General features: G+C 45.0%; 1 protein-coding gene across 1 annotated transcript; it reads right to left on the minus strand.

The window, feature by feature from the left end:
• Positions 1-392: 392 nt before the first annotated feature.
• On the minus strand, positions 393-14367 carry LOC106802755 (SLAM family member 9-like). Its single transcript, XM_087441347.1, is given in 7 exon segments — positions 393-3920; positions 3923-3980; positions 4246-4337; positions 4539-4670; positions 6287-6583; positions 8909-9292; positions 14264-14367. Coding segments are annotated over 7 exon segments (1068 nt in total). The 5' UTR covers positions 14337-14367; the 3' UTR covers positions 393-3888.
• Between the last annotated feature and the right edge of the window lie 57722 nt (positions 14368-72089).

Below are 72089 nucleotides of genomic sequence, written 5' to 3' on the forward strand. Positions count from 1 at the left end.
CTTTTGCCATGTAAAGACATACAGTCACAGGTTCCGGGTATTAGTGCACAGCCATAACATGAAAAGAGAATGAGTATAGATAGTGAAGAGAAGTGGTCTGGGTGCTCTGGGTATGAACCCTGGGATATTCCAAAACTTAGAGGTTGGAGAGATGGGAAAGAAACTGACAAAGGAAACTAAGGAGAAACAACTGAGTAGGAGGAAAAGAATAGTGAGTGGGGAATGCAAAGTGAAGACAGTGTTTCAAGGAAGTATAGGTCCATTGTGGCTGAGAGATCATGGGAGATGAGGACTGAGAATTGACCACTGGATTCAATAGCCTGGAGTTTCCTGATGACCTGGACAAGAGCAGATTCAATGGAGTGGTGGGCGCAACGCATGACAAGAGAAAATCCGGGAGAAAGAGATTTCTTCAAATAAGGTATACAAAGGGTCAATACGTACATGAAAAGATGTCCAACATCATTAATAGTTAAAGAAATACAATTCATAACCACAATGAGATACAACATCACCCGCATTAGGATGGCTAGAATCAAAAAAGAATAAGAGTTGGAGAGGATGTGGAGAAATCCTGATACATTGCTGGTGGAAGTCTAAAATGGTGCAGCTGCAGGTGGAAGACAGGAATAAAAGAATGAGAGGAGGATGGAATACAAGAAGCATTATGAAGTATAATCCAATGGAATATGGTGTTGATGTCTGGGATGAGAGAGAAGAAGGCAAAATGAGTGAAATTACGATCCCCAAGGACCCAAATCATGCCTACATCCCTTAAACTCTGGAGAACCTGGGTGAGGTACTTAACATCTCTGGATTTTATATTTCCATCTGTAGAATGGCGATTTCTGCCTCATAGAATTGTTGAAAGTCTAAATGAGAAACTTATGTAAAACTTATTGAATGAAGTTATGAATCATAAAGCAAAAGGGAGCTTGTTTGAGGGTGGGGATGCTGAAATCCACAACCACCTTGCACAAGAGGAAAGAATTCCCACAAGACTCAAGAAGGAGAAGCATCTCTTCATCTTATCTCCACCAGAGTGCAAGGCCCCATGGTCCACTTAAGGGAGAATTTCTCTTTCAACCATCAACTGCTCCATCCATCATCAGTATGAGATCATCCAGAGTTGGGGCACCTGAGTCAGAAGACCAGGATCCTTGGGAGAGGAACAAATGGAGGATACTCCCATCAGAATATTCCAGGATTCCAAGTTCTTCGATGCACATGTGGTAAAGGGTAAGATGTGAATGCCTGTTCATCCAGTGCTGGATTTAAGGCCTTGCTCTGCCACCTACTGGTTTGGAACATTGATTACTTGTTCTGCAAAATGGGGATAATAATACCTACCCTAGAGAGTTCTTGAAAGAATTAGAAGAAATAATATTTTTTAAATGCCTAGGACAAAAATGCCGGCCTGGTGGTCTAGTAGTTAAGATTCAGCGCTCTCCCCACTGCGGTGGAGGTTTGTTTTCTGATCAGGGAACAACACCACCCATCTGTCGGTTGTCCTACTGTGGCGGCTGCATGTTGCTGTGATGATGAAAACTATGTCACTGGTATTTCAAATACCAGCAGGGTCACCCATGGTGGGCAAGTTTCAATGGGTCTTCCAGACTAAGACAGACTAGGAAGAAGGACCTGGCCACCCGCTCCTGAAAAAAATAGCCATGAAAATCCTATGAATAGCAGTGGAGCATCACCTGATTCAGCACCACAAGATGAGAATATGGCACAAAAAGACCGGGCAAGGTTTCACTCTGCCATGCCCAAGGTATCTAGGAGTCATAAGCAGCTCATGGCACTAATAACAAACAACAAAACCTAGTTCGTTGCAGGCTTTGAAAGCCCAGTTCCCTTACATTTTTTTAAATTCCCTTCTTTAGGTGGGAAGAGAAGGGTTAATGGGTGGGCACCGCTCCTGGGCTCATGGGCATTGACACCCAACCATGACCGGTTGCCTGCGATGCCAGTGAGGTGATGTCATCTTTTTCTCTCTCAGCTTTCTGCTCAGCCTGAGGGAAAAGAGGTCAGAAACAGCCTTATTATGGATCCCCCTACTTCTCCCTTATCCATGCACCATCCAGCAGGCTCCTAGCAATGCTTCATTATGCTCAAGCCTGTAGCTCAGAACTTTGCTTTCTGAGGTCAGGCATAAAGCAGCTGAGCTGAGCTCAGCTCAGATGGGAGGGGAACAAAGAGACCCAGCTGGACACCTAGTCTAGTAGACAAGGAAGGCATCACAGTTCATAGTACCAGTGAGTCTATCTCTGACCCAAGAGCTGCGATCCAAGGAAGGAGGCAGAGGCTTTGAGGAGGTGAAGACCCCCACGGAGGGAGAAGCTCCCACACACCACAGTGCAGGCTGCATCAGGTCCTCAGGCAATGTGAGGCTGGAGGTGGGTGAGGAAGTCCCCACCTCAGATCTCTGGGCCAGGCAGAGTCATGAGAGGTCATCAGCTGGATCATGGGGGTCAGCATATCCATCCTTACTTCCACGTGGACCCACAACCAGAAGACCTTCAGCAGCCTCTGTGCTTTTGGTCTCAGTCTGCTGAGCCCCTGTGGGAGGAAAGGTGACCCATATCCTTCACAGAGAGAGGTGCTTGTCTTCTTGGTCCTGGCCTCCTGCAGCCCCAATATCCTCCTGAGGGAGCCCCAGGTTAGTCCAGCAGGGAACACTCATGACTAATCCACGGCAGACTGTGGCAGTGGCCTTAGTTATGTCCAAGGTATTTGAAAAGGTCAGATGTGAGAGAGACCATTTCCAAACATTTGGGAACCAGACAGGATCCACACAACATGTGACTTGGAAGGGGGCTTTAGGCAGAAGAGTAGTATTTCAACAGGCAGGGATGGGAGCAAGGAACAGGGAGAGGGAACTGTCATTCTAGACAGAGGGAGGCAAGTGAGCAAAGAGGAGCTGACCGAGGGTCTGAGGCCAGCATGGTTGTGGGGGGCTGAGGGTCAACAGAAGAGTCTGGACAGAGCTGATTCAGACCTTCCCACAAGCTACACCCCTCACACCCTATAGCAGCCGAACCAAGGTGGGTGGGAGGACACTGGACATCCACTCTAACCAGTAGGTATCCCTATCCAAGACAGGGAAAGAGCTGAAGCTGTTTTCCTAAGAATGCAACTCCCAACTTTGGGCCTCTGGGGTCATTCTCTGAGAACCAGAAGGCTTGAAAGGGCCTGAAATAGTACGAATTCTTCTTCCCACTCCACAGGAAGGTGGGTTTGGGACCCGCGGACTGACCCTGGGGCTAAAGTCCAGGTTAGCACAGGTGGCCAAGAACGAGGTCTCTGGCCAGTGTATAATGTACACTAGACATACACATGCAGACACACATGGACATACACTGCCCAACACCCCCTAAGGGAACCCTACACAAGGTGAAAAGGAAGCCTCAGGTCAGTCCCTTAGAGGACTCCCACACACCATACTGCCTCCCTTCACCCCCAACTCAGCAACCAGAACCAAGGGCTTCATTCCCTCCTCTGTGGCATGGTCAACACTTCTACACAGTCCCCATGCCTGGGCTCCTGTTTTCAGAAAGACACACAGGCTGTGGGGATTAACACATGGACAGTCAGGAGAGTCCCCTTTGGGAAGTTTCAGGAGGAGAGAGGTCAGGAGCCAAGTCAACGACAGAGGAAGTGCACTCGTCCTGCAGAGGTGAGGGTCCTGTGTGGTAGGGCAGCTTGGGGAGGTGTCAGATAAAGTGACAGGCCCACATGCGCCCAGAGAGTTGAGGACACGTGGGTCAGAGTAACACAGACCAGGGGCAGCTGGAGCTGGACCAGAGCTGGAAGAGGTGGGTGTCTGCAGGGATCAAGCTCAGCATGGAGGTGTCGTAGGAATGGCGATTCCCCTGCTTTCTCCAATTAAATAATCTTCATAGCCTGGCCTGGTTCTGGACCTCACTGTAGACAGTAGTGAGAGGCTCCTTTTCGTCTAGATGTTGTTCACCCATACCCTAGGAATGCAAGACAGAGGGTTCCTAGAACAGCTGAGGGATAGAGAGGCCCCCGAGGGACCAACAAGGAACCAATGCTGCTGACAGGAACTGGACGTGAATTCTACAATTTGCCAGCACTACACTGGCCCCAGTTGTAAAGTTTCTTAGTAAATACCAGTGACTATCTGGAAAGAGTTAAAGAGACAGCAGGGCCAGAAATGCCCAGACCCAGGCGCAGAGGGACCTGGGAGAGCCCAGGTTGGGCACTGCTCCCAGCTCTCACCTTGTCCCTGCCCTCTCGAGACTCCTGCTGGCTCAGCTCCGCATAGTGGATGTCACCATCATCCTTCCTGTGTTCCTCCTGCAATTCTGCACCTGAGTCATGCACAGAGTGGAGCTTGAATCTGGGCCTTGGAAACCTGCACCCTCCCCCACTGCTATGAACCCCAAGGCCATGTCTACACACCATCCCTTCCACAGGGACATTTCCTGAGCAGCAAAATGCTGGAGAAAGGGAGCTGAGGGCCCAGTGGGGGAGGGAGGGTATTTGAGCCAGAAAGGAGAAGTGCAACTTGCCTCCTCCAGTCTCCATTATCCTCTTCCCAAGTGTCTTCCAAAGGCACAGTCCAGCCCCGAGGATCAACAGCACAGCCACGATGGTTCCTAAGATGGCTCGCAGTGGGCCAGCAATGGCCTGTCCATGTGAATCTGTTTCCCTCACACAGAGAGAGTGAAGAAGGTTAAGGCAAAAGAGACCCTGAGACACCCATTGCCAGGAGAGATAGAGAGAGCAGGTGGACCAGTCTGAAGAGTCCTGGTTCAGAAGCTGAAGAGGAGGAGCACGGAGGTTCATTCATTGAACCGGTGCCCGAGCTCCTGCTTGTGCCAGGGAGATCGAGATGAACAAGACTTGGTCCACGCCCTTGGAGCTCATCACCCAGCAGAAAAGACTGAGAAAACAACAAAGTGTGCCAGCCAGAGGGATCACAGGGCAATAGAGGTTAAACCCTATACACAGGTCTTCAGGGAGGGCCTCCCAGAGGAGGTGATGGGTAACCTGAGTCTTGAAGGAGGAATAGGAGTTTACCAGATATTCAAGGTGGGCACCGCATTCCAGGAGGGAGGAGCAGAATGTTCAGAAAATGGCTGTGTCAGAAAGCCAGCCCATTGGAGTTGCCAGGACCCCACTGCAGCAGACAAGAGGGGGACAGGGCAGGAAACAGCCAGGCAAGGAAGGTCAGAGGGAGGCAGGAGTCTGTGTTCAGAGGGTCTTGTGGGTCATGCTGAGTGTTGAACTCCATCTGAGGCTCCAGTACAGGGGCTGAGGGGAGGGCAACAGGAGGTTTTATGTGATGTTGACACATCAGGTCCCTCCAGTGGCTCGTGGGGGATATACTAGAGAGGCGAAGCTGCACAAGGGGGTACCAGGTCATTCATTCGTTCACTGGAACACCGTGAACAAACTGTGCCAGAAGCTGTGCTTGGCACAGGTATTCAGAGTAGAACAAGACATGGCCCCTGCCCTCAAGGTGTTCCAGGCTACAGAGGAGACAAGCACATAAACAGAGCATTGCCACTCAGTGGGGGGCCAGGAACCCTCCTTAAAGGTGATGCCTGAGGGCAGGACATCTACAGCCCCTGCAGGGCCCTGTGCAAAATGAGAATGAGGAGCCTTTTGTTCAAAAATTTTTAGAAATATCAAGATGGCCACTGCAGAGCTTTAAACCTAGCACAGGGCCTGTGTGACAACATGGGTCACGTGTTACTGAAGTCAGCCGTGCCTGAGGGAAACCCTTCAATAAGAATAAGGCAAGAAATGAAGGCAAATGGTGGGAGGAATCATGGGAAAAGAAACAGCATATCCAGAGGCTCAAATCTGGCAACAGCAGAACATATTCGGGAACCCCAAGCAAGCAGTGTGGTGTGAAGTGTGTCATTGAGGCCAAAACCATGGGCAGAGGAGCGTCTGAGCCCTGAATCCTAAAGGGAGTCACTGGAGATCAGATCCTACAGGTGACACAGACAAATGACACAATTCAGTTGCTTTTCCAAAAGACCACTCTGGACTCACTGTGGATGATGGGTGGGGCGGGGAGAGGGACTGGACAGCTGCTGCCTACCAGCAAGGGCACCAGGGGAGAGGCATAGACGTGAGAGACATTTAAAATCAGGAACAAGCTGGATGTGCCTCCCAGAGTCCTGCATGGGGTGACCAGGTGGAGGTGGTGCTGATGAACATGGTGGGGAGAAAAGCCCAGAATCCTCAGACCCCAGTGCTCCCTGAGCTCCAAGAGCGCCCCTCCCTTCTGGCAGGTTGCACTCACCATGGGCACAGACCTCCCCAACAGCGGAGGTGACAGTTTTCTTGTCCTCGGAGTTGCTGACCACACAGGTGAGGCTGGCACTGGGCTGGCTCAGAGGCAGGCTCACAGTCAGGATCCAGGAGTTAGGTGCTAGTCCTGGTGTCCCTGTCTGTTCCAGCTCCCTGGGGAGGCCCTTGCTCTCCCAGGTCACCTTCAGGTCCTCTGTGACCTGCACAGCCCTGCACTCCAGGGTGACGTTGCACCAGCCTGCTGTGATGGACTGTGACTGGACCAGGATCTGGGGATGGGGCACTGGCTCTGGGGTGGGAGGGGCAAGAGAATGGAACCTCACATGAGTGGAGAACATTACAGTTTGCACATTCTCATCTATTATCTCACTGAAGCTCTGGCTTCCTCCCTCTATGGAAGGTGAGACATTTTATAGATCAAATAGAATTTCCCCAAAGCTAAATATATAGCAAGAGACAAGAAGGAATGGTGCCACTGGCTTAAGGCTCATGTGATTGCACCAGACTGGGTAAGTTTTAAAAATCTCCCACAGGAAAATAAAGCCTGCACTCCACCTACCCAAAGCCCATTATGTGTAGAAATTGGGTCTTCCCTGGAAGGAGAAGAATTCAGGAATGAAGGACTTGTCCTGGTCCAGGGCCCTCACCCTGCTTCTCCTGCCGAGGTAATGCCTGGGCCTATAGATCCCACAGTGAAGAAAGACATCCAGCCAGCTCTGGGAGTCCAGAGAAAGGCCACATGTGCCCCAAAGGACAGACACTTGTGGGAGATGCAGAGGTAGCGACTAGGAATGACAACCCCGAGTGTGGTTAGAACATGCCACTGAACTTGGGGTACAGAGAGGAAGAGAAGTGACAGATTTACAAGCCAGTCATAGAAATCCCACGGGGACCTAAAGCTGTCAAAGCCACTCTCTCCGTAGCAGGGTGTTTCTCTATGCAGAGGAACTGTAGGGAAAGGAAGAGTCGCTAAATGAGGTTCTTAAGAAGTGTGGTAAGGTAAACTTCCTCCTACATCTATGGAGGCTCTTAGGGCTGGATTTGTGGCATCTTTTATGAGTGTGGCTGGCCTCAGGCTGGGGCTGAGTAAGAACAGATGGGACAGGGAGGATGGACTACACATGATTTCCCAATTATAGCAGGCAGAATAGTGCCCCCCCCAAAGATGTCCACGTCCTAATCCTCAGAACCTGTGAATATGTTAGGTTAATGGCAAAGGGGAATTGAGGTAATAGATAGAATTAAGGTTGCTAATCAGCTGACATTAAAATAGTGAGATTATTCTGGATTCTCCGGATGGGACCAATGTAATCACAAGGGTCCTTAAAAGTGGAAGAAGGAAGGAGAGGAGTTCAGAGGGCTGCACTGTGAGGAGGACTCATCCCACCATTGCTGGCTGTGAAGACAGGGGAAGGTGGCTGAGAGCTAGGAATGCAGGCAGCCACCAGGAGATGGAAAAGGCAAGAAAATGTTTTCTCCCCTGGATCCTCCAGAAAGGAACCTGGTTCCAACACCTTGACTTTAGCCCAGTGAGACCCATGTCTGACTTCTGCCCTACAGCACAGTAAGATCATAAATTTTTGTTGAGTTAAGCTGCTAAATTTGTAGTACAGTAATCCCGCCTCATCCTTGGTTTCCCTTTCTGCAGTTTCAGTTACCCATGGTCAACCATGGTCCGAAAATATTAAATGGAAAATTCCAGAAATAAACAATTCACGTTATAAATTGCATGCTGTTCTGAGTAGCATGTTAAAATCTTGAATCATCCCACTCCATCCCACCCGGAACCTGAATCATCCCTTCTTCCAGTTTTTCCAAGCTGTATAGGCTACCGGCCCAATAGTCACTTGGTAGTTGGCTCGATTATCAGGTCGACTATGGAAGTATCACAGTGCTTGTGCTCAAGTAACCCTTATTTTACTTAATAATGGCCACAAAGAGCAAGAGTAGCAATGCTGGCCATTCACATATGCCAAAGAGAAGTCATAAAGTGCTTCCTTTAAGTGCAAATTTGAAAGTTCTTGACTTTATAAGGAAAGAAAAAAATCATATGCCAAGGTAGCTAAGATCTATGGTAACTTTTATTACATTTATAATACTGTTATAATTGTTCTATTTTATTATTAGTTATTGTTGTTAATCTCTTACTGTGCCTAATTTATAAATTAAACTTTATTATAGGTATGTATGAATAGGAAAAAACATATTTTAGACAGGGTTCGTTACTATCCATGGTTTCAGGCATCCACTTGGGGTCTGAGGGTCCCCCTCAGATAAGGGGGGACTACTGTAATTTATTATAGCAGCAATAGAAAACTAATACACAAATTAAGTAAACTTAATCCTATAAAGAACAATAAGTTTTATGGCAAAAATTCCATTTCTCCCAAATTTCCATTTCCCTCTCCCAAAACACTGAAGTGATTTTATCCCTGGTGTGAGTTTCAGCTCTGCTCTCCCTTTGCGGTGAACCCACTTATCATAATTTCAAGGGTGAAAATAGAGCCTGAAGGGTGGCGTCTGGAAGGAGTCCTGCAAAATGGGGCTGATGTGACATTTGTAGTTACAAAAGAAAGCCGTAGCCATGCGACTGAGGTGAGGGGGTGTCACGTACCGTAGACAATGAGGTGGAAAATCTGGCTAGACTCCAGTCCTCCAGTTAAGCTGGCTCGAGCCCGGTAGGGCCCACTGTCCTCACGGGTCAAGTTCTCAATCCTCAGGGATGTTATGTTAGGCACATGGACCCTCTGCTTGTACTTGGCCTGGAGGCTGACCCAGGTTGGAGCCTCTTCTGCCCCGCTATGGACTCGCAGCATGACTCTGTATTTTAAGCCAGGGCCAAAGCCCCACGAGATCTCCTCCAGCTTGGTTTCTGGCTCCTTGATCACACGAAACAACACAGAACCTCCTCGGATCTCCTTCAGAGGACCGTGGACTACAGAATCCTGAACTCCAGAACCATGTGCTCCAGAACTCTTGACCCCAGTGCTGCAGACACCTAGGGCATTGGAAACAGGAACCATGAGTGTTTTTTCAACGAGAATAGAAGAGAGAAACACAGAACTCATCTTTTTAATGAAATCCATCCAATATACTCCCTTGATTCTTGGAAGGCAGCCTAGGACAATGAATTTGAAGCAATTCTGGAATCAAGTCCCGGTTCTAGTGGAGTGTAACCTTGAACAGGTTACTTAAACTTGCTAACTTGCAGTTTCCTTATCTGCCTCAAAATGATAGTATGAATTAAATGAGATCAAGGATCAAAAGCACCAGCACATCTTCTGGCACATACTAAGTGCGTATCTGTAGGAGGCAGCTTCCAAAGTGGGTCCAAAGATCCCCCCCCGCCCATGTTTACTCCCTTTGTAACTCCCTACTCTGGAATGGGGTCTGTACCTAGTGACTTGCTTCTAAGGAACAGGATACAGCAAAGGTGATGGGATGTCACTTAGCGATGGGAGGTTACACAAGACTGTGACCCATCTTGTTCACACTCTCTCTCTCCCTCCATCTGATGAAGCCAGCTGCCATGCTGTCAGCTGCCCTGTGGAGAGGCCCACATGGTGAGCAACTGAGGGCAGCCTCCGGCCAACAGCCAGGGGGGAGTTGAGGCCCTCCGTTGAACAGCCACGGGAACCGCATCCTATCAGCAATCACACGAGTGAGCTTGGAAGTGGATTCTCCCCCGTTGAGTCTTGAACTGACTGCAGCCCCAGTCAAGACCTTGATTCCAGTCTGAGAGACCCTGAGTCAGAGGACCCAGCTACACCACCCCCGGATCCTGACCCTCAGAAGCCGTGAGACTGTACATGGTGTTGTTTTAAGGCACTAACTTTTCGAGTAACAGGTTACACAGCAATAGATAACTAATAAAGTAATGAATGTTGCTCTCCCTTTCTTCTCCTTCTAGGCAGTGTAGTAGTCAGGATGGGCTAGGCTGTGCTGCAGTAACAAATAATTACAATACCTGAGGGTCTTAGAACAAGGGGCGTTTATATCCCACCCCACATGTCCCATGAGAGAGGGAGGGAGGGGGCCTGTCACACCTGGTGGAGCCTCCACCACCTTGTAGCTTCACCACAAGAAACCATAGGGTCCTCACAGCCTCTCAGTCCCACTTCAAAGTGTGTTTTTATTGAGATGGACCGAGGTGTCAGACTGGGTGACCTAGTGTAATGGAGTGGTCTAAAGCTTGCACTGTAGAGTCAGCAAGACTTAGGTTGAGGTCAGTTCCTCCATTTTCTGGCTGTGTGGACTTGAGCTGTTATTTAACCTCTCTGCCTTCAGCCTTCTCATCTGTGAAATGGAAATAACAATAGTGCTTACCTCATAGAATTATTGTGGGGATTTAAGAAGATAAAAGCTTTCAGCACAGTGTTCAATAATTGTTCCATAAATGTGTTCCTTCTCATTATGATGATGATTCTTCTTGACCAAGTCTACCCGGGATAAGAACCAGACATTCCCAGGTTCCAGGATGGTGCCCTTTCCTCTCCACCAGCTGCCCCTTCCAGAGGTCTCCTCCTGGGTACAGGGATAGGCTCAGACACCCATGGGTGCAATCCCATAGGTGGCTGTAGGGAGTCGAAGTCCAGCCAGGGCCTTCTTGTTTACCAAAGCCCTGAGATTGAAAGGAAATTTATTGCTGTGCCCCCAGCAGCTGGCTTCCATGGCCACTGTCAACTCCCTTGTTATCAAGTACCTGAGGACATCCTTGCTGCTGGGAGAGTGGTAAAGATGGAGGGAATGACAGGCTACATGTTATCCCAAGCGTGGGTTGAAAAAGTTTATATTATCAACTCTATTTGGTGTGGGCATTTTCCCCTTTCTTTAGTGAGTTGCTTTGTAATGTAAAAGTATTATGTGTTCATAAAAAACTATTATATGGATTATGGAGTTGATTCAAGTAAAAGTTCAAAGAGGGCCTCCACCCAGATGTAAGCACTGTTATCGGCGCGGATCCTTCCAGATTTTCTCTATGTAGCCACAAACTATGCCATAAACTCTGTAAACAGAGGGCATCTCTTTGGACACTCATTCCAGCATTCCTGATGGCTTATATGGGCATGGTCTCTGATTCTTCCTTTGAACTGGTTCTAACAGCCTCCTGGTTCCCTCACTAAGTAGTGAGTGAAATAAAAGTATTCTGTACTACCTCACTCAATCATGGCATTCAGAGTTAATCTCCTGTTGAAATATGCAACATGGGGTACAACAATAGACACTAACCAGAAGTGCTCTATTTAACCTGGGGCTCAAAGAAGCTGGTATATTCTACTAAACAGACAGAAACTAAGAAGCTATGGCTGAAGTTCTCAGGTAGCTGCTCTGAACACACAGCTGTAGCGTGCTTTCCTGAGCGGGGTTTGCAGACCAAGTTTCCATACCCTGGGGAAAGGACATGATGTCCTTCCAGGTGGTCTGGAGACCCCGCTCAGGAGCAGAGACAGAGAGAACAGAGGGCCAGGCTGGATCCCAAAGACAAGGCATGAAGCGAAGGATGGCCTCCCTCCTTGGAGGGCTGAGGAAGTGACCACAGGGAGTGCCCGAGGTCTTCTCTTTGAAGGTGCCCTAATCAGGCTCACCAACTGGCAGTATCTGTCAGGCCACAGGAATAGGACAGCACAGAATGAAGAGACAGAGCAGAGGCCTTGAAGTAACCGCAGGAGAGTCTTGTCTCGGTGGACTCATGAATCCCAGCATGTCATAGCTGGGAGGGGCCTTAGAGGGGATCTGCCCAGGCCCCTCCTTTCACAGATGAGGCTCCCTGGTGGGTGACCTTGTCCTGGGTCACACAGGACAGAGCCAGACCTGGAGCCTGGGTCTCCTCTCATCCTGCCCTGTGCTTCTCCTCTGCAGGCAGTTGCCCATCAGCTCTCCTACCCTTTTCCTGCCCTCCCCAGGGCTCCTCCCTCCCAGCACTGCTGTCTGATCACCAGGATCTGAGCAGGCCCTGGAGTCTCATCCTCCAACTTCCCTCTCCTGGGAAAGGGGGAGCAAGTACTTAGAGGGCTTAGCAGAGCAGGGACTTCTGGCTAGGGGAGGGTTAAACAGCAGCCCAGGCAGACTCCCCACTTTCTAGAGAGGAAGGAACCAGGAAGGGAGGAGGCTCAGCCCTCAGGCTGCGGGGGAGGATCCGCCCCGGAAGCTGGATGGTGAGCACCACCTGTGAGGAAGATGGAAGAAGACTTAGAAAGAGAAGGAAGGCAGCAAGAGCTCTCTGATCTACAAAAGATCTAATCCTGAAGAAGAAAATAAAGCCAGGGGAGGGCATGGTTGTAAACAAGATAGAGTTAAAATTCATTTAAATAATATAAAATTTAACACTCAAATATCATCATAAAATGTCCATTTTTCTGACCCTTCCTCCTTTTCTCTTCCTCCCTCCATCTCTCACTCTCTCTCTCATTCTCTTCATCCCTCTCTCTCTCTCTTTCTTTCTCATATAACCTTACAACACCAGGGCCTATGGAGAAAACTCTATATAATTTAACATATTTCTCCATTTAAATAAAATTGAAGAAGTGGAGAAAGCCTACATTTTACCTAGTTAGAGGGGTCTAATGCAAAGCTCATTGTTAATTCAAGACATCCTGTGTACAAATGCTCTCTAATCCACTACTTCATAAAATTCCCTGCAACTTCATATAGTGGCTGGGATATTAGAACAAAAAAAATGCAACAATGAGAGCTTTCACAGCTTACACCTGAATTCATAATTCACTAGTTATTATTTTCCCATTAGTTTTTCATTGAATTTCGTTATACGTAAACATAAAATCTCTGATAAAGTCATAGATGAAATATTCGGCCTTCCTTGGGACAGTCTTTGTTTCAGTTTCCTTTTTGCTTAACTCTCCCCCCTCTCTACTTCCTCCTCCTCACTCTCTCCTCCCCATGTTCACCCTCTCTGGGAACCCGCCTTAGCAGTCTATGTTTCCTTCCACATTTTCTCCATTTATAAACATGTGGGGACAGTCACCCTTAAATTTTGAAGGCTCCTGTTCATCTACAACATTAGGATTTCATTGTATTCAGTGTCCTGCATCTTGCTCATGGAAATCCACGCATCCTACTCATGGAAGTTGGAAATCGGAAATCCCTACACTTGTTTTTTTATCCCCCATATTATTCCATGACAAAGACACTCCTCCATCTGCTCAATCATTCCCAAGCTGATGGGTACCTCCTTTGCATCCAGGGTTTTTCTCTAAAACAGTGCTTTCAATCTGGGGTCTCCAGGACCTAAGCAGCATTTGGCAGTGGAGGGTGATGCAACACACAGGCGTGAAAAAGGGGCCTCCCTAGAGGATTTTTACCCAAAAATTAATATTTCTCAACTTTTTAAGATGAAAACTAACACTGTGGCGGAATGCAAAATTCACAAGTAATTTTAAGTTAAATGTGAGACTTCCAGGGACTCGCTCCTTTGTGCTTGGAGCTGAGCCCCAAACCCGGGCGAGGAGCGCTCCTTCACGCTCCGTTTTCAGTGGAGAAGCCCAAGAAGCCCAGACTAGAGTTGCTTCCTCCAACTCAGACACGGGGTGCCAGGTCAGCCCCCTCCTCCACACGACAGCTGCAGAGGCTGTCAGGTCCCCACTGAGTTCTAGGCCAGGGGTGCTCTGTTCCCACCTTTCTGTCCCCAGGAGGAACTACTTTGTCTCCATCCCTCTCCCCAGGCAGCTCCAAGCTCTCCCGCCTTCCCTGCTGTTACACCTGAAGTGACCTCACCTCCCTGTTAATGACTCCTTCATGCAGCCCAGCTGCCCAGAGCCCAGGGTTCCCAGCCTCCCCACAACCAACAGGCCATTTGTTCTTCACCCCTGGACTCTAAACCAAATGCAGTGCATTTGCTAAATTATAAGAGTTGTTTTGTCCTTTTGTTCACCAAAGACAGCAGCCAGGGAAGGAAACCCTGCCTCCCTGCTCCACCCTACTGCACTCCCTCCCAGGAGCCCCGTCCACTCACTGAGGAGGAGGCTGGTGAATCCCAGGAGCCAGGAGGCCCAGCAGAGGTGGGGGTCTGCTGAGCAGGGTCCCATCGCAGGCTGCCTGCCAGCCTGTTCAGCTGCAGAGGAAACATCCAGGAGGCAAAGACAAAAGCAGAGAAAAAGCTTCACTCAGACAGGCCCCTTACACTTCCCCACCCCAAGGGCGGAGCTAAATATTAGTTCTGGGATCACAGCCCAGTAGTTAGAGTCAGCCATTCAGATCTTCCATATCATCCCCAGCACCTACAGTAGGACCTCGATAGTAATTGCAGAATAAATTATAAACAGCCTCAGTGTATGAAATGCTTGGCACTGTGCTGGAGAGGCGCACCCCCCACCCCCGCGGTAAAATCAGCTTAGTGATCTCACACTTTCCACCCTTACACCCACTTGAGACACCTGCTTCTCTGGTTAACAGCCTGCCTCCCTGCCCACCAATGCCGGCCTGTGGTCAGCTCAGAAGTCACTCTATTACAGCCAGGCTAGGCTAAGCCTCTCCTGTCCTCTGTCCCTACACCATTTAATGAGTCAAATTTCCATGCAGATTTTCCACCAACTTCAACTATCAGTTCCCTAAGTTGGCAGCTGTGAGCAAAACAACAAGCTCTTTTTGCGAAATGTCAAATCCCTACAGCCCCAATGCAAGTATTGGCATTTATGTATTGCTGGCACCTGTATGGCTGTCTCAGCTGCCACTAGTGTTAGTAATGCTCCCTACACACACAGCAAAGCAACCCCCACAAAAACTGATAGGCTCTTAGCTGCATCACAACCAAGCATTTCCCTCTAAGTCTCTGCCAGCTCTGCTTCTGCCATCACAGAGGGGCAGGGATAGAGATCTACACACTCCTCCTGGCCACACCTCAGCTGCCTCACACCCACCGCCACCTACTGAGGGTCAGGCCCTGGACTCTTCTCCCCAGATGGAATACTCTGCAACATCTGAGCACTCTTGCCTCCCATGCCCTAGGGGAGCAGCACCATCTTCCTAACCCCCAGGCAGTGCCTCCTTCTCCTCCCCACTGAGGTTTCCCCCACAGCTGCCCAAGTAGAACACCCCAAGGTGGGATCTGCAGGACTGGCCCCATGACCATGCACTCAAGGTAGTCAGGGCACTGTGAACTAAACCCATTTTATGGATGTAAAACCCAAGTCTTAAGGGGTTGTACAACCTGTGAAAAGTCACACAGCAAATCAAGGGTCAGGGTATGGACTCTTAACAACAAACTCTGGAAAAAATCCCCAACATCACAGCTATGGTCCAATCCCACTGTGTGGACTCAAGCAAGTCACCTGAGTCCAGTCTGTGTGTCCCCTAAACTGCTCTGCAGCATCCCACACAAGAGACTATTCGACACTGGCTGGATTCTCCCAACCCCACCTAGTAATGGGGAAATTACCTCAAAGGCAGTCCATGAGTCCTATGGTTAGAACCTTCTTGTATGGAGTCAAAATCCAGGCAGCTCAACCACTGGTCTCTCTCAGAGTGATGGGGAGCAAGTCTCATATGTTCCCTTCCCCTATGTCCCTACACCAATTGTGAGAGCACTCTTCATGTGTGAACTGTTGGGTTATAAAAATTATTTGCTTAAGGGGAGTGGGGAGGAGGAGCCTAGAGAAAGGGAACCAGCAATGTGGGTGCAGGCCAGGGACACTGCAGAGACTCAGACACTAAATGTTACATGCTGAGAAAATGCCAGGGACTTTTTAGAAGTCCAGGTGTCTAACCTCATTTCTATATCCCAGCCATCCTGTGCCAAGGCATAACACACAAAAAAGCACACATGTCAGCCACAGAACCTTTGATAACAGTGTACTACATACAACTACCTGATGCCAGGAATGTTTTTGGAAATAAAGGAAGGCACACCTGGATCTACAGCAGCACAATGTGTGGGTCAGGAAGCGCAGATAGGATAAAAATGTAGAGTTCAGTGAGCTGAGCAACAGGAAGAACAAGAGATCTGAGAGGTGACCAGGGGAATGTAAGTTCTTAGGAAGTCACAGAAATTATAGGGAATTCTCTGGACCACCAAGGGACTTGGTCATGTCTATTTTATTTGAATTCCAAAAGGGCAAGACACCCAGTTGAGAGAGCGTTCTGTGAAGAATACATTTATTGAATATCTACTCTATGCCAGAGGCTTTACATGTGTTCTTTCAACTAATCCACAATATATGTTTAATTAAATCCTCAAAACACCATGTTATCTAAGCATTATGTGCACTAATGAAGGAGCATCCTGAAAGTCCAAAGAGATTAAGTAGCTTGTCCAAGGTCATAATTTATATAAACGGCAAAGTGCTCACAAGCTGACAGCATCATCCCAGCCATGGTAAGCCCAGGAGGTATAAAGGAGAGTGTAGATTCTGAGAAATTCAAGTCATGACTGTGAAAGACCCTGGGAAGAGAGAGATTGGCTGCTTTACGATGTGAGGGGAAACTGTATCCCCAGGAGGAGGGCTAGGTGTTTAGGTAAAGGAAAGTTTGGAGGAGACAATCTGAAATATGCTCTTTTCCCTGACCACCCTGCCTGGGAGAAAGAGCAGAGCCACCAGCCCAGCCATGAATAGTTTGCACCAGAGCAGCTGGGCAGCCCCAGAGCTGAACTGGAGAGAAGAGGAGACAGCAGCAGGTGCAGATGGGTGATAGCTATCCATTTTTTCTTCCTTTCCTCTTCCTCTATAATCCATCTAACTATTTGCTGATAGAATAAAAAATTCTAATTAGTATTTTTATTAAAAATAAATAGAGCTGGGGCCAGCCTGGTGGCATAGTGGTTAAGTTTGTGCGTTCCAATTCAGCGGCCCAGGGTCCGCCAGTTCGGATCCTGGGCGCGGATCTACTCACTGCTCATCATGCCATGTAGAGACAGAGTCCCACAAAGAAGAGCTACAACTCTACAACTATGATACACAATTATGTACTGGGGCTTTGGGAAGAAAAAGAAAAAGAGGAGGATTGGCAAAAGATGTTAGCACAGGGCTGATCTTCCTCAAAAATAAATAAATAGAGCTAAAACTTTAGAAAGTAATAACAGAGTAATGTTCAGTTTCAGTGGGTCATTCAGGGAGAGGTATGCAAACACTGAACAACTTTAGCCATAATTAGAAAACAATGAATAATTTACAATGTATGTTAAAATGTGAAGGGTAGAAAATGTCAGAGTAAGGACCTTCAAAAATTCTTTCCTTCATTAAAAAAGTGAGAAAACTAGGCTATTTTTTAAAGAACATTTTTAGAACACTGGAAATTAACTAATGGCTTGCAATTTGGTGTAAGCTCAATAAGAACGGGGAGCTTTGCCCTGTTTTAATTTTCTCCAGTCACTTCTCTGCTCTCCAGCATCACTGTACACTTGAAAAATAAATGCCTGTGTTCTTGGTGAGTACCAGCAGCCTTGCAACCACCAGGGAGAACCCTTTCAAAGCCCCATTCCCAGTAAATTGTTATGGCTTGACATGTCTGGGGGTACCCCTGAAGACCCCACTTGTAACAGAGACTCTGTTTGACTTAACTTGGAGCTCTCCCACTGTGAACAGCCCTTTACCCAGCAGACTTGACAAAAACAATTACAGGCAATTGCTTAACTTCAGGGCTGCCTGAGGTAGTGGATAGCACTTATGCAAATAGACTAATTAAAACTTTATAAGGGAAACCTAGGGAATGAGATACTCATAAAAGCTTTGAAAAGCTGTGACATATTCCTGGAATTTAGAAGTCTAAGCACATGCATATGGCTGTGGGCATGTTCAGAAAAGGCCTGAGAAGGCTGTCATCCCCACTATAGCTAACATTAGGGATCTGTGCAAGCAGGAATTGAAGGCTAAAGGCACAGTTGCCAAATGCCTGGATAAGGATTGAAGACAAGACCAACATGCACACAGAGACCTTCCCTCAGCAAAGACTGGGAGGCTTATTGGGTCCATGCATTTAAGCAAATCTCTGCACAATATTAGCTGACTACTAGGCTAAATGAGCAGAATCTTTAGTAGCCAGACACAACAAAGAATGCAAATGAGCAGAATTTGTTCAGAAATGGCACTAAGCAAACAAGAAAAACTACAACAAACAGCGAGAACAACAAGCCCTGGAAGGGGAAAGAATCTGATTTTCAGAGTTGCCACATTATACTACTTTAAAGAAACAGTTTTCAACAAAAAAAAATTATAAGATATGCAAAGAAACAAGAATATATGATACATTCACAAAGGGAAAAAACAACATACCTGGAGAAGCACAATCATTAGACTTACTTGACAAAGACTTTAAGTCAGCTGTTTTAAATATGTTCAAAGAACTAAAGGAAATCATGTATAAAGAACTAAAGAAAAGTATAAGACCAATGTATCAAATAGAGAATATCAATAAAAATATAGAAATTGTAACAAAGGGCCAGATAGAAATTCTAGAGTTGAAGAATTCAATGACTAAAGTGAAAAATTCGCTGGAAGAGCTCAACAGCAGATACTAGCACACAGAAAAATAATCAGTGAACTTGAAGATATTCAAATTTAGATCATCCAGTCTGAGGAATAGAAAGGAAAAGCAATGAAGAACAATAAAAAGACACTCAGAGACCTATTGGACATCATCAAGCATAACACCAAATTCCTAATGGATTTCTAGAAATAGAGGAGAAAGAGAAAGGAGCAGAAAAAATGAAGAAATATTGGCAGCAAATTTCCCAAATTTTATTTTTTAAAAACCCTATAAACTACAGTCAAGAAGCTTAATGAACTCCAAGTAGGTTAAACTCAAAAAGATCTACATCTAGGCATATCAGAATTAGATCATCAAAAGTTAAAGATAGGTCCAGTTCAAGAGAGAGATGTAATAGGATCCTGAAGTCACATCTCCCATGGATACACCAAGTCTCTGTGTATGTATGAAACAATTTACTCTGAAAAAAAAAATCAAAACTAGCTTAATGGCTCCTACACATTGGGGGAAGGAGAAAAAATTCACATAGAAGTGGGTAAGAGAGGCTGAGTCACAATCTCACATAAATCCCAGCCCCGGCATGGCAACCCATGGTCAGAAGGGAACTCACAACCCCTAGCTTCTCCCTGAGGAGTGAAGGGTTTGAACCCCACATCTGGCACCCTAACTTTTAAGACTTGCACCTGACAAATAAGCCCTAAAATAACTAACTTTGAAAGCCAACAGAGTTTGCATCCATGAGACCCACAAGGCTGTAGGGAACTGAGAAACAACTCTTAAAGGTCTTGTACCTGAGGACTCACATCCCCCCTCGGCCCAGCATAGAAGCAGCTGATTGAAAAGTGCCCAGACTTTCTATGAAAGAGGCTTATTTGTTTATCTTAAAGCATTGGCTTGAGGGGCAGGCATCTAATTAAACACACATCTAAGGGCCAACTGTAGTCTTCTCCAGAGAACTTGGAGGGCAGGTGTTCTCTTCACACTCCTCTATACCATGCTCCAGAGCTCTGGTATCTCCCAAAGAGGAGCTTGTACAGGCATCTGTTCCCAGTTTTTACATCTGGTGCCCTATTTTTTGTGGCTGCTCCCCAAGGTATCCCCCTTGATTGCCTGGCTCTGGTGGCAAGTGGGGCTTGTATTTGTGGCTCTCAGGGAGTGTAACAAAGGGAGAGAGAGTTCTTGGCCTGCTACCAACCCCAGGGCACAACATAGAGATAGCAGACTGAAAGACACCCCTGTCTTTCTGTAAAAGACATGTATTTGCTATTCTTGGAGCTTCAGCCAGAGGGGCAGGCTTCAGGTTTGGTACACATCTAGAGACCTACTAAGGTGCTCACCAGGGATGGAGGCTGGATGATGCCATCTTTGCACTCGCCCTCTGCCTCAGTCCAGGTCTCTGGTATCTCCAGGGGGTTAGCTTATACACTCATCTGGCACCCCAATTTTTGCAGCTGCCACCCAAGGGATGCCTCTTGATTACCTGGCTCTGGTGGACTGTGAGTCTTGCACTTACATGTACTGCAGGACTAGTAAAAAATGGAAAAACAGTTCTTAAACTGCTATCAACCCCAGGGACAGCATAGAGACAGCAGATTGAAACGCATCCCCAGTGTTTCTGTGAAAGAGGCCTATTATCTTATCTTCATATATTTGGCCTAAGGGACAGTCTTCTAATTAAACACATATCTAGGGGCGGACTAGACTACAATCCTCTCCAGAGACCAGGGAGGCTGGTGAGTGCCATCTTCATGCTCTCCCTCTTCCCCACCCCAGGTTGTTGGTGTCTCCAAGATACAAACTTGTGTACATGTCTGGCACCCCGGTTTTTGTGTCTGCTGCCCAGAGGATACACTCATTGATAGCCTGGCTCTGGTGGCCAGCAAGGTTTGTGTCCACAGCTTCAGCAGGACAGTAGCAAAGAAATAAATAGTTCTTAACTTGCTGTCACCCCAGGGCTCAGTGCAGAGGGAGAAGACAGAAATATCCATCTCCCAGTCTTCTCCTGAAAGAGGCATATTTGCATACTTTAAAGAGTTGGGCTGAGAGTTGGGCTTCCAATCAGCCTGAGACTAGGTGCTGACTGAGATCCTCCCCTTTGAGACACTGACAGGACTTGGCACACACTCAACTACTGGGAGCCCCTATAAATACAATACGCTACTTGGACAATCACAAAGGTTTGAGAGACAATCAAGAGCTAGGGCAGGGTTGAATGATAAAGTTCATCTCATCATGTGTTGGATTTGACACCAAAAGCAAAGGCAACAAAAGCAAAAATAAACAAGTGGGACTACATCAAATTGAAAAGCTTCTGCACAGCAAAGGAAACCATCAACAAAATCAAAAGACAACCTACAGAATGGGAGAAAATTTTGAAAATAATATATCTGATAAAGGGTTAATATCCAAAATATGTAAAGAACTCATACCACTCAATAGTAAAACAAACCAAAAAAAAAGCAACTCAATTAAAATATGGGCAGTGGAACTAAATAGACATTTTTCCAACAAAGGTATAGAAATGGCCAACAGGTACATGAAAAGGTTCTCAACATCACTAATTATTAGGAAAATGCAAATCAAAACCACAATGAGATATTATCTTACATCTATTAAAATGGCTATTAGCAAAAAGACAAGAAATAACAAGCATTGGTGAGGATGCGGAGGAAAGGGAACCCGTGTGCATTGTTGGTTGGAATGTAAATTGGAATGGAGCCACAATGGAAAATAGTATGGAGGTTCCTCAAAAAATTAAGAATAAAACCACCACATGATCCAGCAATACCACTTTGGGTATCAAAAAGATATATGAACTTCCATGTTCATTGCAGCATTACTTACAATAACCAAGACATGGAAGCAACCTAAGTGTCTATCAATGATGAATGGATAAAGAAGATGTGGTGTATATATACAATGCAATATTATTCAGCCATAAAAAAGAGGGAAATCTTGCCATATGTGACAACATAGATGGACCTTGAGGACATTATGCTAAGCAAAATAAGTCAGACAGAGAGAGAAAAACACTATATGATCTCACTTATATGCAGAATGTAAAAATGAAAAAAAGAACTCATCGATACAAAGAGCAGATTGGTGGTTGTCAGAGTTGGGGGTTGAGGGGTGAGAGAAATGGATGAAGTTGGTCAAAAAGTACAAACAAGTTATAAAATAAATAAGTTTGGGGATGTAATGAACAGCGTGGTGAGTATAGTTAATAATATTGTATTGTATGTTTGAAAGTTGCTAAGAAAGAAGATCATAAAAGTTCTCATCACAAAAAAAAAAATTTGTAACTATGTGTGGTGATGGATGTTAACTAGATTTATTGTGCATAAATATTGTATCATTATGTTGTACACCTGATTAATGTTATATGTCAATTACATCTCAATTAAAAAAAATACAAACACAAACAGAGATTCTTGAAAGCAAAAGTAGAGAAGCTACTCATCATATACAAGGGATCCCCAGTGAGATTAACAGCTGATTTCAGAAACTATGGAGGCCAGAAGGCACTGGGACGACATATCTGATGTTTTGAGAGAGAACAAAAAACAGTCAAACTTGTTTACTATCCAGGAAAATTATCCTTTAAAAATGAAGGAGAAATTAAGACATACCCAGACCAAAAAAAAAAAAAAAACTGAGACTTTGTCACTAGTAGACCTGCCCTATAACACATACTAAAGGGAGTCATTCAGGCTGAAATGAAAGGACACCAGTGAGTAAATAGAATGCATAGGAACAAATAAATAGCAGCAGTAAAAGTCATTAAGTAGATAAATTAAAATATGAATGAGTTTGTTGTTGTTGTTGTTCTTTGTTATAGTTTCCTCTCTTAACTGACTTAAAAAAAATTTCATAATGCAAAAATTATAAATCTGTATTAACGGGCACATAGGTAAAAGATAGAATTTGTATTATAATAACAGCACAAACCAGGATAAAACATAACTATATAGGATCAAAGTTTAGTTTACTATTTAAATTCAGTTGGTAATAATCTAGTTCAGATTGTAGAAATTAGGAAATTAATTTAATCCACACAAATGAAAAAATATTATGAGGAAATACTATGAACAATTGTATGAAAAAAATTACATAAATTAGATTATGGACAAATTTCTAGAAAGACACAACTATCAAATTGACTTCAGAATAAATTGAAAAAATAGATAAACCAATGACAAATAAAGAGAATGAATTAGTAATCAAAACACTCCCTCAAAGTAAGCCAGGATGGCTTCATCTTGAATTTTACCAGACGTTTGAAGGAGAACTAATGTCAATCCTTCACAAATGTTTCCAAAAAATATAATAGGAAATGACAATTAGGCACTTACCAACTCATTCTGTGAAGCCAGAATTACCCTGATATCAAAACAAGACAATGACAAGAAAACAAAAAAACTACAGACTAAGATCCTTATGACTATACACGCAAAAATCCTCCACAAATTACTAGCAAACTGAAACCATCAGCATATAAAAAAGGATTATAAAACATGAGCAAGTGGGGTTCATCCCACACATGCAATTTGGTTCAACATAAGAAAATTAAGCAAAGTAATATGAAATATTAGTAGATTAAAGGAAAAAAACCACATGATCACCTCAGTAGAGGAAAAAAGAGTATTTGACAAAATTCAACACCCTCTCATGAAAAAACCCACCCAATAAGAATGAATTGAGGAGAACTTCCTCAACCTGATAGAAGATATTTATGAAAAATCCACAGCTAACATCTTATTTAATGGTAAAAACTGAAAGCTTTTTCCAGAAGATTAAAAAAAAAAAAAAAAGACTGTCTGATTTCATCACTTGTATTCAATGTTATGCCATAGTTTCTAGCCAGAACAATTAGGAAAGAAAAAGAATAAAATGTGCCCATATTAAAAAGGAAGATTTAAAACTCTCTCTATTTGAAAATGACATTTTATATACAGAACATCCGAGGGAATCCACAAGAAACTATTAGACCTAATAAAGTTCAGTAAGGTTTCAGGACACAAGATAAATATACAAAAACTAGTTATATTTGTACACACTAGCAACAAACAATCCAAAAATATATTAAGAAAACAATTCCATTACAATAGAATCAAAGAGAAAAAATAACTTAGCACTAAATTCAACAAACGAAATGCAAGACTAGTGTACTGAAAACTGCAAAACATCATTGAAATAAATTAAAGGGCACCTAAATAAATGGCAAGACATACCATGTCCATGAATTAGTGATTTAATATTGCTAAGTTTGCAATACTCCCCAAAGTGAATTACATATTCAAAGAAATCCCCATCAAAATTCCATTTGGATTTTTTTGCCAGAAACTGATAAGCCAATCCTAAAATTCATATGGAAATAAAGGAGGCCCAGAATACCCAAAATAATCTTGAAAAAGAGGAATAAAGTTGAAAGACTCATACTTCATGGTTTCAAAATTCCCTACAAAGCTAAAGTAATCAAGACAATGTAGTACAGACAGGAGGACAGATCACTGGAGTAAAACTTGAAAGAATATAAATAAACCCACACATCAATGGTCAATTGATTTTCAACAAGGGTGCTAAGACAAGTCAATGGGGGAAAGAATAGTTCTTCCAACAAATGGTGCTGGGAAGACTGGATATCCACATGCAAAAGAATGAAGTTGCACCCTTACCTCACACCATATACAAAAATCAATCCAAAATTAATCAAAGACTTAAGTTTGAGAGCTAAGTGTATAAAACTCTTTAAAGAAACATAGGTGAAAATACTCATGATGTTGTATTAGGCAATAGTTTCTTAGATATGACACCTCACATACAAGCAACCAAATTCAGAATAAATTGGACTTCAGTAAAAATAAAACATTTTGTGCTTCAAAGGACACTATCAAAAAAGTGAAATACAATCTAGAGAATGGGACAAAATACTTGAAAATGATATATCTGATAAGGATCTAGTACCCAGAATACATAGCCACCCAGGTGGTCTAGTGGTTAAGAATCAGTGCTCTCACCTCTACAGGTTCATTTCCCTGTCAAGGAACCACACTCTCCTCTGTCAGTTGTCATACTGTGGTTGTTGTGTGTTGCTGTGATGCTGAAAGCTATGCCACCTGTATTTCAAATACCAGCAAGGTAACCCTGTTTTCCATAGTGGCTACCTGTGGTGGACAGGTTTCAGTGGACCTTCCAGACTAAGACAGACTAGGAAGAAGGACCTGGCCACACACTTCCAAAAATATTGGCCATGAAAACCCTATGAATAGTGGGAGAGCATTGTCTGATATAACACTGGAAGATGAGAGAATGATGCAAAAAGATGGTTCAGGGTTCCACTCTGTTGTACTCAGGGTTCCTAGGAGTCGGAATCAACTCAACAGCACTAACAATAAATCCAAAATACATAAAAGACACTTACACCTTAATAATAAAAAGATAAATAACCCAATTTGCCAAAATTGTTAAAGGATTCAAATAGACACTTCTCCAGAAAATATACAAATGGCCAATAAACACAAGGAAAGATGTCCCACACCATTAGTCATTAGAGAAATGCAAATCTAAACTACATTGAGGTAACACTTCATACCCATTTGATGCAGTCTATTTGTATTTTTGAATCAAAAAGTTGGACAATAACAAGTGTTGACAAGGATGCGGAGACAAGGAACCCTCACTCAGTTGCTAGTGGAAATGTAAAACAGTTTATCAGTCCCGCAAAATGCTCATCACACAGCTACCATATGACCCAGCATTCTACTCCTGGGTATACTCCCAAAAAATTGAAAATATGTTCACACAAAAACTTGGCGTTGTTTATAGTAGTCAAAAAGTGCAAATAATGAAATGTTCATCAACTGATAAATGGATAACCAAAATGTGGTCTATCCATACGATCAAATATTTAATATTAATTATTTTCTATTTTCTGCTTGTGTTGAGTTTGGTTTGCTCTTCTTTTTCTAGTCTCTTAAGTTAGAATTTTAGGTTACTGATTTAAGATCTTTCTTCTCTTTTAATATAGGCATTTATAGCTATAAATTTTCTTTTAAGTACTGCTTTCAATATATCCCGTAAGTTAGGGTATGTTGTATTTCCAGTTTTTTCCATCTCAAAATAGATTCTAATTCCCTTGTGATGTCTTCTTTTACTCTTTGATTGTTGAAGAGTATATTATTGAAGCTCCGTGTATTTGTGAGTTTGCCAGATTTCCTGCTGTTGTTGATTTCTAATTTTATTTCATTGAGGTTGGAGAACATACTTTGTATAATTTCCATCTTTTTAAGTTCAGTGAAGCTTGTTTTATGGCCTAACATATTGTGTTTTCTGGAGAACGTTCCATGTATGCTTGAGAAGAATGTGTAAACCCTAAATAGTGAACAGTTCAATAGATGGAATGTGGAGTGTTCAATAGACGACTGTTAGGTCTGATTGATTGTTTTTGTTTTTGTTTTACTGAGGTGACATTGGTTTATAACGTAGATTTCAGGTGTACATCACTATAATTCAACTTCTGTATACACTACATTGTGTTCACCACCAAAAGTCTAGTTTTCATCTAACACTGTACAAATGTGCCCCTTTACCCCTTTTGCCCTCCCCCCACCCCTTCCTCTCCAGTAACCACCAATCTGTTCTCTGTATCTATGTCTTTGTTGTTATTGGTTTTCATCTTCCACATATGAGTGAAAGCATACAGTATTTGTCTTTTTCTGTCTGACTTATTTCACTTAGTGTAAGTGTCCATCCACATTGTCGCAAATGGCAAGATTTCATCTTTTTTGTGGCTGAGTAGTATTCAATTCAATACCACAACTTCTTTTTCCATTCATCTGTCTATGGGCACTTAGGTTGTTTCTGGGTCTTGGCTGTTGTAAATAATGCTTCAATGAACATAGGGGTGCATAGATCTTTTCAAATTAGCGTTTCCACATTCTTTGGATAAATACCCAGAGTGGTATAGCTGATCATATGGTAGTTCTATTGTTAATATTTTGAGGAATCTCCATACTGTTTTCCATAGTGGCTACAACAATTTACATTCCCAGCAGCAGTGTATGAGAATTCTCTTTTCTTCACATCCTCTCCAACACTTATCTTTGTCTTTAATAATAGCCATTCTGACGGGCATGAGGTGATATCTCACTGTGGTTTTGATTTGCATTTCTCTAATAATTAGTGATGTTGAACATCTTTTCATGTGTCTGTTGGTCATCTGTGTGTCTTCTTTGGAAAATATCTATTCAGATCCTCTGCCCATTTTCTAATTGGGTTGTTTGTTTTGCTGTTGTTGAGTTGTATGAGTTCTTTATATATTTTTGGATATTAATCCCTTATTGGATGTATGATTTGTGAATATCTTCTCCCCATCAGTAGGTTGTCTTTTCATTTTGCTGATAGTTTTCTTTGCTGTGCAGAAGCTTTTTAGTTTGATGTGGTCCCATTTGTTTATTTTTGCTTTTGTTTCCCTTGCCTGAGGAGATACAATCAAAAGCATACTGCTAAGACTGATGTCAAAGAGTGGGCTACCTATAATTTCTTCTAGGAGTTTTATAGTTTCAGGTCTTACATTCAAGTCTTTTTTTTTTTTTTTTGCTGAGGAAAATTAGTTCTGAACTACCACCTGTTGCCAATCTTCCTCTTTTTTTGCTTGAGGAAGATTAGCCCTGAGGCCAATCTTCCTCCACTTTATATGTGGGTCACTGCCACAGCGTGGCTGACTTGTGGCGTAGGTCCACCCCCGGAATCCAAACCCACGAACCCAGGCTGCCAAAGTGAAGTGTGCTGAATTCAACCACTAGGCCATGGGGCCAGACCCTATATTCAAGTCTTCAATTTGTTTTGAGTTAATTTTTATGTATGGTGTAAGATAGCAGTCTATTTTCATTCTTTTGCACGTGGCTGTCCACTAATTTCTTTATATGTTCTATTGTCTTCTATTTCCTTGATGATCATCTCTCTAGATTTTCTATACATTACTAAAATTGGGATATTGAAGTCTCCAAATATTATTGTTGAATTGTGTATTTCTACCATCTAGTCCGTCATTTTTTGCCTCCTGTATTTTGGGGCTCTGTTTGTAGGTTCATATAGGTTTATAATTGTTCTATCTTCTTGATGGATAGATGATATTGTCATTATAAAATACACCATTTTGTCTCTAGTAACAATTTTTGTCCTAAAGTCTATTTTGCCTGAAATTAGTATATCCACTCTAGCTCTTTTAGTTATTATTTGCATGGCATATCTTTTCCCATCTTTTTGTTTTCAGCCTATTTGCATTTTCAAATATAATGCATGTGTCCTATTGGCAGCATATAGATGGATGATGTTTTATATTTTATTTATTCTGTCAATCTTTGCTTTGTAATTAGAACTATTAATCTGTTTACACTGAATTAATTATTAACATAAAATTTAGCTCTGCCATTTGTAAGATTTACATCTGCCATTTTTCTATTTTCTATTTCGTATGTCTTATGTATTTTTTGTTTCCCTATTCTGCCAGCGCTACCTCCTTCATGATAAACAGTTATTTTCTATTATACCATTTTATTGTCTTGTCATTTATTTTACTATACATTTTTCCCTTAGTTTCTAACTGGTTGTTCTGGAGATTACAATTTACATATTAATTTATAAATATCTAGTTTGTATTAATACCAACCTTATATATTTATACTATTATAACATATATTATTTATAGGAGAACTCAATTAAATAGGCTGAATTTAAGATCAACATATCAAAATAAATAGGCCATAATACATCAGTTGTAACCAAACAGAAATATAATTGAAGGAAAATAGTTATAATTTACAAGAGTAAATAATCCCTGTGATTAAATGTAATAAATGGTTTGCCTTAACTGAAACCTGCCTCTCCCCTTGCGGATCATTATCTCCTGCTGAATTCCCCTGAACCTCTCAAGAAGACGGTGATTATTTTATCACACCCACATACCTTAGGATAGAGAGGTGGTCAAGCCTTCCTTGCTTCTCCCTGTTGTAGCCAGGGCAGAATTCCTCAACCAGGTGATCATTCCCCAATCCTTTGAGGACATATCTGGATATATTACACACTAACTGCCACATCACAGTCATATATCAACCACCCTCCTGATCACCTCTCATCAAAGACAGGATCAGATATTTTCTTCAGCCAAATTCCTGCACTCACTCAGCATGGCATCAGTACCCATGTGTATCAATTAGGATGCTTGGCTGCAAGCAATAGAATGCCTCAGCTGTGATACAGCAGTCAAGAAGCCTCCACAAGCATTGTTGGATGAAGAGCCATGTCTAACCTGCTGGATACATATTAGTAAAAAATCAATATCCAACAATTTGTCTCCCAATACCCGTGGATATAGTGTTTCAGAAAATCCAGTGACTCCATGACTGGCCTTAACACAGAAACAGCAAAAATAGCAAAGGAGTAGCTTCTGTCTCACTTCCACCCTCCAAGCCCACCTCTAAAAATAACACTCACAACACATCCAGAACCCTAGCTGCAAGAGAGCCTGGGAAATGTAGGTTAACTCTCCTGCTCCTGCAGTACAGGAATCCCACTGAGTGTCTGCATGCCATAACCACCACAATTTCTCCACTGCCCTGCTAAAATTCCATGGATCAACTCACGCACACTCTGACTAGTCTCCTAAATGCACTTTTCCCACTGTCACTCAGTCTCACTTACTTACTTTGTTATAAACCTTGGATCAATCTAACTGTCCTCCACCTCTGCTCAACACTCACACTCCCTACAAAATAACTAACCTCCCAGACAACACCATTATAAATTCATAATATCTAGCCTCAAACAATCTTTAACACCCCTCAGTAATCGGTAATATGCATGACAGATATTTAAATATGAACAATATAAATTTATAATAGCTTATATATTTATATATTTTTATATAAAGATATAAATTTATAATATCTAGCACTTATAGAGTTCTTTCTATGTGACATGCACTGTTATAATCATTCTGAGTGCATTAACTCATTTAATCCTCATAAATACTCGGTGAGATAGGTATCATTAGCCTCATTTTCCAGATTAGAAAACTGAGACATGGAAAGACTAAGTCATTTATTCAGGTCCATATAACTGGGAAGTATCAGAACCAGGATTCAAACACAGGTGGTTTGGCTCCAAAGCCCACATTTTTTCATCATTCTTCTGACTACCTCTCACATTCAAAAACATCCATCAACTATGGACCAAATTGTGTTCCCCCAAAATTCATATATTGAAGCTCTAACTTCCAATGTGATGGTATTTGGAGATGGAGCCTTGGCAAGGATTTTAGGTTTAGATGAAGTCCGTGAAGGTTGGGCTCTCCTGGTGGAATTACTGCCATGAGACAGATCTCTCTCTCTCTTTCTCTCTGCCATATTAAGACACAGGGAAAAGTGACCATTTATAACCCAGGAAGTGATTGCAAGTGAGGACGTGATCTCTCACCAGAACCCAACCATGCTGGCCTTCTGATCTGAGACTTCCAGCATCCAGAACTGTGAGAAAATTAATTTCTGTTGGTTAAGCCACCATCTATGTTATCTTGTTATGGCAGCTGAGCAGACTAAGACACCATCCTATCTTATCAATTTGTCAAAGGACAGGGCCTCCTATTTCTCAGGGGAAAATAGACAGCAGAAAGTGATGATCTCAACTTCCTACCACCAAACTTTTAAGTGACTTGCATTTATTTATGCCTGTCCTAACTTTCTTTCTTGCCCCAATGGAAGACATCGAGCTCCTACTGTCTAAAGTGAACTGCACTTCAAGTCCCTTCTCCTCCCACCTTTTTGGGAACATGGCTTTTTATTGTATTTCCTCTTTCTTTGGTATGTTCTACTGATCCATCTCTGCACACTCCTTTTGTGCATCCCTCAGATGTTCTCAGTACTCTCTCTTCTTAACATCAGCCTCAACATCACACCCCCAACTATCATCCTATTTCTCCCTCTTCCACATCACAGTCACACTTCTGCACTTTCTCCAAGACACTCCCTCCTCACCTGCCTCTCCTAGCACTCAGAACACCAGCAGGTGACCTCTCCAGCAGTTGACATTATTGACCTCTCTCTCCTTCTTAAAACACTCTCTTCCTTTGGTTTCCTTGATGTCACACTTTCCTGGATCTCCCGTTTCCCACCTGCCATCATCCTCAGGCTCTTTTTCTGGCTTCTCTTCCTTTACATCCATTCTTCCCTCAAATGTTGGTGCTTCCAATGGTTTTGTCATAGCCCCTTTTCATCTCATTTTTCATTCTCTCACTAGGACATCTACTCTGTGGGCTCCAGTTATCATTCACATATTGCTAATGTCCAAGTCTATATCCCGACCCCACAGCATCTGCTTAGCATCAGACCCCGTATTCAACCCAGCAGGTATCTCCACTGGGGACTCACACTCAACATGTCCAATGCCTTATTCGTTATCTTCATTTCCAACCTATTTCTGTGTTCCCTCTCTCAGTCAATGGTACATTCCAGACTCCTGGACATTTTCCTTGGCTCCTTCTTGTCCCTCCACCCCCTTGGATGGTGGATCGAGTACCTACAACATGTCAGGTCCCATGCTGAGCACCTCACATGCAATGATTTTATTTTATTGTCACAATCTTAAGAGGAAAAAAAGAAATACTGAAACTTTAGCTGTTTCTAGCACTTATTGGTAAGGAAATTGAAGCAGAATTCCCTAACTACAGCACACAGTAATATCATTATTAACTACTCTTCAAACAATCTGTAGAAGAAGTGCCCAACTTGAATTGAAAAATGATTCATATTTTCATTTTAGACCAAATAGTAAGGTGAATGGATCAGGAACTGGAGATGAGTACACAAGATAACACCTACAGAGACTAACAGGGCTTGATGCCACCAGTGCCCTGCCCCACCATCTAATCCACTTTGTAGAGCTTGACTAGATTAATCTTCATCTCTGCACACTCCTCCAAGAATGTCAATATATTCCTCACAACCTGGAATCCAGACTTTTGAACCTGGTGTTCATGTCTTTCATTGGTGTATAGAAGTACACCAATATTTTTCTGTTGGGTTTCTTTCCTGTAATCTTGCTAAACTCAGTTATTAGTTCTAGAGGGTTTTCTATATAGACAAGCATGTTGTCTATAAACAATGATATGTTTCCCTTGCCTCCTTGCCAATTTGTATACCTTTTATTTCTTTTTCTTGCACTGGCTAGGACTTCCAGTACAGAGTTAAATAGAACTGCTGAAATTAGACATCTTTTCTTATTTCCCATACCAGGAGAAAAGCATTCAGTTTTTCCCCATTAAGACCAAATTCACTGTAGGTTTCAGGCATATACCCTTTTCAGATTTATCATTTTCATTGGTTTCCGCTCTTATCTTTACTATTTCCTTCTTATTGTTTGTTCTAGGTGTTTTTAATTTTCAAGTTTCAGAAGATGAGAGCTTAAATTATTTATTATATTTCTTCTTTTCTAACATGAGCCTTTAATCCTACACTACTTTAACTTTAGCCCACAAATTTTCACATGTTGTATTTTCGTTTTCATTTAGTTCAATTATTTTCTAATTTCCTTAGACTTCCACTTTGACCCCCCAAATATTTACAAGTGTCTTGTATAATTTCTAAGGGTTTGGAGATGTTTCTGTTCTCTTTCTATTACTCATTTCTAGTCTAATTCCATTATGGTCAGACAATACACATTATATTCTTCAAATTTTTTCAATTTGTCAAGGTTTGTTTTATGACCCAGGATAGAACCTATCTTGCTGAACTTTCCATGTGCTTTGAAAAAAATGCATAGCATGCTGTTGTTTGGTGGAATGTTCTAAAATGTCAATTAAGTCAAGTTGGTTGATGATGATGTTCAGTTCTTCCATATTCTTGCTGATTTTCTACCTACTACTTCCACCTCTGCAAGAAGAGTATAACAGTCTCTGACTATAATAGTGGATTTGTTTCTTTCTCCTTTCAGTTCTGTCAGTTTTTGCTTCTTGTGTTTTGAAGCACTGTTGTTAGGTGCATACACATTTAGAATTGTTATCTCTTCTTTGTAAATTGACTCCTTCATCATTAAGTGATACTGTGATATTGTGATTTATAATACAAATATATACTTGGTCTTCCTCTCCATTTCTGACACAGAGCTCCTAAAACCCTTAGAATTTCCTGTGATGAGAGAGATAAAGGTGGCTTTTGTTATGTTAATGAGGTGACTTTTGGAATGCACCTAGGATGGCGGCTGGCTGCCAATGGAGCCAGCCATGTGATTAGAGGGTTGGAACATTCAGTTCCACCTCCTAACCTCTGGGGAGGGGAGAGGAGGTGGAGATTGAGTTCAATCACCAATGGGCAATGATTTAATCAATCATGCCTATGTAATGAAGCCTCCATAAAAACCTGAAAAGATAGGGTTCAGAGGGCTTCCAGGTTGGTGAACACGTGGAGATTTGGGGAGAGTGATGCACTCTGAGTGCAAGGAAGCTCCACACCCTTTCCCCACACCTTGCCCTAAGCATCTCTTCCATTTGGCTGTTCCTGAGTTATGTCCTTTTATAGTAAATTGGTAATCTAGTAAAATGTTTCTGTGAGTTCTGTGAGCTGCTCTAGCAAGATGATCAAACCCAAGGAGCGGGTCATGGGAACCTGTGATTTATAGTCAGTCAGCCAGAAAAGTACAAGTAAAAACCTGAGTTTGTGACTGGCATCAGAAATGGAGGGGGGACAATCTGGTAGGACTGAACTCTTAAACAGTGGAATCTGATGCTATTTCCATGTAGATAGTGTCAGAATTGAGTGGAATTGTAGTCGACACAGCTAATGTCCAAGATTTGCTTGTTGGTATGGGGAAACACCCCCCACAGACACACATTGAAGCTGGTACCAGAACCCTAGTACATATCCATCATTATTTCTGGTAATTTTTGTGCTGTGAAGTTTACTTTCTCTGATATTAATTAGCCATTCCAGCTTTCTTAGAATTAGTCTTTGCATGGTATATCTATATCTCTTCTCTAACTTTTAACCTATGTGCATCATTAATTTTAAGGACAAGCCAGATGGAGAATGGGGTTTCCTGAGTGATCACAGCCCTTTAGTCCTGTATCCAGTTGTCTGCTCCCCCAGCTGAGGTGCCCCCTTGGCCATCTTCTGCCTCTTCCTGTTCCTCCCCACCAGGGTCCTTGTTAAAGGCCCCACACAAATTGCATCACCCCCTTATCCATGCAGGCCTTCTGGTTTTCCTGACTGCTGATTTTTCTGAGATCGCCTCTCTCAACTCTCTTTTCTTCCTAGCTTCTCTCCATTCTCACTTACTGTGACAGTGAGTATCATGTTTTTCTTGCTATCACAGGGACCATGCAGCCTGAGACGGTTCCCAGGGCCCCACCTACCCCTATCTCCCTGCCCCAGTGGGGCTGCATCCAGTGTGTGACCATGATAATGGTTTCCTTTGGGCTAAAGTTCCAGAAATAGACCCAAGGGGGAGGAGAGATGTGGGGAAGACACCACTGGGTGAGGACTGAAGGGTTCACCTCACCACTCCAGCCCCTGCTGAGGACCTAAGGACAAGAACAATGACAAAAATTTACAGTGGTGTCTCTCATCAGAGTCGACTTACCTTTTGTGAATTGGAAAAAAAAAAAAAGCTATAAAAATATCTGTCAAGGGGACGATGGTGAAAGGAGAGAAAGACTGTCAAATATGGACAAGCCTCCACCGACAGCCATGGTTCACATGTGGCAGGACAGTCATTGACAGCACAGGCCAAGAGCAGGTGAGGGAGGACATGGGACACTAGAGGTGCAAACTCCCAGAAGAAACAGTTCTCATTTTAAATACTCACTTTCTTTATTCTAGGTATAAAAGTTTGAATGTATTAGGTCCCATAAAACATGGCTCTGCTCCTGCCTCTAATCCCCTCAGACTTGTTGTTTTATCAATTATTCCCTCCCCAGTCTTATGTCAACTTCTCCCTCTCTCCTGAATCTGTTCTCTCATCCTAAAAATATGACTGAATCTCTTCCACTAAAGAAAATCAAAAATTTACTAAATCTTACGACCTCCCTCCTGATCCATCTCCTTCTTGCTCATCACGGACAAACTTCCTGGAAGAAAAGTCTACATTTTTTGTCTCCAGGTCTTCAGTTCTTACCCATGTCTCTCCCTGGCTCTCACTGTGCTCACTGCTGTAATGAGGTAGGAAAGTCTCACTCACCAGAATTCCCCAGGGGGGATGCTGATGAGGTCTGGAAGCCTGACAAGGTTGTTCTCTCAGAGAACAAATTAGAATAAGGGGCAGTGGATTATACACCCCAAAGGACACTACAGGGCAGGAGAGTGGTCACAGGTGAGGACCTCAGACTTTAGGAGAAGCAGTGATGAAGGTGATGGCAAAGAGGGGAAAGTCTGTGTGTTGCCAATGAGATTTGATACCTCCCTAGGATAGACCAAAATCTACAATTATGTCAACAAACAAACACCTTCTTGGCTCAACTGGGTTTTTTTGATGGAAACCAGGGTAGAGCAGAACCAAGAGAGCAGGTGTGAATGCAGGCATGAAGGGGTTAATGTGGGAGGGAGTGGGAAGAGGGGGGACTATGAGACAGTAAAGTTGTATGTTGCAGAAGGCACAGGGGGACTTGTATTATGTCAAACCCCAGAAAAGGGTCAAACCAAGTTCAATCTGTTCTTTGAGGACAAGATTGGCAGATACCATGAACTGGCTCATCCAATACCCATTAAGTCCCTGATGAAGGATGCCTTCCTGTACTGCAGGGGATGAAAAGCCAAGAACTACATTTTCCAGATTCCTTATGACTAAGGTCCCAGCAATCGTTTTTGCACACACAGACTTTTATTTGAGACTGAGTTACACGGGGTCCAGGAGGGTGCAGAGCATCTGTTTTGCTGGCATGGAATGCTGGCAGAGATAGAAATGTTACAAACCAGCAGCTCCTGATCCTGCAGTTTCCTGTTCACGGCAGAGGCAGCAGCTCTCTTAGCAGCCAAATTCTGCAGTGTGGTTCTGGAAGTCATTTCTGGGATCTGACTTAAGTTTGTTTCTTCAGCCTTAATAAAATACTGTTGACTTAATATATAGCATTCAGTAAACATTTTTCTTCTTCAAGTAGCTAAAGAGAATACTGAGTCTACAATAAAAACTTGACAAATACAATAAGTAATATCAAAAATAGTTCCTGGCAAGAGAATCTAAAGGAAAATAGAATATGGAATTCTCTATTTGACAATGGTGAGTGGGAAAGCCAGAAGGATGTAGTATATTTTATTTCATTGATTTTCTATAGTATCAAAAGAGAAAATAAAAACAGCTGCACGGTTCTGTGAGACACAGTTTTGAAACGTCTCCATTTTGTGAGGTTGGGCAGCTCTAAGAAATACTATTCTGGGGGTGAGTGGCCTCCAATGTTGGACATTGGGAGCTCCCATGCTCAGGTCACTGAAATTAGCCTCTGTGTCCATGGCAATGAGGTGGGAGCCCTACTCTGAACTAAGTTCTAAAGGCTTCAGGATGGGAGAAGTCTGACTGATGGATAAATGTGGGCACTGCTTAACCTGTCCTTGCAGAATCTACATTACAGACATTCCCATGGTCTCCAGTCAGTCAGGGGCAGCCAGAGAGCTAAATCATCATCAACGCCTCCACTTGTCCAGCACTTCCCAGTTTACAAAGCACTTCCACCTGTGAGAGACAAGTATCATTAGGATTAGCTTCCCATTTTACAGACAAAGAAACTGAGGATCCAAGGAGGTTCATGAATCAACCCAAGGTCGGGAAGCCAGTAGGTGGCAGAGCCAGGCCTAGAACCAGGTCTCTGGACTTTCAGACCAGTAGTCTTTCCAGATCCAAGTCCCTCTCAGGGAAGTGAATCTCTCACACTAAGATCTCTTCAGACCTTGAGAAGCCACACTCAGGGGAAGGGAGGCCAGGCCTGTCCCCCAGCGGCCTCTCGCCTCCCTCACCCCACCCCCAGGCAGGGGAACCAAGGCCTGTGTCTGCATCTCACAGCCTCTGAGAACCAAGGCAGCCCCTGGCCAACCACAGCGGCCTCCCCCTGCACTCAGTGCTTCACAAATGGGCCTGCGCCTCCAGCCCAGCCCACACCTGCAAAGGCTGCTGGCCTGAGAAGCCTCAGCTGGTCTCCCAGCAGGGCCCGGGACCCTCACATCTGTGAGCTGGAGGCTGTGAACCCTCATCCCTCCCTGGGGCAGCGGACACTGTTCTCCTAGGGAGTGTCTCAGTCCGACTTTCACAAGGTCTTTTCACTTTACTCTTAACCATCCCATCAGTCACGGCAACTACATTACCTTTTAAACCTGGAGAAGCCCCACTGGTACACACTGCTCCTGTCCCCGCCTGGGCCCAGCTCCCTCCCAGCGCTCCCAACTAACCTCAGTTTGTCGGTGACATTCACCCCAACCACATCAGTCAGGCCTTTCTGCCAGACTTCCTTTATCACAAGGTTTCCCTCTCAGGTCTTGGCTGGATGGGTTTCCAGCATCTCTCTTCCATCCAGTGGGGGAGGACAGATCACAACACCCAGCACAACCTTCCGCCAACCCCAGGGGCTCAGGCCACACCACGCCACCCCCACAGGGCAGAGGGTGGGCTCCGCAGATCCCACACACAGACAGTGAGAACATGCCCTCAGACGTTTGTGACCCCATCCCAATGGGAATGCAGAGGAGAGGGAGAGCCCCAGCAGGAGCAGGTAACTGGAAAAAACCCCTCCATTTATAGCGATCAATCCTCATCCCCTGTGGACCTAAGAAAGGACGCCCCATCAGCTTCCAGTCTGTGAGCCTGCTCCCGCTCCCTGGAGTAAGACCCTTCCCTCCCCGTCGCCTGTCACATGTCTGCTGACCCTCCCAAAAGCAGCTCAAATGGCCCCCCTGGGGGCCTGCCCTGTCCTGTCTCAAATGGAATAAGGTGCTCTCTGCACTTGGTGTTCACAGCACTTTAGCAAGTCATTGGTCATTTGTGACATCAACGGGCATCACTGGCTCTTGCCCTCCCTCTTCTGATGCAGGACCCAGGCCCTGTGAACAGGTGAGGCGAGGAGGCCCCTCCAGCTGTGCGAGTGCAGGTTGACACCTGAGATTGGAGGTCTCATTGTCTCAACCCTACCTGTGAGGACTCTGGGGTGTCACATATGCTTCTGGACAAGTCATGCAGCTCTCAGCTAAACTACCCATGGCAGGTATCACTGGTTTCCATTCAGCACATATTTACTGAGGACACCTGTGTCTTGGCACTGCCAGGGCCTTCCCTTCCCGTCCCAGTCACCATATGCTTCACTGATCCCTGAGGTGGCTTCACAGGAGCATGAGCTCACCCAGCACCTCCTCTTCTGACAGACACTCTGCCCCTGAGGACCCACACCACAGCATTCTGTGGGAAAACAAAGGTGAGCTCCTCTCTGTTAGTTGTCCCCACAGACCCTGAGCAGTCACCTGTGTGCTGTCCTTCCCCAGCTAACACCAGGCCTACCCTGTCCTGGGTGAGTGCCTCCCTTCGCTGGGACCCAGGCACCACTCCATCATTGATTGGATCCAAAGACAACATCCAGTGTCAGCCATCTTGCTTTCCAGAGAAGACACAGCATACGCATGTTTTACTACTCAAATTCAGTTATTTGCCCTCAACAACAAAAGAGAAGAGGGAGAAAACAAATAGCAACTTAAATTGTGCAGCTATTCTACTCTAGTAGTATTTACTCTATTCAAAATCAAAAGGACTTGGAGTGAGCTTGAGATGGAAGCTGTAAATCCATGGGTTCCCCTGGGGTCCCTTGGTCCATCTCTCTGTTCCCAATGGCCTTTCCTTGTGGGCAGTGGTGTGCTGGTAACTGCTTAACAGCTGGCTCTTCAGGAGGAAAAATTCTTGGTTTCTAGCATTTGCCAATTTCTGTGGTGTAAGTACTCCCACTAGGGCTCATTTCGAACTATCGACACGATGACACTGAACAGAGTTGGGAAAAGATACATGAAACCAGCTCTCACAAGCCAGTTCCAGCTGGCTCCAGCACACCACTGTCTGGGGGGGAATCTGAGGTTTCAATATGCAGGACACGTGTTTCCTACAGCATGGCCCCTAATACCAGCCAACTGCTTCATCAGGAAGAAAAGGCATCGCTTCCAGAGCAGGAGGAAACACTTGCTGAGGGTAGTAGGTCAGCCTCCAATACAGCAGCATCCTAAGGGATTCACAGGTGTAGTGTTAACTGTGTTTGAGTTCCACCTTAAAACCTAATTCTCCCCTTTAATAACCAAAGCTAATGCTTGAGTACTCCTCACCGACCCTCCTCCTTCACTAGAGAGTCCTGGCCCAAACTCAAGTGGGGTCCCCACACACCCCACTACCTCTCCATGAGGCTGTGTATCCTGAGGGCAAAGAATGACTTTTTCTGTGGGATCCCAGCATGCTTGGAAGCAGGACTTTGGAGACAAACTGACGTTGATTTCATTCCTGCTTCTACCTCTAAGCTGTGTAATCGTGGGCAGATCCTCAATGGCCTTATCTGGGCCATTAGTAGGATAATACCTACTTCACAGAGTTGTTAAGAGGACTAAATAAATATAGTACAAAAAGCACCCAGCACAGGGCAACACCAACGGGCACAACGCCACTACCTCCCTCCTTCATCTCCCCAGGAGAGTGGGGCCTGAGCCATAGTCAGACAATGTCGCCACTTAGTGGCTGTGCTCAGAATCGCCCAAAGGCATGCAGGTGTCCCTGGATTTGAGGAAAACTGTAAAGGGAAGAGAAGGGATGGTGGGTTTCTGGTGAGAATCAAGACCACCATTCCTGAGAGGCCATCTGGTATTATGGAAAGTGATTGGGCACTGGTATCAGGTACAGGTCCCAGCTTTGCCAAATAGTAGCTGTTTGACTTTGGGCTACTTATTTAACTTCTTCAAAACTCAGTTTCCTCACCTGTGAAATGGACATAATGATTTCTACATCATTAGATAAACACTCAATAAGTGCTTGCTGCCCTTGCTCTTGACTTCTCTTCCAGCCCCCTTTCCATACCCTATAAATATCATCTTACTGCCTCCTACACCTCTTTGGTGGTTCCCCCAACCACATTTTTTCAACCCTGTTTTCAGGATGCTGCCTAATTTCACTCAGCACTCTGCACCTCTTAGGGAGGGAATCTCAAAGTCCACAGCCATCCACAGTACTTCAGGTCCCAAAGCTCTAAATGTTTACAATGTTCAATAACATTAGGACTCTTGGTGATGCAGTCATGCTGACAAAATTATGTCAAGGATGACCCGTAAAGTAGAATGCCAAGTTATTCATTTGTAATAAAAGACTCCCCAGTCAAACCAGGGACCCAAGACACCCCCTTCCCATTAAGAAGCTCTCTCCCCAAACACAAGGGGGTTTTGCTGGGCACAGACCCTGCGATGGTCAGGATGGGGGTTATTTCTCAAACATTCTGACCCTTCCTGACATGACTGGGAACACCTCTCTGGTGGGCAGATTGCTCATGCCCCCGATCCCGAGGACACACGCTGACCAGCATGGCTTCTGTGCTGACCAGTGCCCTTCAGGTTATAGACCCTCCCAAGATGTGCCAGCGCCACAGTCGGCGGTCCTGGGAATGCAGGTCTTTAGGACTAGACGGAATTAGGTCTGAATCTCATCTTTTTTACTTATTACCTGAATGACCCTGGACAAGTTGCTGAACTTATCTGAGCCTGTGAGCCACCACAACAGTGGGGGACATGTTCCTACTTCAGGAGTCTCTGGGTTTAGTAAATGGGGCCTGTGTGTGCACCCAGTGAGGTCACTGGCAGATATTCAACAAAAACACCTATTTTAATCTGAAGCCCTTCTCTAGGAGATACTTCCTCCGTAATGAACGTGTTGGCTTTACTACTAGACCAGAATTCCAGGGGTGCCCCCTAGTGGCACTCCATTTCCTAATTTCCTTAAAAAAAAAATAGAACTGTCCTTGGGGATAGGAAACACCTAAGAATAAATACCCACTAATCCTTTCAGCCAACTCATTTCTACATTTCAAGATATGAGCCACTGAAACGCTTTACAGTGAAAGAAAAATGTAAATGTGTGTCATAACATACTTCCTTACACATACAGTGGATTCTCCACTCACCAGAAAGAAATGCCATGAAACCTAAACAAATGGATAAGCAGAGAAAATTTTATAATGTAGCCAGAGAACAGGAACAAACAGGTCACAAAACAAGAAATGCAATATTTCACACATGCAGTAGGAAAAAAAACATGAGCTGTATTAATCTTCTCAGGCCCCCAATACAACATACCGCAGACTGGGTGACTTAAACAACAGACATTTATTTTCTTACAGTTCTGGAGTCTAGAAATCTAAGATAAAGGTGCCATCAGGATTGGTTCCTGGTAAAGTCTCTCTTCCTAGCTTGTAGATGGCCACCTTCTCACTGTGTCCTCACAAGGCCTCTTCTCTGTACATGCACAGGGGGAGAGAGAGAGAGAGAGCTCTGGTGTCTCTTCCTCCTCTTAGAATGACGAGTCCTAATGGATTAGGGCCCCACCCTTACGATCTCATGTAATCTTAATTACCTCCCTAAAGGCCCTTTCTCCAAGTACAGTCATATTGGGGATTAAGGCCTCAACATATGAATTTGGGGGTGATACAATTCAGTCCATAACATGGGATAATTGAGCTCCTTTTTTTTTTTTTTTGTGAGGAGGACTAACCCTGAGCTAACATCCGACTCCAATCCTCCCCTTTTTTTTTTTCCTTGAAGAAGATTGGCCCTGAGCTAACATCCATACCCACCTTCCTCTACTTTATATGGGACGCTGCCACAGCATGGCTTGACAAGCGGTGCATCGGTGCGCACCCGGAATCCAAACCTGCAGACCCTGGTCCACCAAAGCGGAGTGCGTGCACTTAACCACTTGTGCCACCAGGCCGGCCCCATAACATGGGATAATGGAGTAAATGTTTGCCCCTAGGGTTGCAATCTCTGGGGTGGAGTTTTGAATGCATGGCATACTCACTAGTGGCCTCACCAAACAAAATGGCAATCAGAAATAAAGCCAGTATAATAATGAGATAGAGTTCCCACCACCCCATTTGGGGATTCATTTACAGAGAGCAGCTCTGTTCTTTCCAGAATCATCGTTTGGGATACCAGCTCCATCAAGGAGTGGATGCTTTCTCCCCTATTGGCCTTCAGAGTCCATGGGACTCCACAAATGATGTTGGCATCTACCGCCAAATTCCCCAAAACCTCCCCGCACAGGAGATGGAAGAACTTCTCCCTCCAGAGATGGCTCTCCTGGGGGCTGAACCCATCCATCTACTTAGATCTGACTCTGATTCTCATCAAGACCTGCAGTGAGAGCTGGCCTCTGCCCATTCCATTACTGTAACGATTCCACTGCTGTGTTCACCCTTTCTTTCCCCTGGGCTTTCAGCCTAGGGAATGTGTGAAGGAGAGGAGGCAAGTCACTGTCCCCATTCTCTGTAGGTTTGGCAGATCTAGGAGGACTCATTTATCAGGATACGAGCAATAGAGCAGCCGTCCAACCCCTACCTGGGAAAAACATCTACCACTAATTTCTCTGCCTGGGTGTCACTATATTTTAGTCCTTAAAATAATTTTGATCCATTTCCTATAGCTGTCCACACCACAGGCCAAAATCTGCTGTTCTAACAAAATTTATTTGCAGGTGTCCAATAGGCCTTGCATGCCTTGGACATCTGCTCTATATGTTTTCCCTAGACCAGGTGCTCCTGGCATATTTCAGACAGTTGACGTTTATTAAGTGCTTAGTATGCTGAGGCTAGGCACTTTATATAAATTATCTCATTAATCCTAAAACAATTGCATGAGATAGGTATAATCATTACATCCACTTTACAGATGAGAGAAATGTGGCTTAGAGGAGTAGAATGACTTGTCCAGGATCAAAGTTTGATAAATTACAGTCAGGATTCAAACCCAGGTCAGTCTGGCCCCAAAGCACTTGGTCTTGTACTATACTTCCAATACAATCTTGATTGCTTTTATCAACAGACCTTTACACTGACATCTGTGCTATGATAACTATTACTGAGCCATCCAGTAATAAAACAACAGACTCTTTCATGTTTTCATTGCCTAATCCATCAAATGTTTCATATTTGAGAGGTCAAATGACATTTCCTTTAGTGGCTATTATTTTAACCACTCTCATTCCCTTCTAAAGATGTTTGTGATGAGTTTCTGACCCATCTGTGTGCTCAAAGTCTACTCATGTCCAATAAAGCAGGAAAATAATGAGGCCTTATGGACTTAAGTAGAATCTATGCCTACAGGCCCCGTGGCTTAGCGGTTAAGTGCGCGTGCTCCGCTGCTGGCGGCCGGGGTTCGGATCGGGGGCGCACTGACGCACCGCTTCTCCGGCCATGCTGAGGCCGTGTCCCACGTACAGCAACTAGAAGGATGTGCATCTATGACATACAACTATCTACTGGGGCTTTGGGGGAAAAAAATAAATAAATAAAAATTTTAAAAAAATAAAGAATCTATGCCTACAGAGAACAAATCCCTCTCTCAATCCCCAATGCTTGAAAAGTGCTCCCACCCCCAGTAGCAACAAGCTCACCTAGTATCCAGATCTAATGCCGTTCCCTGATAAAAGGAACTACAGCTCCTTGGAGAAATGGCTGATTCTAGGACTGAAGCAGGAAATATGCAAAATGAGCCTGAAGCAACTTGTAGTGTCATAAATTAAGGAAATGCTTAAAAAACAATGATGGGGGAATATCAAATCAACACAGGAGCCAGCCAAAGAGCATCCAATGGCGAAAACTAGAAGAATTTGAACAATAAAATTTAAAAAGTAATTTGGGATTATAAACCAAAATATAAAATATCAATGAGTTCATATCGATACAAATAAATGATTGTATAAATAAAAAAATGGAGATGAGACAATCTCCCATGCAGAAAAATTCCAAATAATATGTGTGGATACTCCACCCTCAAGGAGGTAAAGTAGAACTCCCCACTCCTAGTGTGAGCTGTGCATAGTGACTTCTGTCCAATAAGGACAGTATGGAGAGGAGGGGAAAGAGTAACATTACAGTGGGTGAGCCGCACAAACAATCCCTTTGGCCGGGTAATGGAGGTCAACATCAAAAGTGGTCAGCCACGTTGATAGTATGTACCCTTGATATGTGGTAAAAATGGTGCTTTACATCTGTGGTCTTCTTCCCAAAAACCCAGACTACTTATGAGAGAAACATCAGACAAATCCCAACTGAGGGAGATTCTACAAAATGCCTGATTGGTATTCCTCAAAACTGTCACCCAAAACAAGGGAAGTCTGAGAAACTGTCCCAGCCAAGAAGAGCCTAGGGAGACATGACAACTAAGGTGGTGTCCTGGGCGGATCCTATCCTAAGGTGGATCCTGGAACAGAAAGAGGACATTAGGTCAAACTAAGGACTTTTGGATAAAGTATTGACTAAAAATATGTCAATATTAGTTCATTAGTTGTAACAAATGTTAATAGTGTAGAATGTTAATAATAAGGGAAACTATGTGAGGAGTGTATGGAAACTCTACTATCTTCCCAATTTTCTGTAAATCTAAAACTGTTCTAAAAACTGAAATTCGTTTTGGCTACCCTTCCTGAGTTCATGTCCCTTCTGGTTACAACAGCTCATGCAAGATACTCAAGCATGTCCAGTCACCATTTCCACAAAGGCCGGCAAGATCTGTGTGGGAATCTCTTCCCCCACATCCACAGGAACAGTTGTTCCCAAATAAAACCCTGTTCCCACGGCTGACCCCATGAAAGCAGAATTTTAAAATGTTTGGATAAAGAAGATGTGGTATATGTATATAATGGAATACTACTGAACCATAAAAAAAGATAAAATCATGCCATCTGTGACAACATGGATGGACCTTGAGGGTATTATGTAAAGTGAAATAAGTCAGACAGAGAAAGACAAATATTGTATGATTTCAGCATGTGTGGAAGATAAACAAACACATAGATAAGGAGAGCAGATTGGTGGTTACCAGAAGGGAAGGGGTGGGGCAAGGGTGAAAGGGGTAAGGGGGCACATATGTGTGGTGATGGATAAAAATTAAATTATTAGTGGTGAACACGATGCAGTCTATACAGAAACTGAAATATAATAATGTACACCTGAAATTTACACAATGTTATAAGCCAATATGATCTCAAAATAATTTAAATATATATATATATATATTTAAATTATTTGGGCTCTGTCCCCAGGCCTGGTTCACAGGTGCTTACTCAACAATCATTCAGTAGATGTACACTGAGCCCCTCCTGGGTGCCAGGCATGAGTCAGATGCTCATCTACAGGGTTAAACAAAGCATCCGTATTCCCTGCCGGCATGGAGTCTACACTACAGTGGGGAACAGATACTAAACAAGGAAATGTCAAAATTCATATCTAAGATGTCATGACAGTTACAGAGAAGGGAAAGTGCAGGGTGCTGGGAGAGGAGGGGGGCATTTAAAGGGCAAGGAGGCCTCTCTGAGGAAGGGACAACTAAGCTGATGCCTACAGATTCTGATGGCCACCAGGAGGTCACCCATGAGCTCCACCTGGCCAACTCCAATGAGCTGCTCTCAGTCTTCATCTTCTTGACCCTAAGCAACCTTTGGCACAGTTCATCACTCTTTTCTTCAAGAAACACTCTTTCCCTGGCTTCCTGGATACCAGAGTCTCCTGACTTTCCTCCTGCCTCACTGGCTGCTCCTTCCCAGTCTCCTCTTCCTAACTCTGACCATTTGAGTGCCCAGGCCTTGCTCCCTGGACCACTTCCCTATCTACACTCACCTTTCCCCTGAACTCCGGACCCACACGTGCAATTGCGTACCTGACAGACCCATGTGGAGGTCTCATCGCATCTCAAACTCTGATTTCAACCCTGACTCCCAAACCTGCTCCTTCCCCAGTGCTCGCCATCTCAGGAAATGGCACCATCATTTACCACGGTGCTCAGACCGAAATCCTTGACTCTTCTTTCTCTCATACTCCACATCTGACCCATCAGCAAGTCCTGTAAACTTTCCAAAATATTTCATAAATCTGCCCACTTCTCACCCCCTCCCTCCACAATGTCTCCACTTCACAGATGAAGAAACTAAAACATGTCTTGCTAAGATGTCCAAGGCCATGAAGCCACTAAGTGGCAGAGCTGGAATTTGAAGCCAAGCGGTTGTGGCTGTAGAATCCGTGATTTTAACTCTAGGCTAAGGCACCAGCACTCTGCCCTGGCGTCCTCTGGGGTCTCTCAACTGCCTCCTAGGCTCCACCTTGCTGCACTGCAGTCTGTTCTCCACACACAGCCAGAGTGGGCTTTCAAACCAAGGTCACATCCTGTCCCTCTGCTGCTCAGAATACTCTGCTGATGCCCGATCCCAGTTAGAAAGAAATCCAAGTCCTTAACCTGGGCTTCCAGGCCCTACACGATCTGGCCCCAGGCCACCTCTCCCACCTCATCTCTCCAGGTTCCATCCATCACGCTCCTCCAGCCACACGTGCCTTGTGACTGATCCTCCAGCACTTCAGGCAGGCTCCCAGCTCAGGGCATTTGCACACGTCATTTTCTCTGTCTGGAATGTCCTTCCTGCTTACTGAAATGGTTCCCATTCACACTTATTCAGGCCTCTCCCAAAATGCCACCTTCCCAAAGAGGCCTTCCTTTGGAGGCCCGTCTAAAACAGCAGCTCTCCTGCCTCACTCTGCTTGCTTTACTTCACCCACTTGCCACCAGCTGACCTTGTATGTCTCCTTGGTCCTTTGTTTATTTCCGGTGTTGCCCCTCGAGTGTAAGTTCTTGAGGGCTGGGAATTTATTTATCTTGCTCACTTGTGTATCCCCAGCACTGAGAACAAAAGTAAGCACTCAATAAACCGGCTTTGGTGTTGGGATAGCCTAGCAACTAAAAGCATGGATTCTAGAGCCGGACCATCTGGCTTAAAACCCCAGCTCTGCCACTTACAGGCTTCATGATCTTGCACGTCTTAGCAAGAAGTACTTTGGTTTCTTCCTCTGTAATATCAAGAGAACTATAGTAGCTATAGTACAAATTATTAATTCTATGTTAGAGCCTTAGAATGGTGTCTAGCCCATAGTAAGTGCTAAATAGTTTTAGCTATTTATAGAATTATAGATTATAAATACTACTTATTTAACCAAAAAAAAAATGTTATATATATGTTAGTTGGATGGAGGAAGGTGAAGGAGAAGCAGGTAAGAGAGGAAATTCCTCATCTTTCATAATGGAAAGTCAATAATTAATGCCTAAAAATTGATCTGAAAATAGTAATATAAGCACATTATTTAGAAACATGGAGGTATATGCCATAGGAAATATTTAAGAATTGAAAGTGATTGTCTTTGGAGAGTGGGTCTGGATTATGCAGAGGATAGGACAGGGGATTGCTGTTTTGCATCATTTTACTTTTTTTTAAACAAGTTAAAAGAATTTTAAAACAAAAAAGTTTTACACAATAAAAATAAAAACAAGAAAAGAAAAGCTGCTTCAGAGGTACAACTGAAAAAAACTATACCACCTATGGGGCAATTATGTCATCTAACTGTGCCCTAATTCCAAAATGAAGAGAAGGGGAAAAGGTTTTCCAGAAGGAGGGTACAGTGGGAGCCATGGCACAGAGATGGGTGTGAGCATTGTGTACTTGGGCTGATAAAGGAAATTTTCCCTAAGCCTGGAGCTGATGCCTGGTGACTTTCCCAGAGCCAGTGATTGAGTCTAGAGAGTGACGACGGAAGCAATCAGGGCTCAGTAAGGAACGAGAGAACCTGCTTCCCAGGAAATTGGTAAGAACCAGAAAGAACAACAACAGCCTGACGGAGAATCAGAACACAACTGTCTAAACTTAACTAAGGTGCTTGAGGCTCAGCAATGGCTCAAGCTGAGCTCCAGACAACCAACCAAGCCTCTTCTGACAAGCCAAGCACTTATTCAAACTGAGCATTCATTTTTCCTCTTGTAACTTTGTAGCTTTTCCTTTAGGAAGCCCTACCCTTGCCCTTATTGTGAGGGGTGGTCCTAACTGAAGCTGCTCTGCCTCCAATATGTGTAGAACAGGGATGTGAATCCCTTGCTTTAAACTAGTTTGCTCTAGGGGCCGGCCCTGTGGCTTGGTGGTTAAGTGCGCGCGCTGCGATGCTGGTGGCCCAGGTTCGGATCCCGGGTGCGCATCAAGGCACCACTTCTCCGTTCATCCTGAGGCCGAGTCCCACATACAGCAACTAGAAGGATGTGCAGCTACGACACACAACTATCCACTGGGGCTTTGGGGGGAAAAATAAAATAAATAAAATCTTTAAAGAGAATTAGCTATCATACTTTCTCTGCACTTTAAAAAAAAAAAAAAAACTAGTTTGCTCTAACTAGTTCTTTGCAACTTGAAAGGTATATATGGTGTTTGCATCGAGTGGAATAGAATCTGGTCTTTACTTTGTGTCCAGTAAGCAGGGGAAGATGGGGTTCACCTGCACAGATGAATATTAGTTGCCTAAGTGGTATTCCTCTACAAAATTAATTTCCCTTATTGTTTTCTTTGACTCCAAAAGTGACTGAGCACCAACAACCATTCATGATAAGAACTTTCAGTAAACTAGGAATACAGAGGAACTTCTTCAACTTGCTAAAGAACATCTACAAAAAAAAAAAAAACTACAGGGGCCAGCCCAGTGGCGTAGTGGTTAAGTTCACGCATTCCGCTTTGGCAGTCCAGGGTTCGCCGGTTCGGATCCTGGGCGCAGACACACTCACCACTCATCAAGCCGTGCTGAGGCGGCGTCCCACATGGAAGAGCCACAACTCTACAACTGTGATACACAACTGTGCACTGGGGTTTTGGGGAGAAAAGGAAAAAAGAGGAAGATTGGCAACAGATGTTAGCACAGGGCCAATCATCTTCTTCAAAAAAGAAAACTACAGCTAACATCATATTTGATGGTGAGAAACTGACAGCTTTCCCACTAAGATCAGGAACAAGACAAGGATGTCCTCTATCACCAGTCCTTTTCAACACTGTACTGTAAGTCCTAGTTAATACAATAAGATAAGAAAAGAAAAGGTGTACTGATTGGAGAGGAAGAAATAAACAATCTTTGTTCACAGTCGACTTGGTTGTCTACACAGAAAAACCAAAAGAATCGACCAAAAAAAAACTGCTGGAACTAATAAGTGATTATGCAAAGTTGAAAAATACAACGTTCATATAAAAAACTCATTCACGTTCCTATATGACAGGAACGAACAAGTGGAATTTGAAATTAAAAACACAATACCAATGGGGGGGCCAGCCCAGTGGCATAGCAGTTAAGTTCACACATTCTGCTTCAGTGGCCCGGGGTTCGTGGTTCGGATCCTGGACATGGACCTACTCACCGCTCATCAAGCCATGCTAAGGCAGTGTCCCACATAGAAGAGCTACAACTCTACAACTATGATATACAACTACATACTGGGGCTTTGGGGAGAAAAAAGGAAAAGAGGAAAATTGGCAACAGATGTTAGCACAGGGCGAATCTTCCTCAAAAAAAAATACACAGAGGAGGCTTTGGCTTAAATTTAAAAAAAAAAACAAATTCTAAATGCCTGTGATTCATTAAAAGATAAAAAAATAATTTAAAAAAAACCACACAATACCATTGGATGGGTGAAATAGGTGAAGGAGATTAAGGTGAAATAGGTGAAGGAGATTACTAGCAAATACTAGCAAATCGCATACAACAATATGTTAAAAAGATTATACACCATGATCAAGTGGGATTTATTCCAGGGTTGCAGGGATGGTTTAACATTCGCAAATCAATCAACGTAATACACCACATTAATAAAATGAAGAATAAAAATCACATGATCATCTCAATAGATGCAGAGAAAGCATTTGACAAGACACAGCATCCATTTATGATAAAAACTCTGAATAAAATGGGGATAGAAGGAAAGTACCTCAACATAATAAAGACCATATATGAGAAACCCACAGCTAATATCATCCTCAATGGTGAAAAACTGAAAGCCATCCCTCTAAGAACAGGAACCAGACAAGGATGCCCACTGTCACCACTCCTATTTAACATAGTACTGGAAGTCCTAGCCAGAGCAATCAGGCAAGAGAAAGAAATAAAAGGGATCCAAATTGGAAAGGAAGAAATGAAACTGTCACTATTTGCAGATGACATGATTTTATATATAGAAAACCCTAAAGAATCCACCAGAAAACTTTTAGAAGTAATAAACGAATATAGTAAAGTTGCAGGATACAAAATCAACATACAAAAATCAGTTGCATTTCTGTACACTAACAACGAAGTAGCAGAAAGAGAAATTAAGAATACCATCCCATTTACAATTGCAACAAAAAGAATAAAATACCTAGGAATAAACTTAACCAAAGAGGTGAAAGATCTGTACACCGAAAACTATAAAACATTTCTGAAAGATATTGAAGAAGACACAAAGAAATGGAAAGATATTCCGTGCTCTTGGATTGGAAGAATTAACATAGTTAAGATGTCCATACTTCCTAAAGCCATCTATAGATTCAATGCAATCCCTATCAAAGTTCCAACAACATTTTTCACAGAAATAGAACAAAGAATCCTAAAATTTATATGGAACAACAAAAGACCCCGAATAGCTAAAGGAATCCTGGGAAAAAAGAACAAAGCTGGAGGTATCACACTCCCTGATTTCAAAATATACTACAAAGCTGTAGTAACCAAAACAGCATGGTACTGGCACAAAAACAGACACACAGATCAATGGAATAGAATCGAAAGCCCAGAAATAAACCCACACATCTATGGACAGCTAATCTTTGACAAAGGAGCCAAGAACATACAATGGGGAAAAGAAAATCTCTTCAACAAATGGTGTTGGGAAAACTGGACAGCCATATGCAAAAAAATGAAAGTAGACCCTTACCTTACACCATACACAAAAATTAACTCCAAATGGATTAAAGACTTGAATGTAAGACCTGAAACTGTGAAACTTCTAGAAGAAAACATAGGCAGTATGCTCTTCGACATCAGTCTTAGCAACATCTTCTCAAACACCACGTCTGACCGGGCAAGAGAAACAATAGAAAAAATAAACAAATGGGACTACATCAAACTAAAAAGCTTCTGCACAGCAAAGGAAACCATCAACAAAACGAAAAGACAACCTAACAATTGGGAGAAGATATTTGCAAACCATACTTCTGATAAGGGCTTAATCTCCAAAATATATAAAGAACTCATGCATCTTACCAACAAAAAAACTACCAACCCAATTAAAAAATGGGCAAAAGACCTGAACAGACATTTCTCCAAAGAAGATATACAGATGGCCAACAGACACATGAAAAGATATTCAAAATCATTAACTATCAGGGAAATGCAAATCAAAACTACAATGAGATATCACCTGACGCCCGTCAGAATGGCTATAATTAACAAGACAGGAAACAACATGTGTTGGAGAGGATGTGGAGAGAAGGGAACTCTCATACACTGCTGGTGGGAGTGCAAACTGGTGCAGCCACTATGGAAAACAGTATGGAGATTCCTCAAAAAATCAAGGATAGAGCTACCATATGATCCAGCCATCCCACTGCTGGGTATTTATCCAAAGAACTTGAAAACACCAATTTGTACAGGTACATGCACCCATGTGTTCATTGCAGCGTTATTCACAATAGCCAAGACTTGGAAGCAACCTAAGTGCCCATCAAGGGACGAATGGATAAAGAAGCTGTGGTATATATACACAATGGAATACTACTCAGCCATAAGAAACGATGAAATCCAGCCATTTGTGACAACACGGATGGACATTGAGGGTATAATGCAAAGTGAAATAAGTCAGAGGGAGAAGGTCAAATACCGCATGATTTCCTTCATTAAGTAGTAGATAATAACAACAATAAACAAACACATAGGGACAGAGATTGGATTGGTGGTTACCAGAGGGGAAGGGGGGAGGGAGGAGGGTGAAAGGGATAATTCGGTACATGTGTGTGGTGATGGGTTGTAATTAGTATTTTGGTGGTGAACATGATGTAATCTATGCAGAAGTACAATGATGTACACCTGAAATTTTTACAATGTTATAAACCAATGTTACTGCAATAAACAAAAAATTAAAAAAAATAAAAATAAAAATAAATAAAAAGGAAAAAAAAAAAAAGAAGTACAAACTTCCTAAATAAATCAGGGGGATGTAATAAATAAATAAATAAATCAAGGGGCCAGCCTCATGGCATAATGGTTAAGTTCGCACTCTCCACTTTGGCAGCCTGGGGTTCGCAGATTCGGATCCCAGGCGCAGACCTATGCACTGCTTATCAAGCCATGCTGTGGCAGGCATCCCACATATAAAATAGAGGAAGATGGGCATGGGTGTTAGCCCAGGGGCAATCTTCCTTAGCAAAAAGAGGAGGATTGGCAGTGGATGTTAGCTCAGGGTTTATCTTCCTCACACACAAAAAAAATTAAAATTAAAAAAATAAATAAATAAATCAGGGGGATGCAATATACAGCAAGGGAATATAGTCAATAATATCGTAATAACTTTGTATGGAGACAGATGGTAACTAGACTTATCATGGTGATCATTTCAAAATATATGTAAAAGTCAAATCACCATGTTGTACACTGGAAACTAATATAATATTGTATGTCAACTATACTTCAATAAAAAAAAAATCAAGACAAATAAGCAAAAAAAAAAAAAGCCATTCACATTAGCACCCAAAAAAATAAAATACTTAAGTATAAATCTAACAAAATATATACAAGATCTATATGAGGAAAACTACAAAACTTTGATGAACAAAATCAAAGAAGAACTAAAAAAGTGAAGAGATATTCCATGTTCATGGATAGGAAGACTCAATATTGTCAAGATGTCAGTTCTCCTCAACTTGATCTATAGATTAAATGCAATTGCAATCTAAATCCCAGCAAGTTATTTTGTAGATATCAAAAAACTGATTCTAAAGTTTATACAGAGAAGCAAAAGACACAGAATAGCCAATACAATATTGCAGGAGAAGAATAAAGCTGAAGATTTGACACTGCCCAACTTAAGACTTACTATAAAGCTGCCGTAAACAAGACAGTGTGGTACTGGCAAAAGAACAGCCAAATCAATTAACAGAACAAAACAGAGAGACCAGGAATAGATCTACGTAAATATAGTCAGCTGACCCTTGACAAAGGAGCAAAGGCAATACAATGGAGCAAAGATAGTCTTTTCAACAAATGGTACTGAAACAACTAGACATCCACGTCCAAAAAATGAATCTAGACACAGATCTTACCCCTTTCACAAAAATCAACTCAAAATGGATCAGAGGCCTAAATGTAAAACGCAGAACTTTAACACTCCTAGAAGATAACATAGGAGAAAACTTAGATGTCCTTGGGTTTGGCAATGATTTTTTAGACATGACACCCACGCACAACCCATGAAAGAAAGAGTTAATAAGCTGGATTTCATTAAAATTAAAAATTTCTGCTCTGCAAAAGATAATGTCAAGAGAATAAAAGACAAGCCATGGACTGGGAGAAAATATTTGCAAAAGACATATCTGATAAAGAATTGTTAGCCAAAATATATAAAGAACTCTTAAAACTCAACAACTAGAAAACAAACAACCCAATTATAAAATGGGCCAAAGACATTAACAGACACTTCGCCAAAGAAGATATACAGATGGCAAATAAACACATGAAAAGATGCTCCACATCGTATGTCATCAGGGAAATACAAATTAAAACAATGAGATACCACAACACACCTATTAGAATGACGAAAATCCAGAACACTGATAACACCAATGCTGGTGAGGATGTGGAGCAACAGGAAGTCTCATTCATTGCTGGTGGGAATACAAAACAGTATAGCCACTTTGGAAGACAGTTTAGTGATTTCTTAAAAAATTAAACATACTCTGGCCACACAATCCAGCAATCTCACTCCTTGGTATTTACCCAAAGGAGATGAAATCTTATGTCCACACAAAAACCTGCACACGGATGTTTTTAGCAGCTTTATTCATAATTGCCAAAACCTGGAAGCAACCAAGATGTCCTCCAGTGTGTGAATGGATAAATAAACTGGTACATCCATACAATGGAATATTATTCAGCACTAAAAAGAAATGGGCTATCAAGCCATGAAAAGACATGGAGGAACCCTAAGTACATATTATTACATGAAAGAAGCCAATGTGAAAAGGCTACCTGCTGTATGATTCCAACTATAGAACATTCTGGAAAAGGCAAAACTATGGAGACAGTAAAATGATCAGTGTTTGCCAGGGGTCAGAGGGGAGGGAGGGATGAATAGGTGAAGCACAGAAGATTTTTAGGGCAGTGAAAATATTCTGTGTGATAGTGTAATGGTAGATACATACCATTTTACATTTGTCCAAACCCATAGAAAGTACACCACCAAAAGTGAACCCTAAGGTAAACTAGGGACTTTGGGTGATAAAGATGTGTCAATGTAGGTTCATTAATTGTAACAAATATACCACTCTGGTGGAGGATGTTAATAATGGGGGGAGGTTATGCACATGTTGGGGCAGAGAGTGTATGGGAAAACTCTGTACCTTCTGCTCGGTTTTCCTATGAACCTAAAACTCTTTTTAAAAAAAAAGTGACTGAGCACTGTAAGAGATTCTAGAAATGTACATTGTAGAAAGTGAAAAAAGCAAACCCCGATCAATTCCTCATCTTTGAAGGAACCATTGCAATTTATCTGTGTATAGTCTATATTGTTCCTGTGCATGCTTCTATGTATCTATATACCTATATATTTTTGCAAAAATGAGATCATACAAGGGGTGAAGGGATGCATTTATATGGTGACTGACAAATAATAATGTACAACAGAAATTTCAAAATAAAGAAAAAAATTGAGATCATACAAGGCATAGCTTTGCAGTTTTTCTCATTGTCAAGTATACCTTGGACATCTCAACTTGATGATACGTCTAGATTTACTCATTTGTCTTAACAATGACATTCTTTCCTTCTTTAAACAATTCCCTATTGATGGTCATTTGAATTGTTTCTTATTACCAAAAAAATGCCACACTGGACTATTTCCCTATGCGTTACCATGTTCTTTTGTGAATTTTTCTGAAAAATAAATTGCTGGGGCCAAGAGTATACATATTATATATTTTAGTAGATATTATCAAGTTTTTCTCAAATTAGTATGAATTAAAACTCATCAACAGTATATAAGAGTGCCAGTTTTTGCAAATCCTAATCAACCCTAGGTATTATTAACATTTTTAAACTTGACCAATCTATGTGAAAATAGCTCATTGTTTTAATTTTCATGCCTTTAAATATTAGCAATTGTAAAAATTCTATTATTTGTTAAATGACTGCTTGTATTTCTTCTTCTGACTCTTCATAGTCTCTTCACAATTTTCTGTTAGATTGTTCATCTATTTCTTATTTATTTGTAAGAATTCTTGGTACATTACAGAAATTAATTATCTGTCTACTCTGTGTGTAGGGAATACATTTCCCCAATATGTCCTTTTTCTTTGTTTATTCCCTCTCCCATTCCCCCATCAGGGGCTTTGAATGGCTCACAGGCCATCTTGGAGTTTAGGGCAGGGACAGGTGATAAGGCTTTGTGGGAAAGACATCCATCAGGTAGGAGATTGCCTCAGGCTCAGCATCTGCAGCTCCTCTGATGACTAGTGGTCCCTAGAGTTTCTGTGGTGCTCGGTTGTGTGGGGAAAACTCTGGGAAGGAATCCATGATTGTGGTGAAATGCCACGTTCTGCGTCAAGTGGTGGTGAGGGAATCTGGGGAGGTAAGTCAGTGGGTCTGTTAGCCAAAAGGGAAAGGGACACATCACAGCTTCAAGAAGTGGCTCTATGATGCAGCCAAGCCTAGAATATGCAGCAGTGACCAAACAGCTGCTGGGAGCTTCCAATTACTGTGCAGCTCAGGCCAGCACCAGGACTTCCCCAAATGCAGCTCCCTCCTAAATGCAGACCACCCATCCAGGGCAGTTCCAGACCTACCAGCCTGCAGCCCAAAGGGCTGAGGAAGGCCTGTACAGGAGGAAGCTCTCTCAGAAAGAAGCCAGGTCTTTGTAGAGAACCAAGAGCTTGTCCCAAAGCCTGGAACAGGTTCACCGAGAGGCTGATAGGCATGGAGGAGGCCATGGTCCCAGCTGACCCCAGAATCAAAAGAAACCATGGCAAATCCTTCTGGGGCCCCAATCCACCAAGGTCATGATGGAGGACAGGTACCACACCACAGCAAAGAAGTGGCAAGAGTCCTGTTTGGTGTTTTTTGCCTCCAAAGAAACCTAGGCCTGTTGCATCTGCTCCCCAAGGAACAGCCCAAGCCGCAGTTCAGCTCTTGCAGCGACAGGCCTGCCTTCACACTCTGAGGATCCCCCGGGAGGCCAGCTCCAACTGTGGCTCTGGCCTTTTCAGTTTCTGGAAGGCAAATCTTCCAGGTGATCTTTACGGAATTTGAAGAGTTGTTGTCAAGAGGGTTTCAATGATGCTAACCAATTTTCTGGCCATCTCCTCCAGGCCACTGTCTGGTGGCATCATGCTAAGGAAGGGACTTGGGCTGTAATGACTTGGATCTTGCGGGAATTGGTGTTAACGTGAAATCTGGACTACACTGGAGGCCTCCATCTAGCAGACCTCGGAGTCTCCTAATTCTAAATCCAGACCAGTCGGCGGGGTGTGTCCCAGGAGGTTTGGATGTGTTTCACAGCCATGTGGGGGTATATGATTATGCCTTCCAGGAGATTTGTTTCAAATGTAATTTCCCAAGGTCATGGAGATGATGCTGATCAGTACCCACAACTACACACTTGTAATATTCCAACATTCCAGAGGAACAGGATCAAGAAACTCTGAACAATGAAAACAGTTTATGAAGGTCATCTTCAGGAGCGACCTCAAAGGTATCCGACTCTTTTCCTGTGGATGGAACCACCTCTGGCCTAAAGGGGCCCTGGCCCCCTTCCTATCCCTCTTCATATCTCTGTGGTCTACTGGGGCTTCCCTGAATCCAGGCTGGGCAAATATTTTCACAATCTGAATCTTTAATCAACGTGCTGAAGGACCCTGCCTACAGCTAATGGTGTGGTAGGGGATGCTGATGAGGGGTGGAGAGGAGGAGAGGTAAGGGTATGGGAGGGTGGGACCTGAAGGAACTTACCTTCCCTCCACACAGATCTCCCCTGGTTTGCTGAAAACCACTCCCAGACTGAACTTACCTGAGGACACTGAGCAGGTCCACCCCATAGGCCCATCCCTGGCCAGGCCAAGCCAAAGCCCAGGAAATCTCTGCTGCCCAGGGTCCCACCCACAGATCTCTGGAGCCAGTGACTTTTTGTTTTTATGGGAGCATTTCTCAACTTTATATTTTAAACCTTTCATTAATTTTTGTTGGTTTGTTTTAAATAGATTTTATTTTCTAGAACAGGTTTAGAATTAGAGAAAAATTGTGAAGATAATAGAGTTCCCACACCCCATTTCCCCTATTATTAACATCTTACGTTGTATGGTACGTTTCTTACACTAGTGAGCCAAAATTGATACATTACTATTAACTAAAGTCCATTCCTTATTCAGATGTCCTTAGTTTTTACTAATGTCCCTTTTTTTGTTCCAGTATCCCATCCAGGATGCTACATTACATTTAGTGGTCACGTCTCTTTAGGGCCCCTTACCTGTGACAGTTTCTCAGAATTTCCTTGTTTTGTTGAGATATAATTGACATATAAAAATGTGTATATTTAAAGTGTACAACGTGATGATCAGAGGAACATACATGTTGTAAAATGATTACTGCAATCTAATTAATTAATAAATTAATCTATCACCTCAAATAGCTTTTTTGTTTGTTTTGTTTTTTGGTAAAAATGCTTAAGATCTACTCTCAGCAAATTTCAAGTATCTTGCAACAAAAGTTTGTACCCTTTGCTAGTCAAGTATTTTGTACAATGTCCCTCAATTGTGATTTATCTGGTGTGGCTCTCACGATTAGATTGGACTTATAGGTTTTAGGAGGATGACCACAGAGATAAAGTGCCATTTCACATCATCTCAGGGGTACATACCATCAACACAACTTACCACTGTGATATTGACCTTGATCATCCACCCAAGGTAGTGTCTTTCAATAATGTTTATTGCTGCTTTGAGTTCTTATCTCCATTTCTAAGACAACTATCTCATTTTCAGAATATTCTTTCTTGTATTTCTTGGGAAGTGTGTGTATTTTTCCAGGAAGGCATTCTTGAGCTTTCATCAGATTCTCAAAAAGGTCCGTGGCCCAAAATAGAGGTGTCAAGACCCTAACAAGGCCAGCTAGGGGCCCTTTAGGTCACTTCCAGCTCAGTCAATGCTCACTGAATTTGTACTAAGGCCTCGTGGGGTAACAGGTGAGGGAGATAGGGGCCCTCCCTGTAGGGGTGTTGTCTTCCAGCAGGGAGAATACAGGGGACAGGGCATGCTTCAGGGGGACCAACACCATTAACCATGGGAGCAGGGAGTGGTCAAGAGAAGAGTCTGGGAAACCTCAGAGACAAGAAAGGACTGAGTTAGACCTTAAACCAGGGGCAGGATTTCAACAAGCCGACTTAGGAGAGGTGGGTGAAGGCCACTCCAGGGGGAGGAAGCAGCTTGAACTAAGACTTGGAGAGAGGAGGGTTAAAAGGCATGACTGGGAAGGAGGTTGTGGCCTCGTCTGCTGCTGCGCGGGGTTCAGGGAAGTGGAGAAATGGTGTCCTGCATGTCAGAAGCCTTGGGCACGCATTTCTTTTCACACTGAACATTTCAGAAATTGAGGTACATCTTTGAATCAATGTTACTTAGTGGTACATAATATATTGATACATCTAAATACCCATACAAGTGGAGATTTGTTAAAATACAGTAGCTACTATTAATTGTAAGAAAATGTCAGGTTACCCTTGAGGAAAGGGGCTGTGGGAAACAAAGAAGGAAGACGTACTTTTTTTTCTGTAAATATTTGTTCAAATTTTTAATCATATGTATATTACACATCTTTGTCATCAGGAATGATCTGCCAGAGAGAACATGGCACAATTTGTATTCTTGGTGTCACTATTTGTTTGAAAATTAAACTAACAAAAGTTAGATTATTTTTAAATATGTATTTTTTTGTTGAGTATTTATGCTAAGCACTGTCTCATATATTATTGTGTTTAATCCTGTCAACAGCTTGATGAGGTCAGTCCCGTTAATATCCTTGCTGGGCTCATGAGAAATTGGAGGTACAGAGAGGTTAGGTGACTTGCCCAAAGTCATATGGCTGGCCAGGGAGATGGAAGCCAAGCTTCCAACCTTGGGCAGGAAGGTGCTCGAGCTGTGAGCTCTCAAGATAAGAACCAGGAAGGAAGTGCCTTACAGGTTCCAAATCACTGTACATCCATCATCTCAACCTGTCTCCAAACTGACCTTATAGGCAGAGAGGACCAACTCCACTGTACAGAAGAGAAAACCAGCTCAGAGAGGTGAACAGTGAGGATGGAAAAGTTCACAGAGACCTCACTGTGGGATCTGGATTTGCTGTTGACCGGGGGGCCTTTTCTCAGTCCTCCAAAGCAGGCTCCACTTCCAGGAATCAAAATATTCTCCAGGCCTGGGCATTTCCCCCCGATCAGCCCCCAGCCCCAGGAAAACCCCTGTGTCCCATCTCCCCTCCCCCAGTCAATCTGACTTCACTTCTCAGAGTCTGTCTCAAGGGGTGGGGCGGAGGCTGCCCACTATCCTCTTTGAGGCTGTTTCATCTCAAAAGTCTCTTATCTGGATCAAGACCTCGGATCTGGGACTCAGGACCCTCAAGTGTCCCCATTCCCAAGGGTAACACACCCCATTCCCAATCCAAAATAATTCTCACCCACAGCCCAATCGGGGACGTGGACCTCGAGATCCTCTGCCCGAATCCCGAACCTCGACCTCTCCTTCATCAGGACCTCGCCCCTGACTTCTCACCTGAGCTCAGACTGCCTGGACTTGGCTCCTAATCGCTGAATCCCGGGGCGTGTTTACATCTGTACTGCCGCCCCAGCTACAGACCTGCCGTCTCCTCCGCAGTTTCTCCGGCTCTGACCACTCCTCCCGCCCCTGTGGTCAATCTGGGAGTGAAAGGGAAAGACTGCGACCCCACAGCACCCCCTGCAACCAGCGCCTAAGCCTCCCTCAAAGCATCCTCCCGCCCCGCCCACTGGCAGCGCCGGGGCACTAGTGCCACCTGGCGGCCGAAGACCAAACTGCCGCTAGAGATTTCCTGAAAGGAGGCCTTGTGACATCACGTCACCATGCAACAAACATGTAATGAGCGCCTACTGTGTGCCAGCACCCTGGGATACAAGACAGGAGCAGAGTCATTGTCCTAGAGGAGCCCACAGTCCAGGGAGGTAGAGCAGAAATCATTTCAGTGCAGGTTGAAGTGCCTCAGTACAGACGCTGCAGAAGCACTTTTTCATCAAGGAGACAGAGCAGCGCTTGTGGGAACTGAAATAAGGAGGAAGGTGTCTTGGAGGAGGCGAGCAGGCTGACCTGCTGGGGGCAGGTGGAGCACACAGCCACCAGGAGGGAAGGGGCTGCAGGAAGGGGGGAGAGGTAGCTCGGGGCCCAGTGGCCCCTGTCTCTGTAAACTGGAGGAGATGATCCACATGCTGTGGGACACACACCCCTGAGTCTGCAGGTCACTGTTCCAAGGACGTGAGACGCTGGCAAAGCAACGGCCTTAAAGTGAAGTAAACAGGAAAAAAATGAGCTCTTCGTGCATAAAAACTCACCAGTCAGGGCCCACCGGGTGGCGCAAGCAGTTACATGCGCGCTCTGCTGGGGCGGCCTGGGGTTCGCCGGTTCGGATCCTGAGCATGCATCAACGCACTGCTTGGCAAGCCATGCTGTGGCGGTGTCCCATATAAAGTGGAGGAAGATGGGCATGGATGTTAGCCCAGGACCAGTCTTCTTCAACAAAAAAAGAGGAGGATTGGCAGATGTTAGCACAGGGCTGATCTCCTCATTAAAAAAAAAAAAAAAACTCACCAGTAGCATTACAGTCTGAGGGGGAAGGACAAAAGGGAGTAAGTGAGCCCGCTGCCGGCCTGGGTTGTCCCCAGATCCCTCTTCACACGTCTCCAGGGGCTCAGGCGAGGTTCGGGGTCTCAGCACAGGAGAGGGAAGCACACAGGACTGAGTGGGGAGAACAGACTCCTGCACCGCCCCTTCAGCTGAGTGATCAGTGTCCAGAGGGTCGGTGTGAGTTGGGGGGATGGTGGTCACAAGGCCAGGCCCTACGAGGATGGACATTGACAATAGGAGTCTGAATGTGAGGGTGATGACAGAATTCAGCAGCAGCTGGTTCCTGGTCAACCATCCACTCAGAGCAAGACTCAGCCAGCCAGGAGGAGGGGTGTGGGAGGCGAGGAAAGCCACACGCAGGGCCGGGCTGACCAGGGTTAAGGCCAGGAGAGCAAGGCCAGCCGGGACCAGGGAAGGTGGACAGAGCCCAGCGTCACAGGCCACATCAACGTGATGAAAATACAGAGGAGCAGCAAGACCCTCACCTCCCACCTCCCGGATGGTGGGTCCCGGTCTGGCCACGGGGGGGCCGTAGTCTCCACAGGAAATAGAGGTCCCCGAGGACAAGGGCAGTGTTTTCCACTTCGTGTCCTCAGGCTTCGCTCAGGCCCTTCGGGCAGTGGTGCTGAGTAAACATCTGCTGGCTGTGAGGACCATTCAGCTTCCAGAAGCATGTGGGGTGGAATTGAGACAGTTCTCCTCCGGAGACCAAGCTCGCATGTGGTAACATGGCACCTGAGACAACCAGAGAATCCTCCACCCCTTAGGTCTCACTGAGGTTAAAGGGCCTCGGGCTCTGAGCTAACTTCCCCAGAAGGTGTTCCAGACTCCAGTCAGAGCTCAGAGGTGCCCGCCTGCTCTCAACTCTGCTCCTCGGCCTCCCAACCACCCAGTTCCCAGAGGTCCCTACAGAGAAGGCCGCCTCCTCCCAGCACCCTGACCTTCCCCAGTGAGCACCTCTGCACCCGGCCCCAGCACAGCCGCGACCCAGACCACCACAGGTCAAGACTGGGGACACCGCGCTGCGTGCCTGGTGTTTCTCTCAACCTGATCCCACTACTTCATCCACGGACTCAGTGAACAGAGGCTGACTGTCACCAGGCCTCCTAGACAGCCAGGAGCAGAACTGAACAAAAACGGCCCTGGAGCTCATTCTGCGCTTTCCTGGGCACCACCCCAACTGGTATTGGGGGTTCTTCCTCCTCCCACACTCAACTTCCCACGAGGTCATGAGCTCTCTTCGTGGGGCAGAGGGCTTACAAATGTCCTCAGGTCCCCCAGGTCCCTGAGATTGGGCAGCCTGCACTCCCAGAAAACTCTTATCAATTGCTGGCACCATACCTGGACTCTTGGGGTCAGAGGTCTCCCCGTCCCCTCCCTGTCAAGGGTGCCCTCACCCCTTGCCCTGTAAGAGGGGGAAGGACCTGGGAACAGGGTCCCTCCTCTGGATCACAGCCCCACTCTCTGTGTGTCCAGCACATCGCTGAGGCCCGGCCATGCCGTTCCATGGGACGAGAAGAGGGATGATGAGGGGTCAGGTTCCTCTTCTCTTCTTGCCAACCTCTCTGGTAAGTTTCCCCGATAAAACCTGTTCCTTAGCCCATATGAATTTTCAGGAATTCTTCCTGAGACCTGGTGTTCAAGGTGGCAAGTACAATAAGACCCACCTTGCAAAATGGCACAAGACACCGAAAACTGAGCAGCGGGGACGCAAAGGTGACTTTTTAAAGGACACAGCATCAAAGAGAGGGGGGATTAAGGCACCAAGGCTGTTTCTCAAGGCCCCGCCCTGCCCACCACTGCCCCTCCCCAAGCCAGGCACTTCCCTGCTGCCCCTCCCCCATGCCTCCCACCCCTGAGCTGCAAGTGGGCTCCACTTCCCGGATTTCATTCTTTTTTGCCTCAACTTCTTTCAAAAAACATCCGAACACCCTGAGTATTCATCTTCCTCTGAAACACAGATGAACTCTTTCCCGTATCCTTGTGTGAAGATCCGCCTGCTGAAATGTGAAGCAGCACAGTCCTTTCAATGAAGGGTCTTAGTGAAGAATGGGGGTGGAGACAGGGTTGGCTCCGCCTGGGTCGACTCACGCTTGTCCTGGAAGAACATCCTGAGGAGCCCTCAGAGGAGCGGGAGCTGTGTGGACAGCAGAGAGGAGAGAACACTGAGCCAGCTCTGTCCCTGGTGGCCAGGGAGAGAGCCCGGACTCAGGGTGGTGGTAAGAAGTGGTGGAAGCAGGATGGAGGGCAGATCGGTGCTGGGGAGGGGCACAGGGAGAATCCTCCTTCAGAAATGGAGCCGGGCCTTTGTCACAGAGCTGGGAAAGAAGGGGACCTGTACTGAGAGCCCACCACGTGCTGAGTCTGTGCCAGGGACTTCTGTAGGCTCTCCACGTAATCCCCGTGACTCAGCGATTCTGCCCCTAACTACCTGGTCTACAGAAATGCCTGCACCTGCGGGAGACACAGGGCAAAGTCTCCTGTAACGCTGGATCACTCTGTGACTTCACTTGTGTGAACCCCCAAAATAGGCCACTAAACCATCATGTTCATGGACGCCTACTGAGATGGACAAACAGGGAGAAAGGCAAGGAAGTGGTTCTCTGTGGAGGGGCAGGGGGCTTGTGATTTGTAGGGGACACAGAGACTCCTGGGGTGCTGGGGAGCTCCGTCTCGTGACCTGTGGTGCTTATGATGGTATATCGTAATAACTCATTAAGCTATATGTTTATTGTTAATGTTCTTTCTAAGTGTTGTTTTTCACAATTAAAAAGGTCTTTAACAAAAGAATATTGTGGATAACTATTGAGTATTTCCAATATTTTTGTTTTTTCCGTAGGATTTATTTGCAGATGTGGGTAAGGAGGCACATGGCATGAACATTTTACAGTTTTTGATGCACATTACAGACCCTATCAGATCTGCGTTTCTATGACTCCTATTAAGGTAGAAACTGTGCCCAAATGTTTCTTAGCTGGTTGTACTTTCTATGTTGTGAGTCATCTACACATATCTTTGAATATCTTCCTTTGTGGAAATCCAGTCATGTTTGGGGTGGTGACTCCTCAGCATTTTGAGGGAGAGAAGGACCCACAGAGAGGAATATACTCCAGATCCCCAGGGGGCCTGGGCTACTGGAGGGAGCAGCCAGGGCCCTCTTCTTCTGGAACCTGTGAGGAGCTGGAGTCCCCTCCCCAGGCTGCCGACGCAGAGCTGTATGAGTCCCTTCCTTTTGGCTCCACTCATCCTGCGTCCACTGCAGCAGCTCATGGGGTGGGCCCCAGGCATGTGGAGTGAGCCAGCTTTGTACCTGCTGGGAGGAGCAGGTACAGAGGGGCGGCAAACAAAACAAGACAACTGAGCCCAGGCTGATGGAATACATCCAGTGATGGGTGTAGACAATGCACACAGGCAGGGTTGGGGAAAGGGGCCAGTGAGCTAGGCCAAGACGGTGTCCTGGAGAGGGGACTGGGGGGCAGGGAGCTGAAGAACTGTAAGCAGGTAGAGAACTGCATGGTATGGGTGAAATGTGGGGCATGTTTGAGACTAGTCTGGAGAGTCCAGAGGAGACCATGAAAGCCTTGAATGCCATGCTCAGAGTTCAGCTTTATCTTATATGGTGGCATTTCCCAAAGTACATGGTGATTCCGACACTAATTTAGCAGGAGCAGGGCCGGCCCCGTAGCGTAGCAGTTAAGTGCGCGTGCTCTGCTGCTGGCGGCCTGGGTTCGGATCCAGGCACGCACCAATGCACCACTTGTCAGGCCATGCTGTACGTCATCCCATATAAAGTGGAAGAAGATAGGCACAGATGTTAGCCCAGGGCCAGTCTTTTTCAGCAAAAAAAAGAGGAGGATTGGCATGGATGTTAGCTCAGGGCTGATGTTCCTCACAAAAAAAAAAAAAAAATTTAGCAGGAGCTCAGTGGGGCTTTTGCTTGAAAAAAGGAAGAAGGAATGTGGAATCCCATGGTCACATATGTTGTGAAATATCAGATGAAAGAATTTAGACTGATGTTCCCACTAGAGTCAGGACTATGACTATCTCAGAAGGGATCTGGTCTGTGGCATTTCCCAACTTTATCTGACCTCTGCACCCCACTCCTCTTTTGAGGAGCATTTCTCAGAACGGATGTTCCGTGGAGCACACAGAGGATATCTGATGGAGGTGAATTGGGTGCTGGTTTGTGGATACGGTGAGTGACAGGAGCCAAGCTCTGTGTGTTCTCCTCACGAGCCCTCGCCTTCTTCTGACTCTCCCACCTGTGATAGCTCATCAGCAAAGTGGGCCTCTCAGTGAAACCCCATTTTGGTCACAGTAGCACAACCATTGCTACTCACTAAATATGAGTTATTTAGTGTGGACCTGTCTGCCCCCAACCAGGACCCTCCCCAATGGTACACTCAATCCTTCAACAGTAATCGTGAGCTCCTACTGTGTGCCGGCCACTGCTCCAGGTGCTTAGGACACATCCGTGAATGAGTCCCACAAACTCTGCCCTCAGCATTCTACTAGAAGGAGGCAGACACTGCACAATAGTCGTAAAGAATAAGGAAATGGTCCAGTATGTGAGAAGGTGATAAGGGCTCTGGAAAAAGAGCAGGTTGGGAGTTTCAGGACCTGGGGAGTGGGTTCAATTTTACATCACGGGGTCAGAACAGGCTCCACCATGGAGCTGACTCTGAGAAAAGGCTGGAAGGAGGTGAGGAAGTGAACAAGTGGACATCTCGGGGAATAGCTTTCCTGGCAGAGGTGACAGCCCTGTAATGCCCCTCAGAGGAGACCAAGCCTGGTGTGTTCCAGGAGCAGGGGGCCAGTGTGGCTGGAACAGATGTGAGCCCCAGCAAGAGAGGCAGGAGATTGTGAGATCGGAGAGGTAACAGGGAGCCAGATCAGGTCCATCCTGACCTAGAATCTCAGGATGCCACAGCCAGAAGGGGCCACCCACCCTGGGTGATAACTCACCACTTGCTGGACAGGTGAGAAACTGGGCGAATGCCTCGAGGTAGGATGCACTGGGTCCTGAATGGTCTTTCTCAGATCCAGCTCTTGCTGGAGCAGACCTGCCTGGGCCCTGTGCAGGGCTGTGCGGGGATCCCCGCTCACCAGGTGTCCAGGAAAGACCGCCCACGTGGCCATGACGCAGCGCTGGGAGACCCGGCTCCGGGTGGCTGCCGCTGCAACAGTTTCCACCAGGGGGCGCTGGCCGGGCGCGCAGCTTCCTCCCTTTCTGCAAACCCCGTGTTCTTGGCTCCGCGTTGCGACCCCGCCCCATCTGACCCCCGACTCAAACCCACCCAGTGGTTCCTTCCCACCCGTGCTTGCCCCTTTGTCTCAGTTTCTCTCTTACCTCTGCCTCTGACTGTGGGGTGGGACAGCCCAGCCCCAAGAAGAGCTCTGGAAAGGGGACCCCAGCCTGGGTTTTGAGGGGCAGAGGAGGAGGAGATGAGGAAAGACGCCCTGAAGGCCGGGTGTAGGGCGGTGTGGAATGTGCACAGTCACCCTGTTGTCTGCCCGGCTCCCTAGGGGCTGGCTCTTGCTCTTCCCCTGTTGTGTTTGCTGCAGAGGGGTCCCTAGGGGCTCATTTGGAGCAGGGAACAGGGAAACAAGGGGGGTAGGGGCAGAGGGGGGATTCAGAGGGGAGAGAGAGGCGTCCTAAAGACTAGGAGAACTTTACCGGGCCAGAGCCGCTGGGAAATGAGGCCACTCCCCCACAGCCCCATCCTCAGGGTTCATCACTTCCAACAGCAACCACCCCAGACATGGGGAAACAGGCGCCAGAGAAAACGCTGGCTTCCAGGTGCCCTCCTTTCCTGCTCCTAATTCCTGGATGTCTCAGGAGAGATGTGGGGACTCTGCCCACACACCCGCTCTGCTCTAGGGCCACATTGGGGTTCCCCCAAGAGCTGGGGAGGGTGGTGCTGCCCCAGGCCCCTTATCGACACTCTTTGCCCTGCCACACCCTCCTGGCACACACACCGGGCTGGGAGAGGAGACAGTCCCTGCTCCAGAGGCTGAGGGACAGGGGAAGCCAGGACACGGGATGCAGGCAGGGGGCAGCACAGAGTGTCTCTCACCCACTGCCCTCAGCGCCTCTTCTCCCTCTTGGCCCAGCCCCTGACCCTGCTCTCTGGGCCTCTGAGGCCTAAACGCCGAAACCTGAGTAGCAGAGGTCAGTGGGAGTCCCCAGCTGACCAGGGAAACAGGCTCCTCCCCTGAACTTTGGTCTGGCTTAGTAGCTGGCCTGAGGCCAAGAATAAGGTTTCCCCTGTCCAAGGCAGACTTCCTGCTGGCCCTGGGCTGGGGAAATCCCAGAAGCTGAACTGCCCCTGCCCCACACCCCCACCCACTTCCACCTTCCCCCTTCCCAACCAGGACTCATAGCTGGCCCAGGTCAGGACAGGGAGCTGCCGTGCCCTCCTGATGGCAGAGGGGGTCCCAGGGCAGAGGGTGGGGCTGGGGCACTCAGGGAAGGGCTCAGGCTGGGACAAATCAAGGAAGAGGGGTGGGGGGTGAGGAGGGGCCTGGGGAGATACCAAGAGATGGGGCAGGGCCAAGAGGGCGAGAGAGGTGACCTCATTCACCCCATCACTTCTGGGTATCGAGATTTTATGACTATCAGCCAGCTCAGGGCTGAGGGTGAGGGCTGAGAGAGAGTGGAGAGGAGGGTTGGGGACTGGGAGACATGGAGGGAGGCCCCATTTGACTGTCAGGACCAGAGTGGGGGCCCTGCCAGCCCAGGAAGAAGGGATCGTGATGGGCTGAGGTGAGGGAGGAGGCAGCTGGCAAGGCCCACTCTCCCCCACACGCTGGGAGGTGGGTTCCCTCCTCCCCACGATCTGCTGGGGTGGAAAGTTGGGAAGTAGAGGAACAAGGGAGTGGGAATGAGGGGTGTCCTCATGGCAGAAAGCAGAGCCCTCACAGGGAGAGAAGAAAGCAGCTGAGCACGGAATGGTGCTGGGCATTGGAGTGGTTATTCTTGTCCTGTTTCCCTAGAGATCTCATTCCGGGCCCCCTCACAGCAGCTGTGATGTGTTCTTCCTCCAGCATTCCCGCTGACGGATTAGGGGGCCAGGCCCAGAATCCCAGCCAAGGGCAGGAAGCCTCGTCTTGCCTCAGTAAGCACCCCACTCCCCAATTCCCTCTTATTCCTTTACAGCTAACTGCCCCCTCCTGACCAAAACTGAGCCTCCTCCTCCTCCTCCAAGAAGCTCTCCTAGACTGACCCTCTGCACCCTACTTGCTCCAGGACTCCTCATCCTCACCACAGTAACCAGATACATTTTTCTTTTCTGGGTGTTGATAGGCGGCTGTGTAAGTGTTCTAACACTGTGGTTTCCTGGGTGTGTCTCAGGTCTCTCCTATTAGGAACAACTCCAGGGCAGGGACTTTGACGTCAGGTCACAAGCCAGTCCACAAGGAGGAGGTGGGGGAGCTGCCAGAGGGTTTTCACAGCCTGGAATCCTTTTTTTTGTTTTTTTGATGAGGAAGATTAGCCCTGAGCTAACATCTGTTGCCAATCCTCCTCTTTTTTGCTGACGAAGATTGGCCCTAGGCTAACATCCATGCCCATCTTCCTCTACTTTATATGTGGGATGCCTGCCACAGCATGGCTTGGTAAGCAATGTGTAGGTCCGAACCTGGGATCTGAACCTGCAAACGCCATACAGCCTGGAATGCTAATTCAATGGCCGCCATCTCTCCATCACAACCTGCCTAAACCTGACCTTTGCATCTCCCCTTCCCCCACTTCCTTCTCCAACCCAAGCCATCAGCTTCTCCCAACTTCCTGTTCTCTGCCAACACTTCCACCTGCCCCACCTACCCAGACTTGAAACCTGGAGTCGCCTTTGACTCCCCAAATACGGGCTCATGTGCAGCCCTGCCTTTTCCAGGAATCCAACTCCAGTCACCTCATTTCGGTTCAAGTCAGCAAGCATTCTTGAGCACTTTCCACTGGCTGATGTCAGGTGCTGGTGCACAGAAGATGAGTGAGACACCGGCCTTGCCCTCGAGGGAGTCCCTGCAGCGTAAGGCAGACTATAATAGTATTATACTAGAAGCACAGAGAGCTCTAGAATCAGAGAGATGAATGTCCTCTTTGGGGGATGAGGAAGGCAGGCTGGACTGTGTCTGTTTTCCCTTCATAGAAGGATGGAGTTTTGGCTCCCCAGTGACTGGCTGGATGGCCTTGGGCAAGTTACTTAACCTCTGAGCCTTTGTTTCCTCAATAACAATATGGAAATGATGAAAACTCTTGCAGAATTTGAGTAGGATTAGCTATAATAATAGCTAACCTTTATTAGCCCTTATTATGTACCAAGCCCTGTCCTAAGTGTTTTGTGTGTATTGTGCCATTTTATCCTTGCACCTCCATATGAAGTAGGTGACATTATCATCTCTACTTTCAGATGAAGAAACTAAGGCTCAGGGAGGTTAAGTAAATTGTCCAAGACAGCCCAACTAACCAGGAGGGAGCCAGGATTTGATACAAAACAGTGTTGTGTAATCTGATCCTATTCACTCATGCAACTTTATCTTCAAAATAATTGTACTAGTAGCTAACTTTTTTTTTTTTTTTTGAGCTCTACTCTGTGGCAGGCTCTATGTTGATTACTTGCATTTAATCCTTAGAACAACCTTGAACGATAGATATCATCACGTTATGAGAAAATTGAGGCTAAGAAATGTTAAGTAATGCTCAAGGTCACACAGCTAGTTTCCTGCAGAGCCAGACTTAAACCCAAGTCTGTGGGACACCAGAGTTTTCTCTTTGCCCAGCACCCTCCCTGGCTCAGCCTGTCTGGTCACCTCCCAGGCTCACAGTCACCATGCTTGTCCTCCCTTCTGACTAGTTAATGTTCCCATGTTCCTGCCGCTCTCCACACCTCCTCTGACCTGCCCCTTCTCTTTTGGGATTCTTACCCACCATTCAAGGCTCAACTCACTCAAGCCAACCCTGGCTTCTCCTCTTCCAGGCAGCACATAGCAAGTAACATTTGTGGCATATATTTTGTCAATCGATCATATTTAATTGACAGTGTAATTATATATTATTTGGCACTTTCTTCTAATTATTTGATGTTCAGAAATCTTATATCCCCAATCAGGGTGCAAAAATTCCTTGAGGGCAAGAATCTTGACTTTCCCTACACATATTGTGTCTCCTCCCCTCATCACTTTGCAGGGTGCTAGGCACACAGCAAGTGCTCTTTAAATAAATGCGGACTTAAAGGGCATTGAAGAGGCAGGAATTCCCAGATTATTAATCACCTTCACATCTTATTATATGGATGTGTATCTACACAATATGTTACCCTGGCTGGATGCAGCATAAGCCTCACCTGAAGGCAGCTTCCCCTTGGGCTTCTAGGAGCTAGAGATCCTTTAAGGACAGATCAGCCTAAGCACAGCTTTACCGGCCCCTCCCCACTGGCAGTACCAATTCATGTCCTTCCCTACATCCCTGTCCTCCCTGAATGAGGGTGCCCCTCCAAGGGGAAGAGAGGAGTAATGTGGGGCAGGGAGGGCACAGGGGCTGTCTGACCCTCCTGTGTCTCTGCAGTGACCCACAAAATCACACCAGGTTTCATGGGTTGGCAACCCACACAGTGGCACAGGGTCCCACCCGCCCACACTTGATAGTGCCATCTTGAAATTCTTAGTCATTTTTGAAAAGGGGACCCCACATTTTCATTTTGCACTGGGCCCTGCAAATTACGCAGCTAGCCCTGCATGTGATCCCTTCTGCAAGGCCTGAATCCGTGTGGATGAAAGTGAAAACATAGCCTGAGGTCCAACGGCCTGGGCTCCTTCCCGGCTCTGCCACTTATGAGTGACAAGGGATTCGTGGGGCAAGTTGCCAAGCCTCTCCCAGGGGGCTCGCAGCTCCCTCTCACAGTTCCTCAGTTTCCTCATCTATAAAGTGCAGATTCCCCTTAGTGTTTCCAGAAGAGTCACTTGAGAAAATGCAGGCAAAGAGCTTTGTGCAGTGCCTGGCACATAGGAAGCACTTAACAAGTGGCAGCTATTCAGAGTGCTGTTGTGATTATTGCCGAAGCAGGAGACGCAGATGGGAGTTGGGAATGCAGATGGAACTAGAAGGAGCTGAAGTTTTGGCCTTGGGACCAGACAACTCTTACTCAGGGTCCAGAGATCAGAGAAAGAGCTCCTAAGAGTCCAGGCCTCCCTCCATTATTAATTAGCCTTTCCCTCCCTCCACCTTTCTAATCATACCTCTCCCGCCTCCTCAGCAAGGGCCTGTGCTCTATCTCTGGCAATTTTCTTATCACGTCTTGAACATGAACATTGCTTGTCTCCGTTTCTGAAACCTTGCACAAAACATTTGCTCCTAAATATTCTCTCTCACTTCTCCTTCACCATTCGTGCCTATCACCTCCTCCAAGAGGCCTTCTTTCACTAGTGCCTCTCTACTCCTTCTCTTGTTGATTCCAGGAGCAGCATACATAGCAATTGCTCGGGCCTTGCTTAGTGGCTGCTTCCTGCCTTCCCTCAACCACTTGGAGGAATCAGATGCCTTATCGCCATCTAGAACGTAAAGGCCTGAGGACAGACACCTGACCCCTTTGAATTCTCCCCCACCGCCTCCAAATGCCTCTTCCTGAGCTATGAGCACTGTGCAAGCCCACTTCTCTGTGCTCGGTTTTCATCTGTGTCAAAGACAGTGGAACACTCCTGCCCCTTCTCACCTTCTCAGAGTGATGGAAGGTAACCACTCAGAAAAGAAGGCTGAATCTCTGGGAATCAGATTTCCAGAGAACTGCAAGATAATCATTATTTAAGTGTGCTTCTGCCTCAGCAACAAGGGTGAAGGAAACACCAAGGTACAATAGAAAAATCCCTTGGGGAAAGAGCCCAGGATAGCCAGGATGTGAATTCCAGCTCCACTACCCACATGCCGGGGGACCTGAGCGAGGACCTTCTCCGTGATTCAGTTTTCCTCATTTGGGGTTCTAAGTGTTGGGGATGCTGCCTACACACCCCAGGCTGTGTATGGCTGTCCTTTCCAAAATATCCTGGGCAGAGCTTTTATTTGCCCACTTATGGTTGAAGGAAAATAGAGCCCACACTAAGCAAAACCATCAAGTTCTGGAAAATATGTCTTGCAGTCCTTTTGCCAGCTCTTTCAATCCAGGTCCCTTCCACCCTCT

This window comes from Ceratotherium simum, chromosome 2 (assembly GCF_057802395.1).
Source record: "Ceratotherium simum simum isolate JZ-2026a chromosome 2, ASM5780239v1, whole genome shotgun sequence".
Classification (NCBI taxonomy): domain Eukaryota; kingdom Metazoa; phylum Chordata; class Mammalia; order Perissodactyla; family Rhinocerotidae; genus Ceratotherium; species Ceratotherium simum.